This window comes from Oncorhynchus mykiss, chromosome 1 (assembly GCF_057628025.1).
Source record: "Oncorhynchus mykiss isolate SJ-2025 chromosome 1, ASM5762802v1, whole genome shotgun sequence".
Taxonomy (NCBI): Eukaryota; Metazoa; Chordata; class Actinopteri; order Salmoniformes; family Salmonidae; genus Oncorhynchus; species Oncorhynchus mykiss.
The window spans coordinates 49,945,316-50,016,159 of NC_143022.1; the positions used below are offsets into that span (position 1 = coordinate 49,945,316).

The 70,844-nt window shown below is 41.9% G+C and overlaps 1 protein-coding gene across 3 annotated transcripts; it reads right to left on the reverse strand.

The window, feature by feature from the left end:
• Window positions 1–767: 767 nt before the first annotated feature.
• Window positions 768–51,982, reverse strand: LOC110524212 (terminal nucleotidyltransferase 4B). 3 transcript variants are annotated; one of them, XM_021603662.3, is made up of 12 exons: window positions 51,092–51,982; window positions 32,401–32,524; window positions 19,053–19,099; window positions 18,824–18,953; window positions 18,599–18,706; window positions 18,333–18,461; window positions 16,757–16,970; window positions 16,149–16,275; window positions 8,830–8,933; window positions 8,514–8,683; window positions 8,084–8,230; window positions 768–3,308 (listed from the first exon to the last, which is right to left on the reverse strand). In XM_021603662.3, the coding sequence occupies exons 1-12, from the start codon at window positions 51,670–51,672 to the stop codon at window positions 3,129–3,131; spliced, it is 2,061 nt and encodes a 686-aa protein (XP_021459337.3). In that variant the 5' UTR covers window positions 51,673–51,982; the 3' UTR covers window positions 768–3,128. The 3 variants fall into 3 exon arrangements, 2 of the variants coding, with proteins under 2 accessions (XP_021459337.3, XP_090089361.1); XR_016495489.1 differs by having other exon boundaries at window positions 2,511–3,308; window positions 8,450–8,683; XM_090233235.1 differs by lacking the exons at window positions 32,401–32,524; window positions 51,092–51,982 and adding an exon at window positions 23,452–27,817.
• Window positions 51,983–70,844: the final 18,862 nt, after the last annotated feature.

Below are 70,844 nucleotides of genomic sequence, written 5' to 3' on the forward strand. Positions count from 1 at the left end.
GTTGAACGTACTGCCAAATTCTTTAAGACGACGTTGAAGGCAGCTTACGGTAGAGAAATAAACATTTTCTGGCAACAGCTCTGGTGCACATTCCTGCAGTCAGCATGCCAATTGCACGCTCCTTCAAGACTTGAGACATCTGTGGCATTGTGTTGTGTGACAAAACTGCACATTTAAGAGTGACCTTTTTATTGTCCCCAGCACAAGGTGCACCTGTGTAATAATAATGCTGTTTAATCAGTTTCTTGATATGCCACACCTGTCAGGTGAATGGATTAGCTTGGCAAAGGAGAAATGCTAACTAACAGGATGTACATTTAAGGTAAATAATTTTGTGCTTATGGAACATTTCTTGGATTTTTTTTAATTTCAGGTCATGAAACATGGGACCAACACTTTACATGTTGCGGTTATATTTTTGTTCAGTATAAATACAATCTAATTGTATGAGCAGACCCTCACGCAGTTGAATTTTACGGTATTATAATAGCCTGCACAGATTAACAATATAGCTCAATGCTATTTAAGATGCAGACGTTAGTCAGTTGTTGGTATCACGACATGTCAGTCAGACGTTCAATGGTAGGCATTCAATGGTATCTCATTCGGCTCTTCTCCCTCGCGATGCTGTTCTTTGGTGCACAATTTATACTTTATTGTAAAATATTTGATGTCATCAATGGGAGAGTTGTGGAAAAACTTCAACTGGGGAGAACGTTTTCAAAAGAGTGCTGAAATGGGACATGTACACGCAGACAGACCAGCAGTTCTTTCAAAAGTTTATTTTAATAATGAGAGACTTACATTTTCCCACTTGCCACTTTTACCCTCAGGGTTCTTGACATTTATATCTATTCATCTTCCACAAAAATATAATTAGCTAAATAATATCAATCATTTGAAAATACAACTTCAATGCAGGGATTGTACACTTGCTGTAGACAACGCTAAGAAAAGATAAGGAAAATTACCATTCAACAAAACAGCTTTACTGTTCACAGCAATAAAACCCTTTTCCCATCTTCAAATTCATTCATGGTTGGAACGCGGAGAGAAATGTTGACTGGTATTGAATTGACAATGGCATACTGAATGTAAACAATCATCTTGTTGACTTCTAGGATGTTTGATGGTGGCTCGTCTGCTTGAAAAACCAATTCAATGTTGAAATGATTGGGCAGTGAACACATGAACACATTTGCCGTGAAAGACAAAACAGGAAGAAAAAAAACATTCCTTAATCAATTAATTTTGTTATATTCTAATCACATATAATAAAGAACAGGCAATGGGAAATATGCATTTATTTTACAATATATTATCACTTGTAAAACAATGAGCTATCTTGAAGGTTGGAACAAATGTCTAGACTGCACACAAAATGTTTTGTGAGGACCAATTTTTGAAAAAAAAAGGAAGAAAATGCTAGGACTAACAGTGGCCCAACCCTTAGTGACATTTTGATGCTGGAATTCATTGGGATGACTCATGTACTGGAGGCCACTGCAGGCTAGTCACTAGCTGGCACAGCCACAGTCAACATCTGATTTGAACCCTAACCCCCAACCACACTGCTAACCTTATCAGAAATCGCTCTGCTTCCAAGACGAGATTCGTCCCAATAAACGTCAACCTGCCATTCTGATAACGTCAAAAGTAGTGCTCTTGTTGAAACTTTATCTAACTTTTAAAATGAATGCAGTGTGTAAGGTGTATAATGTTCTCAATTAACAGTAGCACAATTTATTTGCACTGTCAAAGTTGGGCCTATATTCTTTAGGCGGATCTGAAAGGATTAGATGGGTGAAAGTGACTTGGGAAGAAGCTGCACTCACCCTCGGTAAAGGCTTGGAGGAACTCACCCTCGTTAAAGGCTCGGAGGAACTATCACCATATTGTTGACATCCAGTCCAATCCTTTTGTATAAAAGCCAGACAAGGAAGAAGTAAGAGCTAGAGAAAAGGGCTAGAGACAGAAATTGAACAAAGCCAATGACTTTCAATCAGTGGCCTGAAAGCACCGGATACGTAAAAGCAAAGTGTTAGACACCATTTCCAAAACCATTCTGGGGTGTAAGACTTTTAGAACCGAGGCGTCTGAGATAGTCGGCACAAAATGTGCATCTGAACCCTCTCTTACACACGCATACAGGCTATTCCTAACCTTTCCATCCACAGGGCGTAACATTTATAGATTCATATAAATATACTAAAAAAATAAATACATAAACAAATACAAATCATTTTGTAAATAGGCAAAATAGTGGAGTACTGATGTTTTCATGTACAGGAAGTTTGCAAATTGCAGATATTGTGGCATTTTGTATTCTACCAGTAGGTACATTAGACTGTAAGATATTACGGTGATTAAACAGTATTGTGAAATAGCCATTGAACAGATCATTACAAAAATCATCCCCTTTATGCACGGAAACTGGTCCATTTGGGCTGATCCCTTGGCCTGATCCTTTCGTGATCTTGTGCTCTCATACATGGTACTGTAGTAATCTATTTTGCTGATGGTTGGAGTTGGCACTTAGAACCCACACTTGGACCAGTCCAGGAGAGATGGCAAATCGATATTCATTTTAATTCAGCTGGTGAAAAATATACAATCCCTATCCATTGTTTTTTTTTCTGTCTCACTCTAACCTCCATTTCGCCTTTTTAAATAACATTTTGCTCTACTTTTTCCATTGCAAATGTAGATGAGTTGCTGAAATACGTACATTTTCAACAACTCGTGTTGTCAGTGCAAGCATTTTGCCCAATATAGCAATAATAACCATAGTTTTATACCATACATTTTCCCTTGTCATTTATGCTGTAAAGTTTAACTGCCAGTATAGACCCAACCAATGCACCAGGGTGTATTGCCACTTCATAAAGTACAGGAACAACTGTTCAGGCTCGACGACCTTCCTCCAATGGGCAGTGTGTTCAAATTACAGAAAGACTATGCCCTCAAGACGAGGATAGCGTCAATCTGCCCATTCAACTAACAGAAAAAGGAGAAATCTCCTTCCAACTTGGCTTTAAAAATATCACGACCAAAAGCCCTGGTAAGAGTAACACAATGGCCTTTGTTTCGGCGGCAGAGTGGAGTTGAGTTCTGTGACATGGCGCATCCTATCTACAGAGGTCCTCCACCGCAGGCGCAGGTTTGCGTTGGTGCTGAGGCTTCTTCCTCCTGCCCGTACAGCTCCGCCTGCTGCCTTGGTGGTTCCTGCATGACGACTGTCCTGTTTCTGTGCTTGGCTGTGTGTTGGCATGGCTGTTCTGACGAGACGTCAAACTTTCTCTGTCCACCTGTTGCCAGGAAAACACATAAGACAAGATGAACTGTATTGTCCACTGATGGGAAATGTGTCTTGGAATAACATTTAGTGTGACATACATGGATGTGTGTTAAGTTAACACTAAAGCTTGTTTGATATAGACTCGTTCCACCAATTCCGTGTCTTTTGAGACATGTAAATACGGGATATCACCACATTAACATTGTCATAAAGAGCACATGTTAAACTTTTTAAAAACTCGTATTCCCATTTGCTGTGGTTAAATAAATAAAAATAATACTATAATAAGTGCCTATTAAATGTCAAATAACGTAACAGGTTGACGATTTCATCTTAAATCAGCCATAAATCCACTTGTGAAAAGACGAAATTGAAAGCAAGATTCATGTTAAATTGTAAAAACATTATAGCCCATCTACCTATGGGTAACGGGGTTGATGCTCAATTTTTCACCACAAAACACCAGAAAAGGGCCAAAAAGAGTAGAACCAGCTCACCTGCTTTTACACTATAATTTGACTATTAGATGTTTAATGTTGCTTTGAAAAAAATACCTAATGAAAGTTCAGTTCACATAACATGGTTGACCTTAAAATGAGGGACAGACTAAATTAATCACTAATTGCATGAAATAAATAACATTCAGAAATGACTTTGTCAAAGCAAAACAATGGCTTTTCAATGATGGTGAAAACAATGTTATGACTATAATTCCTGTTCCCTGAAGTAGGGAAATTACATACTATGGGGAGTTGCACTCTCACTACTTCTGTTGAAGTATCTACAATAACACCTGTCCAGGCCAGTGAAGTCCCCGCCTTCCAGAGGTGATAAGCGTGAGGCTCCGATTCATTCCTTCAATTTAATACCGCTCTTCACCGAGCCCAGGAACGGGCGGCGCGGGGCCAAACAGATGTACCCTCATTCCCTCCTTCAGGGAAAAGTAGTTATAGTCTTAACGTTACTTTACCTTTCAGTCATTCAATGTCGGTACAACATATTATGGGGAAATAATCACGCCCCATACGGACGCCAACAGATACTAAATGAAAACGCCCCATGGCAGACCACCCAGACCTGACCCTGCCAGATGCGGAAGTCTGGGTATTGCATTGCCTAGTGACTTTCCCCCAGACCCAGCCATAAGCATACTGTGGGCTACACTGGGAGCAGTGACATCCAAGCAATAAAACTCAAAAGTGTGTGGTGATGCCCAACTCCCCGCATCACAAACATCTCTTACAGTCAACACTTTAAACAATGCCCAAGACGCTGACAGACCCCTGGTGGAGTGGGCGCGTACACTGCTAGGTAAGCATTGCCTCTTGCTGCTAAACTCAGCAAAAAAAATAAACGTCCTCTCACTGTCAACTGCGTTTATGACTAACAGAAATTGAATAATGTGTCCCTGAACAAAGGGGGAGGGTCAAAAGTAACAGTCGGTGTGGCCACCAGCTGCATTAAGTACTGCAGCGCATCTCCTCCTCATGGACTGCACCAGATTTGCCAATTCTTGCTGTGAGATGTTACCCCACTCTTTCACCAAGGCACCTGCAAGTTCGGAGACATTTCTGGGGGGAATGGCCCTAGCCCTCACCCTCTGATCCAACAGGTCCCAGGTGTGCTCAATGGGATTGAGTTCCAGGCTCTTCGCTGGCCATGGCCATGGAAATCACGCACAGAACGAGCAGTTTGGCTGGTGGCATTGTCATGCTGGAGGGTCATGTCAGGATGAGCCTGCAGGAAGGGTACCACATGAGGGAGGAGGATGTCTTCCCTGTAACACATAGCATTGAGATTGCCTGCAATGACAACAAGCTCAGTCCGATGATGAGGTGACACACCGCCCCAGACCATGACGGACCCTCCACCTCCAAATCAAGTACAGGCCTCGGCGTAACGCTCATTCCTTTGACGATAAACGCGAAGAGTACTTTTTGTCAGTCCTGTCTGGTCCAGCGACGGTGGGCTTGTGCCCATAGGCGACGTTGTTGCCGGTGATGTCTGGTGAGGACCTGCCTAACAACAGGCTTACAAGCCCTCAGTCCAGCCTCTCTCAGCCTATTGCGGACAGTCTGAGCACTGATAGAGGGATTGTGCGTCCCTGGTGTAACTCGGGCAGCTGTTGTTGCCATTCTGTACCTGTCCCGCAGGTGTGATGTTCGGATGTACCAATCCTGTGCAGGTGTTGTTACATGTGGTCTGCCACTGCGAGGACGATCAGCTGTCTGTCCTGTCTCCCTGTAGCGCTGTCTTAGGCATCTCACAGTACGAACATTGCAATTTATTTCTCTGGCAACATCTGCAGTCCTCACGCCTCCTTGCAGCATGCCTAAGGCATATTCACGCAGATGAGCAGAGTTGCCTTCGTAGGATGCGTCTGATGTGATCACCTTGCGGAATACAGCTCCCTGACAATAGCAGAGGATTCCACCACTGGGCCATGGCCCATATGAATGACAGGGACACCTGAAGTGAGCAGCATTGGCTGCAAGATGCGTCAGGTGAGTGGCTAGCACAATCTATGTGCCCAGGTTTGCCTGAAGCCCAGCTCTTACGGGCATAGAGGGCTCTGGCAATGACTGACGTAGTATCCTGTTTGACCTAGCAAAATGTGGGAGCACTGTCGTCATAGCAATGTTTCTGTGGTGCAGCTGCTCAGGGGCTACTTCCTCATCGAAGGAGCATGCAAGCTCCGCTCGGTCTACCCCTCCCAACTCCAGGAATAGAAAATAAGGATGGGGTTGCCATAGCACTGGGGGAATGCTAGTAAGCTTAATTCACTGGAAGTTATGCATGATAGCCAAAGTTAGTCAGGAGGCTCTTTAGTCTAAGCTAAGCTAGCTAGCCTCTGACCGCAGCACAGTAAATTTAGAATAACTAATTGACATAGCGCTACTTATACTAAATGAGAGCTACCCAAGCAACTCCACCCAGGGGAGACAGGAAAAGCTAGTAGTAGCTAGCTCACCTTGGCAAGTTAGCTAACCAGGCTAGCACGCTATGCAGCATGTGTTAGCTAGCCTGGTCTCGTAAGTCTATGTAGGACCGGATCACAGAGGTGGGGCCTGAACCCAGACACAGGCAGCGGGGGGGGGGATACCCACAGAAGCCAGGAGACATTTGACCCGACATCAGACTCCGCAACACCGACTCATCCGAGATACGGGCATCCGGGAGAGAATGTCACTATCGGAAACACCAAGGCCCCTAAAGAATGCTACACGATTGTCAACAGAACCTGGACCGCGGACTAGTAGGGGAACAGTGCCAGACATCCCCTAGTCTCACACACAAACTGATTTGAACGAGGGCAGCCTGATCATGCACCGAGCCGAGACATACAAGACAACAAACGTGAGTATCTTTCTATTCATTGGGGCATGTTCGTGAAACCAAACCCAGCTTGTTTGCCTTCGTCGTTTCAGTGGCATTAGCCATCTTACTTACTGCTAAAAACAGGCCAAGCAATTAGAAGATTAACTAATTGTTTGTGATTATGAAACTTATTAGAACCATACAAACTTCAGCCCACAACATCCAGTGGGAGATTATGCTCTAACACTAAGGGCCAGTTCAGTTGGCGCAACGAAAAGACAGTCTCGAGTTCCATTGTTTGTTTATGTAGCGTGAATTGTTCCTGTTAACAGAGGTGAAGAGCGGCATAATTGAAGGAATGAATCCAAGCCTCACGCTTACCACCTGTGGAAGGTTGGCTTCCAGCGAGGCACAGATTTCATTGTAGATCCTTCAACCGAAGTCACGAGAGTGTATGTTGTACCAAAGTTGACTGGCAAAGAGAACTTGTAGAAATGTCAGGGTTAAGTGTTGTCTTCCTAGAAGTCACAGATGGTGTTGAATTTTGGCCCTTTAGCCAGTCTGATTTATTTAATTTTCCATGTGGCCTATATTAAATGGGCACTTCACTGAATATAACAGGCCTTAGTTTTTATTTTATTTTACTGGTGTGATGGCCTGCATCTGATGGTCAGTCTGAGGGGAGGGAGAGAGGAGAATAACGGCCTCTCACCCGACTCACCGTACCTCCGCTCTCACTGAGACAAAGTCTTCCAGCTGATGGCGAAACTCAAGTCGCACTGCATTATTTCGGAATCGTGCAGCAATTCAAGTTGCTACTCTTATGAACAGAGAAAGTAAAATATTTCTTGATACTAAAAAAAGACAAGCCTCTGCCTCGAATAATAACGCAAACTTATCGAAACACTTTGCTATACTCACTCATTGCAGCTGCAGTGCTGGTTGTAGCATGAGTGATAGTACGGAGAACACACATTTTATGGCTTATAAAAAAAGTGTTGAGCAAGATGACGGTGCTGAATAACAACTAATACACAAACTTAATTTTAAAAAACAGCAGCTCTTTGCTGTATTCATTGAATCTCTCTAGTCAAGTCTGGAAATCTCAGTCTCAATTTGCTGTGCACTAGAGGCTTATTTTTACAACAAATGGCTTGAGGAAACTGTGCAGACACAGTGATCTGAGCTATCGGATTGGCCACGGTAGGCCTGCAGGGTAAGCTCTACCGTCAGACACATGAAATGATTCGAAATGGGAACACTTTGGCTTCCTGGCACTAGGGCTGCTAAATCAAGTGCACCTACCGCCAGCAGAGCTAATTGGAAAATAAAATAGGAATGCAAGGTTTTTTTTTTTTTAATTTTTTTTTTACAGAAACGTTTGGTGATCGACTACGGATGCCTTGGAGATCGAGCAGTCGATCGCGACCGACCGGTTGGTGAGCAATGCTATAGTTAGTCACCTACCTTGCTCTTGTTCGAGTGGCTCACATGGCTTCCGGAAGAGGAACTTGTAGCCCTGTGATTGGTCAATCCTAGGGGAGCAGCTCTGTGTGCGGATAAGCCCCGCCTGCCACGCGGCAACACCGTTTTACAGGGGCTTCCGTCCGAATCCTGGAGGGTTCAGAGCATCCAGTCAAACAAGGGCAAAATACAGTTTAACGACAGGTATCTCAAACTTCTAACACATGAAAGGGTAGATTGCCTAAGGGACCTTTCTGATAGACTAATATTTTAGAGCTATCTTTAGAGATTTTACATCATAGTTGCTAAGGAAAGGTCAGCACTGGGGCTGTAGGTATTAAGCTCCTCAGAGTATCACTTGACACATACAGCCCCTGGTCTTTATGGTGCAAAGTGTGTGGAGAGAACACGTTCGGTTTCACAAGGCACCCACAGCATCGCTGGAGCTAGCTGATGAAGACTGCGGCGAGGAGGATGATGAAGAGGAGGATGGAGAGGAAGGAGGAGGAGAGGAGGAGCTTGGTGATTCTGCCCCTTCCTCAGAGAGATTGTTGTTGCATTCGTACTTCTGCTGAGGCTCCACCAGCAACGTGACATCATTTCCTGTGACATAGGGGAAACAGTAAGAAATGTGGGGCAAGACAAGTTTACACTGTTTTGATATAGTGTTGTACTTGGACTGGATAACTGTGAAAATCTATTAAAAAACAATTATATAAAATGGGCTGTAAAATGTCTCATCTCCTTACCGTTTAAGGTCAGGGAGTTCAGTGATAGATCAGCCCACTTCATGGTGATCCAGTCCCTGTATTCTGCCACTTCCTGAGTCACCCGGATTATTCTGCCCAGTATACTGCAGGACACACAACAAACAATGTTACCACAGGTTGGAAAAGGGGACACACATGTGCAATCTTTTTCCCCACTTAATATTGTAACAAAAAATATATACAGTACCAGTCAAAAGTTTGGACACACCAACTCATTCAAGGGTTTTTCATTATTTTCTGCATTGTAGAATAATAATGAAGACCTTAAAACTATGAAATAACACATACTATCATGTAGTAACCAAAAAAGTGTTAAACAAATCAAAATATATTTTAGATTCTTCAAAGTAGCCATCCTTTGCCTTGATGACAGCTTTGCACACTCTGGGAAATCGCTCAACCAGCTATTCCAACCGTTTTGAAGGAGTTCCCACATATGCTGAGCACTTGGCTGCTTTTCATTCACTCTGCAGATGGGATGGCATATTGCTGCAGAATGCTGTGGTAGCCATGCTGGTTAAGTGTGCCTTGAATTCTAAATAAATCACTGACAGTGTCACCAGCAAAGCACCGCCACACCATCACACCTCCTCCTCCATGCTTCACGGTGGGAAGCACACATGCGGAGATCATCCGCTTCATGAAGACATGACGGTTGGATCCAAAAATCTCAAATTTGGACTCATCAGACCAAAGAACAGATTTTCACCGGTCTAATGTCCATTGCTCGTGTTTCTTGGCCAAAGCAAGTCTCTTATTATTATTGGTGTCCTTTAGTAGTGGTTTCTTCGCAGACATTTGACCATGAAGGCCTGATTCACGCAGTCTCCTCTGAACAGTTGATGTTGAGATGTGTCTGTTACTAGAAGCATTTTTTGGGCTGCAATTTCTGAGGCTGGTAACTCTAATGAACGTATCCTCTAGAGCAGAGGTAACTCTGGGTCTTCCTTTCCTGTGGCAGTCCCCATGAGACCCAGTTGTATCATAGCGCTTGAACGTTGTTGCGACTGCGCTTTCAAAGTTCTTGAAGTGATTCGTATTGACTGACCTTAATGTCTTAAAGTAATGGACTGACGTTTCTCTTTGCTTATTTGAGCTGTTCTTGCCATAATATGGACTTCATCTTTTACCAAATAGGGCCATCTTCTGTATACCCCCCTTACCTTGTCACAGCATAACTGATTGGCTCAAATGCATTAAGGAAGAAATTCCACAAATGAACTTACGAAAGCACACCTGTTAATTGAAATGCATTCCAGGTGACTACCTCATGAAGCTTGTTGAGAGAATGCCAAGCGTGTGCAAATCTGTCATCAAGACAAAGGGTGGCTATTTGAAGAATCTCAAATGTATAATATATTTAGATTTGTTTAAAACTTTTTTAGCTACTACATGATTCCACGTGTTATTTCACAGTTTATGTCTTCACTATTATTCTACAATGTAGAAAATAGTCAAAGAAAAACCCTTGAATGTCCAAACTTTTGACTGCTACTGAATATAACATTCCATTGGTTGCAAGAATTTTTCTTTAATAATTTAAGTTTTGAATCTGCCGTTGTTTTGCATATCAGTTCATAAACCATGTGCCATGGAATGTGTCATGCCCTCAAACTAAGGCGCGCTGCCTGCGTTTATTTACAGGCTGTTTCAACTTGTCAATTTCAAATGCTTTTCTAACTTGTTTTATTTTCTAACCGTTCAAATGGAGATGTGTTCTGCCTCTTCATTAATTCGTATAAAAGTAGGACATTTCACTTTTTACATTTTTTTTAGGCATTTACTGAGCCGAATTTTCCAGCTGGCTTCATTGTTGTTTTCATTACTACATGATAATAACTTTGGACGTGTGTGTTTCTATCAAAATTAGTGCCTTATTATGTTATAATAGTTTCTGTATGTCGTTTCTACTGTAGCTCACTGTATATGTAAGGAGCATCATTTGTGTGTATTCCTTATAACTGCGGACACGTGAGGTAACGTCACTTATTTCATAACCTTTATGGTGTTATACACAATCGTCCTTAAGTAGCTAGCTACATTCTTCTATTAGCTCTGTAAAACAAATGATAATTGTGTCAGAGAAGTATTAGCTTGTGTTGGTTGTCCTTTTGAAGCTACCCTGGCCTTATGACTATGGTTGGTTTTCATTAGGCCCGTTTTAGCATAGCGCTGTCCTGCCCTGCACTATTTGTGGAGCACAACAGCTACCGTTTCTTACTGCTCTATAACTCATATTTAGGATTTGGTCAATACGATGTATTATATTTTTTTGAAAGCAGTGTTATGTTACTTCTTTGTAATATTGTTGTATTGCTATATCCTGACATTGTATTCTAATTACAAAATCATTCCTCTTTATCCTCTGTACTTTCAAAAACCACACACACACATATTGGACATCATTTGCCAATGTCATAAATGGAGCCGGACATCTTTTGAGGTGAAGATTGAGGACAGCTTTTGTATGCTAGCGTACCCTCAACAGTTTTAATGGATGAAAACCAAGCAAGAAAACACATAGGCCTATATGTAATAGTCGTCTATTTTATTGAAGTATTGGTGGCGGTTGAACAACTCGTTTTGCTAGAGGAGAAAAAAAAACTGCAAGAAAAGACTGACAACTTATGAATATGCATAACCCATATTTCATATTCATGCAGTGATTGAACAACAACTGCATTTCCACACCCCACCCCTAAAGGCATAGCATCATAGCAGGTCACCTGTCAAGTCACCTGTCAGGTCAGTCAGTCACTAATTGCTGCAGATGTGCTCAATAGTGCTTGAGCATATGATACTCCCCAAAGCATGGTTGAAACACAGAGGTGTGTCGCAAGCTGAACACATGTACTTTGTCAACCTCGGTTTCCTTCTCCTGGCACCAGACAGGCAGACTTTGTCATGCCTCCGTGTGCGACTACCTTGAGTAGCAGTTTGAGGGACTTTGTAGGGAAAATGCCGTGCAGCGAGGCGTAGGGGATTGTCTGCAGCAGCACAGCCCCTAGTGGATGGGCGCCGAGGGGTGTGGTGCTCCTTCCAGCAGCGCTCTCATTAGGTTCTCTCTGTACTTTTGGTAGGTAATTACTTTACCTATGGGGGAGAGGGAGTGTGGAGGATGAGGAAAGGGAGAGGATGAGGCAGTGGGTAGGTGGGTGAGATATTGTCACTATAATTGCATAATGGAACTGTATGTGAACTACGTCCAATTACAAAAAATGCCTTGTTCAGTAATCATCTCACCTGTCAGTTGGCGGTGAACTATGTGGCCATTGAGGGCAGCAGTGTCGATCAGATGGGAAAATATCTTCTTATACCACTTGGTAGTTTTCAGAGCGCATTCCACAAAGCTGTTTATCATGTCCGCCTTATCCACTGCCCCCATTTTGAGGTTATAGTCAAGCACACAGTCTGGTTTGATCTTTCTCACTCCAGTCAGGTGATCCACCTTCCCTGTGGCCGACACGGTTGCTGATTGGACAGTGGAGAGGACATGGCCCGTTTGTCATGCCACTTTACTGCAGGCTGTTGACCGTTCTCCTTGAACTCCACCTCCCCTCTCTGCATCTGAATGCCGGCGCATCCCCTTCCTGTTCGACCTTACTGTGCCACAGGCCCCTGTGCTGTTGGAGAGCAGATGCTAGAAGAGTGTGGGACTGCTGTACCAATTGTCCACACCACGGCCCCGAACACCACAAGCCCATCATAATGTTGAATGTCAGTGGTGGAACATGTGTAAACTATAATGTTCTAGACAAATTCTGTCTTCACCTCCCCCAACCTCCCTTCAGCAAATCTGACCATGACTCCATTTTGTTGAAACAAAAGAAACTAAAACAGGAAAAGCATGTGCTCAGGTCTATCCAACGCTGGTCTGACCAATCGGATTCCACGCTTCAAGATTGCTTAGATCACGTGGACTTGGATATGTTCCGGGTAGCCTCAGACAACAACATTGACATATACGCTGACTCGGTGAGAGTTTATTAGCAAGTGCATCTGTGATGTTGTACCCACTGTGACTATTAAAACCTCCCCTAACCAGAAACAGTTTATTGATGGCAGCGTTCGCGCAAAACAAAGCGCGAACCACCGCTTTTAATCATGGCAAGGCGACCGGAAACATGACCGAATACAAACAGTGCAGCTATTCCCTCCAGTGTATTTCCTCCACAAGGCAATCAAACAAGCAAAGCGCCAGTATAGAGACAAAGTAGACGCAATTCAAAAGCTCAAACACGAGACGTATGTGGCAGGGTCTACAGTCAATCACGGATTATAAAAAGAAAACCGGCCCCGTTGTGGACATCGACGTCTTGCTCCCAGACAAATTAAACAACTTCTTTGCTTACTTTGAGGACAATACAGTGCCACTGACACGGCCCGCTACCAAAGCCTGTGGGCTCTCCTTCACCGTGGCCAACGTGAGTAAAACATTTACTCACTTCCAATGAAAACAATGTGTATTCTTCACCATGTATGTACAATTCAACATTAGAAAACGGCCTTCTTAGTCCGTTTGCTGGGATATAAGAAAAAAGGGTGTATTCGTATTTATCAGGATGCCTACACCTCTGCTGTTACTACAGCTGACAATCTCTAAGTGTTTAAGAACCATATGCTTTTTTTCCTATCATGAAGCATGTGACCTTTCCAAGTTATTACTTGAATAGAATCAAAGTCAACCCTGTCTGTTCCGCCTATCATTGACAAACCAGATCAAACATTTTAGCTGACATGTCATATTAGGGCGGTGGGCCTTCCATGGAATGGGATAGTCATAGTATGAATACATAGTAATTATATACATTACATATATAGTGTGTGAGCATGTGGGCTGAGCAGACATTTAACCGAGAACACACAGGAAACATAAAGCAAAGTACTTCTTTGTACTTTGTGGCGCTATGCCGTTTTAGGGCTTTCAAGCTCCAACTCCTCTCCTAATGTAACAAAAAAATCCAGAAGACTGGGTTATGTCATTGTACATACATTGGAGGAACACGGACGCATAAGAACTGTGGTCAGTTTGTATTACCTTGTAAATTAAAAGTATAGTGGCTGGTGGGGGACTACTTGGGGAGAGTGGGGTCCACCGAGAGACCGAAGTGGGATGAGTAGAGCCCCACACATACGTCAGAGAAGTGTCAGATGCCATCCCAGTCACCCCCTCCCAATACCGTGGATAGAGCCCCTCTACACAATACCGTGGATAGAGCCCCTCTACACTCTCACCAATAACCCCCATTGAATCTTAGCTATAATGACAAACAAGGAACAATAATGACTCGACATTCTCTGCTAATTTCTCCAGAACTCATTCATTTTACAGCAGGTTTGCAAGTCACAAAAATAAATACAATTACATTGTAGTATAGTTAAATCCTTCCTTCTCTCTCTCCCAAGCCAACCCTTCCCTCTCCACCGCCATTTCCCAATTCTCCCCCCTTTACCCCACCCAAGCTTGTCCCAACCTCTCACCCTTACCCCACCACCTCCGAACCATGCCCTCCCTTACGCGTCCAGGGAAAGTTTATCCCAACCTCCCATCTTTTCCCCATCTCCTCTTCTCAGACACATTTACACCCATCGACTTATCCATTCTCCTTTATTCACATACAACATTTACCCTATGCATCCACCCACCCATTCTCTCCCACCCTCATATTCACCCTCCCATTCATATGCACAGACAATCACACACACGTCCATACAACAATTATTGACATACGTGTTAAATGTTGTCTTTTCTGTGTCCATGTAGTCCATTGGCATCGGTACTTCTATCATTACTTCCTAGAGAAGAACAGTTACTTGGGGACAGTAGAGTTTAGGTTGTATTGGGGGAAATGGGAAAGAATATGGTCTCAATTTACGATAAGTTGGTTTTAGACATCACTGTATATGCTTATTGCTTTTCCCCGCCTTGCCCTCTCCTCAGGGCAGTGGGCTCTCCTTCAACTGGATAGGTCTCTTGCAGACGGTTTAGGGCTTCGTCGGTGCTTGTGAATTCCAGCTTTTGTGTTCCCTTCCATACCCACAGCACTGCCGGGAAGCAAAGTTGAGACTTGATTCCTTTTCCTCCAGTGGCTGTCTGATGGGAATATATTGCTTAGCAGACAGGTCCTGGACGAATGGACTGGCCGTTGATTTTGATCTCCTTTCCTCCCGTGCCATCAGAATGTTGGCTTTGGTCTGATAGTTCCACAGCTTGAAAATTGTCATGCAAGGCTATTTAGCGTTCTTCTGTTTCACACTGATCCGATGGCATCGTTCCAGAACCTCTGGTGATACATCCACGCCAAGCTCCTCTGATATCAGTTTGACCACGTAGCTGGAAAGGTCTCCTTTGTTCACGTCTTCCGGGAAGGACAATATTCCCATGTTTCATCTCATTTTGTTTTCTTTCTGTTCCAGTTCATCTCCTAAAGTTTGCAACCTTGTTTCCAGAAGGCTAATTTCAATGTCTGGCGTTTATGCGCAAACCTTGTATAAACATGTCTGACATGATAGACTCCACTTTCCTTTCGAGCACAAATCTTTTTTTTAACAACAGATTGTGACAGTTTGTTTTGATGAGCATTGAGAGCATTTTAGCGATGTTTTCTGGATTTCCTTTAGCTGTTCATTACTCTAATTTGCATCTCCAGATTGTTCCTAGTCTTTTCCTCTGAAGAAAACAATGGCTCATTGGGCTCTTGTCGCCTCATCGCTTTACCAACTGATTGGTTCGCTGTTGTACACAACTGACCACTCACTCACGCCCAGTTGCTTAAGGATATATTGATCTAGCGATTTTAGACACTTAAGTTTAACTCGTCTGGCTTCTACATATAACCACAGTTTAATCGGTACAAAACAGAGCTACTCACTCCCTTATCGGTATGCGCATGCGTGAATACTATCTGAAGGCACATTATATACCTATTTTTATATATATATATATATATATTTTTTACTTTCTTTGCTTTCAGGCCCACATGGAAAGGGTGGTATGCGAGGGGAGGGTGTGGTGGATCAAAGTACTTTTGGAAGATAATTGCCTGTCTGTGATTTGAAACCCTCACCGAAAAAATGTATAAATACACGTTTTGATCAGTCAGGGAAATAAAAGTGCGGAAAAATGTTGGCTCACTATTTAAAAAGAAGACGGAGAACAAGCTATAGGATGGGAGTCAAATATCGATCCAATATTGTCCAAAAATAATACTGCGATATGTAACTATCGTCTATTTCTGCCATCACTACTGATTATGTGACAGTAACCTTCCCCCATGAGTCCCAGCCCTGCCCTGTACCTCTCGCTGTAGTTGTTGGGGTAGTACTTGGCGATGGGCGACACAGCGTGGCTCAGCACCATGTAGGCATAGTCAAACACCTGCTTCACCTGCATGGCCCCGTACGAGCTACGGCCCACATCATTACCTGGGCAACACAGGACAAACACCAAACGCTCACGGTCAGGTACAAACATAAACTTGGCAGCTGCTTATTGCATCTGGCCTACCATAAGAGTTCTCAAACATCTCTATAAAACAACTACATCTGATGTCTTAGTTATGGCAGAACTCTGAAGCACAAGACACTTCATTGAATGCGTACTTTTCAGAGACATCATAGCTAGCTAGCTTGCTACCATATTTTGACCACCGTATGCAGCAAGCCAGGGTTTCCAAAACTCTGTTCGCGGAACCCAAGGGGTGCACATTTTGGTTTTTGCCCTAGCACTACACAGCTGATTCAAATAATCAACTAATCATCAAGCCTTTATACATTTGAATCAGCTGTGTAATGTTAGGAAACAATTAAAACGTGCACCCCTTTGGGTCCCGAGGACCGAGTTTGGGAAACACTGCAGTAAGCAATCTTAGACAAACTAAAGGTGTGTGTGTGAGCCAGGGCTCACCTGGCTGCAGTGGATCCTCGATGTAGAGCAGGGATGGCCTGTATCCATCCAGCATGCTCTTCTGGACCTCGTCTTTGGAGAGGTAGCAACCCCCGTCTTTGATCCGGATCCCCGTCTTCAGGTAGTTAAAATGGCGGCCGTACAGCTCAAAGAACTCTATGAGCAGGACGCCAGTGTTGGCGTTGGGACTGCAGGCGTCCTCTCTGCTATGGAGCTGAAACACACACACGCACAATACAGCTTATAACTTGTTTCTACCTTAAGAACACTATACTGCAGGTGACAAATCCAATTTCCCCTCTGGGGATCAATAAAGTTTAGTCAACAGTACAGAAGTAATTACTCCTTGCTCTCAATGGTTGAGAAAAGGCAGAGAAAATCCTTCATATAATAATTTCACTAGAATACAAGATTGGGAGTGTAATAATTATGATGCAGTGCATTAGGAAAGTAGACCCCTTGACTTTTTCCCCCCAAAGATTTACGTTACAGCCTTATTCCAAATGGATTAAATACAATCAATACCCCACAAAGACAGGTTGACATTTTTGCAAATGTATAAAAAAAAATAAAAAAAACAGCTATATCACATTTACATAAGTATTCAGACCCTTTACTCAGTACTTTGTTGAAGCACCTTTGGCAGCGTCTTCTTGGGTATGATGGTACAAGCTTGGGGCGTATTTGGGGCGTTTCTCCCATTCTTCTCTGCAGATTCTCTCAAGCTCTGTCAGGTTGAATAGGGAGGGATGCTGCACAGCTATTTTCAGGTCTCTGCAGAGATGTTCAATCGGCTTCGGGCTCTGTCCGGGCTCTGGCTGGGCGACAGAAGGATCTTCAGAGACTTGTCCCGAACCACTCCTGCGGTGTCTTGGATGTGTGCTTAGGGCCATTGTTCTGTTGGAAGGTGAACCTTCGCCCCAGTCTGAGGTCCTGAGCGCTCTGGAGCAGGTTTTCATCAAGGATCTCTGTACTTTGCTCCGTTCATCTTTCCCTCGATTCTAACTAGTCTCCCAGTCCCTGCCGCTGAAAAACATGCCCATGCTGACAGAGATAACTGTCCTTCTGGATGGTTCTCCCATCTCCACAGAGGAACTCTGGAGCTCTGTCAGAGTGACCATCGGGTTCTTGGTCACCTCCCTGACCAAGGCCCTTCTCCCCCGATTGCTCAGTTTGGCCGAGCAGCGAGCTCTAGGAAGAGTCTTGGTGGTTGCAACCTTCTTCCATTTAAGAATGATGGAGGCCACGTTGTTCTTGGGGACCTTCAATGCTGCAGAAATGTTTTGGTACCCTTCCCCAGATCTGTGCCTCGACACAACCCTGTCTCAGAGCTCTACGGAGAATTCCTTCAACCTCGTGGCTTGGTTTTTGCTCTGACATGCACTGTCAACTGTATATAGACAGGTGTGTGACTTTCCAAATCATGTCCAACCAATTGAATTTACAAACGGTGGACTCCGTTCAAGTTGTAGAAACATCACTGATGATTGATGGAAACAGGATGCCCCTCAGCTCAATTTCGAGTCTCATTGCAAACGGTCTGAATACAGTATAGAGACGAAGGCCACCGACCCACCTGTAAGAAGCTGACAGCGATGAGGAAGAGGCAGTAGGAGCTGATTCCTCCTGTAAACACTTCATTCATGTCTCTTTGTAATAAGAACTGTTTCAGGACTAGCACCAGGTATGGAAGCACAGGATATTTCTGAGGAGAGAGCGAGGGAGAGAGAACATTAGAACAACAGTTCAAACCAGGAGAATTGTGCTTGAATGCAGATATGAGCTCAAATACGTACGTACACACGTATGCGTGTGCAAGCACACACACTGGGAGCATTGTACCTTTTTATAATCTTTAATGAGGGCAGCAGCTTTGACAGCATTCTTCATGTTGAAACTGATGTCAACTTTGACCTCCGTGAGAGAGTCTGTCAGTTTGATGATTGGCACCTGAAGACAAGGAGAGATCAGATTTGACAGGCATACAGACACGGAATTATAGTTCACAACATACAAACACACACACTTAACATGCTTTCCTCCACAGACAGGACACAAAACACCAACCGTGGCCTTGTCCAGCACTTTGACAGAATTCTCCTCCACCACTTTGTGTTTCCTCAGGGCCTCCTCTAACCTCCACAGTGGGAGGCTGTCTCCTTCCCTGAACTTCCCAAACACCACCAGGTCAATGTCACTGCAACACAAATAATCACATTATCACAAACTCATGCCAAGTTGGAATATAACAGTTATGAAACATTTTCAAATTACTTGAAATGGATGGACAGCTTACCTGGTAGGTAGATAGAGACCTGTGCTGAAACTGCCAAATACCTGAACCTGCAAAGCATTGTTCAAAGCATTAGTAAATTAGATTGTGACAATGCATATAAAACTCCATGACAGCAACTAGGGAGGTGCATCTCTCCTTCCAAGCACGAATCGATATGCATCTAGATACATGGGCTCCGATACAAGAACGAGTTTGAAACAATTCGATTTGGTCGGTGGAGCGAATTGATGCCATTCGGTTTGATACGATGCACTAACAATTGCTGCATTAACACGTTCATTTTACATTCTAAATTAATATCTGATGCTGATGGAGCTCAGCTGGATCTGTCTGAGCTCAGTGTGTGTGTGTGACAGAGAATGACGTAGTGTGTGAGCTGAGCGATAGGGGAGAATGTGAATCTGATTAGGTTGGGCAATTTGTTTTTGTCCTCAAACTTATCGGAAATCCTAATGCACCACTGATTAATTTGTCATATAGCATATTAAAACCATTTCCTGCCCAGCGGAATGTTCTATATTTTGATGGACCATGACCTCGGTGTGCATAAGTTATAATAATTTGCTGGGGTCAAACATTTATAGTAAAACATGTTACAAATTTTCAAAGCTGAAAAACATTTCTTTCAAATGGTATGATATACAATAGCACCACCTCAATCAAACTTGAAATTAGTCAAGAAAAAACACCTGTGACAATGTGCATCTTACACAAAAATCAATGATTTTCTCCAAAAGAACTGCAATTTACAATATTCTCTCATGACGATCGAGGAAAAACTTGGCGAAATTTGAGTCTTTCTTATTTTGTAAGGATTGATCCGAAATAAAAATCAAAATACATTTTATTGTGAATGGTTTACCGACGTTTTAGTGACCAATGGTATTTTTTCTCAAATTCTATAGAATGTTCTGCGATCAGACACTTTATGTGGATAGCATATTAAACACATACAGTTGAAGTCAGAAGTTTACATACACCTTAGACAAATACATTTAAACTCAAGTTTTTCACAATTCCTAACATTAAATCCTGGTAAAAAATTCCATGTCTTAGGTCAGTTTGGATCACCACTTTATTTTAAGAAAATGAACGGTCAGAATAATAGTAGAGAGAGTGATTCATTTCAGCTTTTATTTCTTTCATCACATTCCCAGTGGGTCAGAAGTTTACATACACTCAATTAGTATTTGGCAGCATTGCCTTTCAATTGTTTTACTTGGGTCAAACGTTTAGGGTAGCCTTCCACCAGCTTCCCACAATAAGTTGGGTGAATTAAGCCCATTCCTCCTGACAGAGCTGATGTAACTGAGTCAGGTTTGTAGGCCTCCTTGCTCACACACACTTTTTCAGTTCTACCCACAAATTTTCTATGGGATTGAGGTCAGGGCTTTATGATGGCCACTCCAATATCTTCACTTTGTTGTCCTTAAGCCATTTTGACAACTTTGGAAGTATGCTTGGGTTCTATGTCCACTTGGAAGACCCATTTGCGACCAAGCTTTAACTGATGTCTTGAGATGTTGCTTCAATATATCCACGTAATCTTCCTGCCTCATGATGCCATCTATTTTGTGAAGTGCACCAGTCCCTCCTGCAGCAAAGCACCCCCACAACATGTCGAGATAGGACTTGTTTAACTGTGGATATAGATACTTTTGTACCTGTTTCCTCAGCATCTTCACAAGGTCCTTTGCTGTTCTGGGATTGATTTGCACTTTTCGCACCAAAGTAAGTTAATCTCTAGGATACAGAACACGTCTCCTTCCTGAGCAGTATGACGGATGCATGATCCCATGGTGTTTATACTTGCGTACTATTGTTTGTACAGATGAACAGGGTACCTTCAGACATTTGGAAATTGCTCCCAAAGATTAGCCAGACTTGTGGAGGTCTACAATTTTTTTTCTCAGAGGTCTTGGCTGATTTCTTTTGATTTTCCCATGATGTCAAGCAAAGAGGCACTGAGTTTGAAGGTAGGACTTGAAATACATCCACAGGTACACCTCCAATTGACTCAATTAGCCTATCAGAACCTTCTAAAGCCATGACATAATTTTCTGGAATTTTCCAAGCTGTTTAAAGGCACAGTCAAATTAGTGTATGTAAACTTCGGACCTACTGGAATTGTGATACAGTGAATTATAAAGTTAAATAATCTGTCTGCAAACAATTGTTGGAATAATTACTTGTTTCATGCACAAAGAAGATGTCCTAACCGACTTGCCAAAGCTATAGTTTGTTAACAAGAAATTTGTGGAGTGGTTGGAAAAACGAGTTAATGACTCCAACCTGAGTACGTAAACTTCAACTGTATCTGCACCAAAAACTACAACTAGCATTTAGTCTTACATATGATAAGAAAAGACAAACAAGTGATATAATATTAAGAAAACAAGAACTTTATTGAAAGAATAATCTTAGCGGAATACATTATCTCATTCAAACCTGAAAATGAAGGCATTTAAAACCGCTATCATAACCATAACACAACATTCATTTCAGGGCTACTTTCATCAGAATTGAACTGGAATGACAAAATATGAACAAATAAGGCATTTAACAATAATTATTAGCTTTTACAACTTCCATTTCTACATTCAACTAGCATTTAATCTATTACACATAGTCAGTACAGGAACAATTCCAAAAACGCAACATTATTTTACACTCATTACAATTTACAAGTCCTTTACATCCCCAAGGCCATTAGAATCATGAATGAAACATAGAGGTTGGTATGCAGGATGTCTGAGAAAAGAAAGGGAAAATATCCAAGGAAGAAAGGACATGCAGGAAAAGGAATTACTAGTGAACATCTGGGCTACATCAGAGTCCCTTTACTAGTGAACATCTGGGCTACATCAGAGTCCCTTTACTAGTGAACATCTGGGCTACATCCGAGTCCCTTTACTAGTGAACATCTGGGCTACATCCGAGTCCCTTTACTAGTGAACATCTGGGCTACATCCGAGTCCCTTTACTAGTGAACATCTGGGCTACATCCGAGTCCCTTTACTAGTGAACATCTGGGCTACATCCGAGTCCCTTTACTAGTGAACATCTGGGCTACATCCGAGTCCCTTTACTAGTGAACATCTGGGCTACATCAGAGTCCCTTTATTAGTGAACATCTGGGCTACATCCGAGTCCCTTTACTAGTGAACATCTGGGCTACATCCGAGTCCCTTTACTAGTGCCTATTTCTGCTATGAGTCGAACTCAGATGAGTGCCACAACCTAAAACAATGTCGGTCCTCCACGATGCAAAATCATATGCCACACAAACAAACCGGGTCCTGTTCTCTTTTATCTTTCCTGTGACACAGGAAACACAGCAAGCAATTTATAGAGGGCGCCTGTAGACTGGGCACGTGCTGTGTGTGAAAAGATGAGCTTACAGTTTTCACAGACAAAGGTCTGTCAAAAGATACCGGTCATTAACACAATTACCTCCTAACTGGTGAGAAAGCGTCTCTGAATGTAATCTGGCAGTAACCAATTTGCTAATTTTCCTTGCCAGGTGCTGCGTGATTACGCTGCCATTCCTGGAACAAAAGTTAACTGTTGATAACTGCAAAAACAATGGAGGAGTTGATCAACGGATCAAATTTCAACTTATCAAACCTGTCAACCCCACCCATATGTCTGTTGTAATCGTGGATTACAGGCGGCTGGCGGACCACCTTCCTATACTTGAGTGGAATCATTTGCACTGGGAAAAATTGGGAAGGCAAGTAACAGTATGTGTGTCTCTCTACTGCATGGCAAATTCATTGCCCCCTATCCTACGCCAACACATATCCCCATATGTAAACCTTTAAAACCTGATGTGTAGCCTGTGTCAGATGAAGCAATGACGCTTCATTTAAATCCCCACCTAGTTGGCCACCCTTTCAAATACTGCTTGAATCCTGATCGCCCCTTTGAACATGCACTCATCTAGGTCTACACTTCGCTTTGGCTGATACAGCTTTTTACAGGTCTGTTTCAGGTGGTCCAGGAAGGACCGCAGTTTTCTAAGCCTATCTGCATTATCCTCAGTGGCAGGATCCACAACGTGTAAAGCAGCCAACAGAGCTTTGAAGCGATTACGCAACATTAAAGCTCTAGCCCAAGAGAGCCCCGAAGAGACTTTGCACCCCAGTACCGATGAAGGTCCGGCAGTTCGGTAAATCCCATGTAAACGAGCAGTCCAAGAAACCGGTAGAATACTGTAGGTGTAACCTCAAGCCATGCTTTGACGGAATCACCATACGACGGGCACTCCCAAAACAAGACCCCAACCTTGACTATTTGGGAACCCACAAACCACCACCACCAACGCCTGCATGAACGCCTGCATGAAGATAGATTTATCAGGCCCGATAATAGATAACAATAACACATCTATAGTTACCTTCCAGTTGAAGAGCTTGGCTGAGAGGCCTGGAGCTGGTGGCTCCACTTCCTCTGGCTCCTTGATCTCATTCTCTTCAGCCTCGTCTTCTCCAAGTAGCTCAGCATCATAGGATATATTCCTTTAAGAAGTCCATGGCTTCATTGTCGTCCTCATCCTACAGGACTTGCGCGGCAATGACCCGCAGCTCATTTGCCATCAGTGTCCTCCTCATAGACAGGGACTGCATTATTCGATGGTACTGGTCCCCTCTGTCCATTTCTAAAACTCCAAGACAAACAAGGAAAATGTACATTTCAAAATGTAAAATCAGTGACAACCCCACCGAAGAATAGCTTAAGATTGACAAAGTTATATTCAGAATACACTTCAGTACATAAAAATGGGAATCATGAATGAAAGTGATTAGTGTATCCACAAGTTATCAAATCACAAGGACAACTGGGAACTCAAATCATGACGTCAGTGATCTGCAGGTCGGAAAGTCGGGGCTCTAAAAAGAAGCTAGAGTTCTTGAGTTGAAATTCCGAGTTGGATGACGGTTCAAAAATACTTTTCCCCCAGTCGGTGCTCGTTTTTTCCCCAGTTATCGTTGAACGAACTGAAGTCGGAAGTCAGAGATTTCCAATTTCCCCAGTTGTTTTGAATGCATTAAAACGGCAATGGAAGGCAGGCTTCATCAGTACGTCACACACCACTTTGCAATAAGCAATGTTTGAAACTTGAATGTTTTAATACATGTGAGGCAAACATTCTGATCTGTTGCAGACTTGTTGCTTTTTAAAGTTGTTATTTTACTTAATGTACTGTAGCCTAGGCCTACAGGTTGTACAACTGTCCCAGAGTGTTTGGAAAAGGCCATTTATTTCTCAACAAGCTGACCAATCGAATAGGTAGCCTAAACTTCTCTACAATAGATTGACATAAGCTAGTGATTTTGCTATTCGTTCCTTGTCTTGTTGGCTGAGGAAAAGTAAATGTGGACAGTTATTCTAACATGTCCAAAGTGCACATCAGAATTTGTTATGTTAATATAAATAATTACCATATTCTAAATGTGATGTGATTTCTGTCAGTCTGAGCACTGTGGGTGGACGCCCTAATCAGGTTACGCACCCAACATTTATGAGTCCGGTAAATTTCTCAAACGTCATCAGGGGATGACTACATGGCTTTGGGGATATAACTAGCTACTCATTCCAAAATCATGTGTATTAATATAGAGTTGGTCCCCCCTTTGCTGCTATAACAGTCTCCACTTTTCTGGGAAGGCGTTCCATTAGATTTTGGAAGATTGCTGTGGGGACTTGCTTCTATTCAGCCACAAGAGCATTAGTGAGGTTGGGCACTGATGTTGTGCGATTAGGCCTGGCTCACAGTCCGTATTCCAAATGTGTTCGATGGGGTTGAGGTCAGGGCTCTGTGCAGGCTAGTCAAGTTCTTCCAAACTTATCTCGACACACCATTTCTGTATGGACCTCGCTTTGTGCACAGTGACATTGTCACGCTGAAACAGGAAAGGGTCTTCCCTCCAAGTTGAAAGCACAGAATCATCTAGAATGCCATTGTATGCTATAGCATTAAGGTTTCCCTTCACTGGAACGAAGGGGCCTAGCCTGAACCATGTAAAACAGCCCCAGATCATTATTCCTCCTCCAGAAAAATGTAGTTGGCACTATGCATTAGGGCAGGTAGCGTTCTCTCGTCGGACTGCCAGATGGTGAAGTGCGATTCATCACTTCAGAAAACACGTTTCCACTGTTCCAAAGTCCAATGATCTTAGGCTGAAGCTCCCGATGAACAGTTCTTGTGCTGACGTTGCTTCCACAGGCATTTTGGAACTCGGTAGTGAGTGTTGCAACCGAGGAGACGATTGTTACACGCTACGCGCTTCAAAATTCGGCGGTCCTGTTCTGTGACCTTGTGTGGCCTACCACTTCGCGGCTGAGCCGTTGTGGTTCCTAGACATTTCCACTTCACAACAGCACTTACAGTTGACTGGGGCAGCTCTAGCAGGGCAGACATTTTATGAACTGACTTGATGGAAAGGTGGCATCCTATGACGATGCCACATTGAAAGTCACTGAGCTCTTCAGTAAGGCCATTCTACTGCCAATGTTTGTCTATGGAGCCAGCCAGCCGGCCGGAACGTTTTAGGACCCCTTGACCTTTTCCACATTTTGTTACGTTACAGCCTCATTCTGAAATGCATTATATTTACTATTTTCCCCAGTCCATGCTGCTGAAAAACATCCACATAGCATGATGCTGCCATCACAATGCTTCACCATAAGGATGGTGCCATGTTTCCTCCAGACTAGAGCTGTGGCGGTCACAAAATTCTGTCAGCCGGTGATTGTCAAGCAAATAACTGCCGGCCTCACGGTAATTGACAATTAACAAACACATTTAGCATCTCCTGGCTTCCACACAGTCTACAAGCCACTGATGCAAACCTTTGGAACATCCACCATTTAAATAAATGAAAAATGTAAAAAATAATCCATGTAATATAGCCTACACCTTCACAATAAATTCATTATTTTTAGACCGGTCTAAAGAAGCATGATATGAAGAAAATGTAGTCTAGAATAGCATACTCTAAGTTGTCCTTATTTTAGGTCCTGATCTGGCTATGCCAAATGGCTGTGGGCTAAATTAGTTCATTATTTTATATTATGAAGAATACAATTGAACAAAGCTGATTAAATACAATTTCTCTCTCCAACGATTTGAGGGTGTGCGCACATGCAACCATTCTGTGTTGAGCGGTTAAAATAGGTATTAATGTAACTGCAGTTCTATAAACGTTGGGCTATATGTTTTGATTTTAATACAATGTAAGGCTGCATGATGCGACTAATGATTATCTGAAAAAAGTTGCTTGAAAGGCATGAGCTCTGCGCAGGCTCTACACACTTCATTCGTCTCTCATTTACAAATTTGACAAGCACTTGATAGTGGCCGTAATGCACACTAAAACAATCCATGCCCTTGGCCCGGAGTGCTGCATTGTGCCCTTCTCCTCGAGTGCTGCGCGCTCCTAATCACCTCTCACGCACATGATTCTGAAGAATTCGCCCCAAAAAAATGGCAGTTTCTTATGCTGGGCATCATTCACAAGTGATAATATATAATTCACAAGCGATTGGCTAATATTGTCACCCATCAGACTATTCTTGATTTAATCTTGTCGTTACATATACTACTTTATAGATATGTGCCAGCCAGGTAGGCTATACTCCTGTTGTAAAAATAAACAACGTGCTTAATATTAGGAAAGTTGAGAATGCCAGTACATACATACAGTGCCTTCGGAAAGCATTCAGACCCTTTGACTTTTTCCACTTTGTTACGTTTCAGCCTTATTCTAAAATGTATTAAATAAAAATCAATCCTCAGTAATCTACACATAATGACAAAGCAAACACAGGTTAAGAAAGTTTAGCAAATGTATATAAAAAAAATTAAAAAACAGGAATACCTTTTTAACATAAGTAATCAGACCCTTTGCTATAAGACTCAAAATTGAACTCAGGTGCATCCTGTTTTCATTGACCATCCTGGAGATGTTTCTACAACTTGGAGTAAACCTGTGGTAAATTCAATTGATTGGACATGATTTGGTAAGCCACACACCTGTCTATATAAAGGTCCCACAGTTGATAGTGCATGTCAGAGCAAAAACCAAGCCATGAGGTTGAAGGAATTGTCCGTAGAGCTCCGAGACAGGATTGTGTCGAGACACAGATCTGAGGATGGGCACCAAAAGATTTCTGCAGCATTGAAGGTCCCCAAGAACACAGTGAACTCCATTCTTAAATGGAATAAGTTTGGAACCACCAAGACTCTTCCTAGAGCTGGCCGCCCGGCCAACCTGAGCAGTCGTGGGAGAAGGGCCTTGGTCAGGGAGGTGACCAAGAACCCGATGGTCACTCTGACAGAGCTCCAGAGTTCCTCTGTGGAGATGGGAGAACCTTCCTGAAGGACAACCATCTTTGCAGCACTCCACCAATCAGGCCTTTATGGTAGAGTGGCCAGACAGAAGCCACTCCTCAGTAAAAAGGCACATGACAGCCTGCTTGGAGTTTGCCAAAAGGCACCTAAAGACTCTCAGGCCATGAGAAACAAGATTCTCTTGTCTGATGAATCCAAGACTGAACCCTTTAGCCTGAATTACATGTGTCACGTCTAGAGGAAACCTGGCACCATCTCTATGGTGAAGCATGGTAGTGGCAGCATCATGCTGTGGGGATGTTTGTCAGTGGCAGAGACTGGGGGACTAGTCAGGATCGAGGCAAAGATGAATGGAGCAAAGAACAGAGAGATCCTGGATGAAAACCTGCTCCAGAGCGCTCAGTACCTCAGACTGGGGTGAAGGTTAAACTTTCCAACAGGACAACTACCGTAAGCACACAGCCAAGATAACACAGGAGTCGCTTCGGGACAAGTCACATCACGTCCTTCAGTGGCCCAGCCAGAGTCCGGACTTGAACCCGATCATACATCTCTGGGAGAGACCTGAAAATAGCTGTGCAGCAATGCACCTCATTCAACCTGACAGAGCTTGAGAGGATCTGCAGAGAACAATAGGATAAACTCCACAAATACAGGTGTGCCAAGCTTTTAGCGTCATACCCAAGAAGACTTGATGCTGTGATCTCAGCCAAAGATGCTTCAAAGTACTAAATAAAGGGTCTGAATACTTGTGTAAAATGTGATTCTTTTTCTTTTTATAAATTAGCCAACATTTCTAAAAACTTGTTTTTGCGTCGTCATTATGGGGTATTGTGTGTAGATTGATGAGAAAAACAACAAGTTAATACATTTTAGAATAAGGCTGTAACGTAACAAAGTGTGGAAAAAGTCAAGGGGTCTGAATACTTTCCGAAAACACTGTACATTCATTCTCAGCACCCTTCTCTTGTTTGGCTGGCTAGCTATGGTCAAAATATAAAATCACTAGCCAGTTAACGTAAACTCGTACATCGCCTTGGTCCGTACAATTGCCCTTATTTTAGCACCCCAAAAACATAATACTTCCAAGATCAACTGTAATGTCAATACCATTGTAAAGCACAATTTCTCCCCTTTCCAACAGAATCAATTACATGACCTAAACGCTCCCCGTTTCTGCATAATTCATTCAAGCAGGCAATGAGCCCAGTCAGGTCTTTTTTTAAATGTCGAGTGGGGAAGCGAAACTAATGCGTGATAGTGAGAAGGAGAGATGTGTGGGAAAATTCATTTTTTTCACTCGATCTGTCCAACTTATCACCTTATCGCCTCTAAAATGTAAATAAAACACTATAAAGAGTTTATATAATATGTCATTACATACCTATTTGAATGTTTGTGTCGAATTTGAATCGGTTTGTTAGGGCGGTGCTAAAGTGATCTTCGAAGTAATGAGAAATGCATTTTTATTTTGTACAGTTATCAAAGAAAACATGAACATCAAGAAGGCAAGAGGAGAGAGAAATCAAGTACTGTTAGCATACCTTGCTCCATTCCATCTTGAGTGACTGACTAGACCAACACAGGCTAACTAGTCATCATAGTTATAGCTAGATTGCTAGTTTGCCACCTCGTTTGAGGATATGTTTTAAAAGCTTTGATTCACTTAAAGCTTTTCATGTACTTCAAAAATTGTCATCGTCATTGAGCGGATATTAACTTTTACCTCAGCTAGAAATAGTCAACTCACTTTCAAGCGGATTTTACTTTTCAAGTCTACTCAGCTTGGTAGATAGTTAGCTCACCAGGCGTCAAAAGCTCATTTTGCAGACGAACATCTTATCAATCGGAAAAAGTACTCTAAAATGCAAATATTATTATTACCAACATAAAACAAATTATATACAGTTTCTTACCTTGATATTGTTGTCCAAATCGGCATGGTGGCGCTGCCAAAGTTCATACCCTATCCGATTGAGTGGGGGAGAAACGTCTCCCTGCGCCAGCAGCGTCAAATGAGCCATTTTCGTGTTGAGTTTTACCTTGAGAGAAAGCCTAATCCCCGCCCCTGAACCACTAAACCAGTCATATATCGTTGATGCAGACATTGTAACCTATCAAAAGAGGGGTTTTATGTACACCTACTCATTCCAAGTTTTCATTATTTTTACTATTTTATACATTGCAGAATAATAGTGAAGACATCAAAACTATGAAATAACACATATGGAATCATGTAGTAACCATAAAATTGTTAAACAAATACAAATATATTTCAAATAGCCACCCTTTGCCTTGACAGTTTGGACACTCTTGGCATTCTCTCAACCAGCTTCATGAGGTAGTCACAAATTGCAGTTTAACTAACCTGCCTTGTTAAAAGTTAATTTGGGGAATTTCGTAGAGGTTAATGCATTTGAGCCATTCAGTTGTGTTGTTACAAGGTAGGAGATAGGTACAGAAGAAAGCCCTATTGGCTAAAAGACTTTATCCACATTATGGCAAGAACAGCGCAAATAAGCAAAGAGAAACGACAGTCTATCATTACTTTAAGACATGAAGGTCAGTCAATGCGGAACCTTTCAAGAACTTTGAAAGTTTATTCAAGTGCAGTCGCAAAAACCATCAATTGCTATGATGAAACTGGCTCTCATGAGGACCGCCACATGAAAGGAAGACCCATTGCTACCTCTGCTACAGAGGAGAAGTTAATTAATTAGAGTTACCAGCCTCAGAAATCGGCAATTAACTGCACCTCAGATTGCAGCCCAAATAAATGTTTCAGAGTTCAAGTAACAGACACATCTCAACATCAACTGTTCAGAGGAGACTGCGTGAATCAGGGTGGCGTGAATCAAAAACCACTACTAAAGGAAACACGAGCAATGGATATTAGACCGGTGGAAATCTGTCCTTTGGTCTGATGAGTCCAAATCTGAGATTTTTGGTTCCAACCGCCGTGTCTTTGTGAGATGCAGAGTAGGTGAGCGGATGATCTCCGCATGTATGGTTCACACCTTGAAGCATGGAGGAGGATGTGTGATGGTGCTTTGCTGGTGACACAAATTTATTTAGAATTCAAGGAACACTTAACCAGCATAACTACCACAGCGATATGCCATCCCATCTGGTTTGCGCTTAGTGGGACTATCATTTGTTTTTCAACAGGACAATGACCCAACAGACCGCCAGGCTGTGTAAGGGCTATTTTACCAAGAAGGAGGGTGATGGAGTGCTGCATCAGATGACCTGGCTTCCACAATCACCCGACCTCAATCAAATTAAGATTGATTGGGATGAGTTGGACCGCAGAGTCAAGGAAAATAAGCCAACAAGTGCTTAGCATATGTGGGAACTCCTTCAAGACTGTTGGAAAAGCATTCTAGTCACTACACCCCCATATGCCATGTCTCAAAATATGCCGGCAGATGAATTAAAAGTACGTTTACATTGTAATACTTCTGACAACCAACTTCCTACCTCTGCCCACAACTTCCGGACTTTATAGCACTCCCAGAAAGCATGACCTATTGAGTCATTCTTACTTTGATACTTAATACATGACTCTGCCGTTATGCTGTAGAATTTGTATAATACATTCTATACATTATGGTTATACTGGATTAACATACATTTTTGCTAACTGTTATTTTGTTAGCTATGCACCAACTTTCCCTCCATCTTGTGCCAACAGTTTTTAAAATTTGGGGTTCCAATATTATAATTTTTTTATATTGTCATGGAAATGAATGTATTTCCTGTTAGTACGTTTTGTACTACTTCTATGCCTTTAGTTTTCCATGTGGACCAATTTATTGGTGAATTCTGAAAAGCTATCCAAGGATTGTTCCATAAGGTTGTGTTTTTAGGGAGTGACATTGACAACCATTGGAAACATGTTTCCGATTTTTTAATGGACGGGCTGGAAAGGGTCAAATGTTTTGAGCTAGTAATATGTCAATATTTATCTTTAGAAATTAGCTATGAAAACATAGGCTATTAATATAACACAGCTTTGGATTTCACCAGTTTCAGAGCGAATGGTTTTGACCGTTTGGAACTTTGAGGAGAGCTGCTTGCTTCTCCCGTTCCGACCAGTCCTGCTTGCAAAAATGATTGCTGTCCTTGTTATGAAATTCCACCTTTACACGGTTCATGTAAACGTTACCAAATGCAATGACTCTTTAAAGCAGAACTACCAAAAATATTTTGTACGGTAAACCTGACAATCGAAAAGCCCCAATCAGCAGTTAGATGTGCAATCAGCAAGATGTGAGTTGTGTTCATTCCGGTAGTCTACACAGCTCTGCGGTAAAACACAATTTTCCACAGCGCATTTGGTAACATTGGCCCAACAACTTACATGGGGTTGCCCTTCAATTAATAAAGCCTATTTTTAATATTACAAAAGCCATTTTTACAAACATCTGAATGCTGAAGGTGCCACACAGATGTCGCCTATAAATTTAAAACAGGGATAGGGTAGGCCTTCCTCTCCTTGGTGCGAGCAGCTGCGTTTCTCGCACTGTGCGCACAGTTCTCATCTGACTTGTAGATTAATGTCATACGGTGTTAACATGCATAAAAATGTGATAGGCTGAAGGAGAGGACGCATGAATTCAAATCACAACAGATTAAAAGGTATTTCGTAATAAGGCAGAGAGAAAAAAATAAAAAACATTTGCGAACCTGCGATTCCTAATGTTTTAATTGGTTTTCTTACCAATGCATGCTTCATTTGGATCATTTTAGGCTCCCGCGGACCGATGCACTCGCATTTTAAACATTTGAACCGGGGACCAATGCGTTCTGGTGACTCGTTGCATCCCTAACAGCAACCAGAAGCTACAACATTATCATACTGGAATCCATTGGTGTCCAAATGTAAATCAGAATTACTACATCATTTCAAATCCGATAAATAACTGGACAAGGAAGTCAACGGTCAAGGGGGTTTTACATGTTTTACGACAGTGAAAGGGATTGACTTACGTCAGCAGTGGGCCAAAGGTCCTTAATAACCCGCTCTATCCTCTCCACCACCTCCCTCCTCATCCTCTCCTCCTCCGGCCGTGGAGACATGTAGGCATAGAAATCCTGGATCTCCTCATGGAGCCTACAAAGTCAGACACACACACCGTGGTTAGAACACTTGTGAAATCCCTAAATAGTAATGCAGTCAGGGGTTCCCTGGCAAAGCCATGAAACTGAAAAAACAAACAACCTACAAACTTTTCATACGATTCATTCATTTAAATCTGTTTATATAAAGTCTAGAGAGTATTGAGAGACAGGTAGGCCAGACAGACACCCATTACATTTGATAGGTTTCTGTTATAGCCAACTAATCCCATAGCACTACAGTATGTAGCCTAGAAGTGGCCTTCAGTCTGTCAGTGTGCTATGAAGCCTGTGATTACAGAGCAGGGAGTTACTATAAATACACTCTAGTGGACACATATGCAACTATACTAAAAGAGCAGCAGTGCGTATTCCCAGGAGGACATGTAATGTGCGCCAGCCCAGCCAGCTGCTTTTCAATATGTCATCCAGAGTAATAAAGCACTTTAGAACAACCCTCTTCTGCATGGTGTACAAGAAACGGTTATCTGCTGCATTACGCTAGGCCGAGGGTCTCCAACCTTTTCTAGCATGAGAGCTACTTTACATTTCTTACAAATAGGCAGATTCTTATCCTTTCCCTTGCAACTCTTCCCCAGGTCCTTTGTGTACACTGTTGTTTTCTGTCAATATATCCGGTAAAATAATGGTTAATAAACTAAAAATCGGAGATTTCCCCCACAAAATCTGTCATTTTCTGTTTTCGCACTTTCAAAATTACAATTGTTAATAAAGAAACAATGGAATTGGAATGTTGAGTCCATGTCAATGCTTAAATCACGTCAACACACAATTTGTTTTACATCTGGTATTTTGTTTTCTTTGATTTGGCACTTTAATTGCATATCTAGCGAGTGAGTAATGTGTCAGTCTAGCGATGGTTCTGAGCTGCTGCTGCTCATTTCATGACGAAGTTATCAAACAACAAATAATAGATACAAACGCTACACAGTGCCTTCGGAAAGTATTCAGACCCCTCGACTTTTTTCACATTTTGTTACGTTACAGCCTTATTCTAAAATGTATTAAATTGTTTTTTCTCCTCATCAATCTGCACAAAATACCCCATAATGACAAAGCAAAAACACGTTGAGAAATGTTTGCTAATTTATCCCCCCCCCCCCAAAAAAAAAATATATATATATGAAATATACATTTACATAAGTACACGGACCCTTTACTCAGTACTTTGTTGAAGCACCTTTGGCAGCGATTACAGCATCAAGTCTTCTTAGGTATGATGCTACAAGCTTGGTACACCTGTATTTGGGGAGTTTCTCTTCTACGCAGATCCTCTCAAGCTCTGTCAGGTTGGATGGGGAGCATTGCTGCACAGCTATTTTCAGATCTCTCCAGAGATGTTCGATCGGGTTCAAGTCCGGACTTTGGCTGGGCCACTCAAAGACTCCTGCGTTGTCTTGGCTGTGTGCTTACGGTCATTGTCCTGTTGGAAGATGAACCTTTGCTCCAGTCTGAGGGCTCTAGAGCAGGTTTTTAATCAAGGATCTCGCTATACTTTGCTCCATTCATCTTTCCCTTGACCCTGACTAGTATCCCACCCCCTGCCCGCTGAAAAACATCCCCACAGCATGATGTTGCCACCACCATGCTTCACCGTAGGGATGGTGCAAGGTTTCCTCCAGACGTGACGCTTGGAATTCAGGCCAAAGAGTTCAATCTTGGATTCATCAGACCAAAAAATCCTGTTTCTCATGGTCCGAGAGTCTTTAGATGCTGTCATGTGCCTTTTACCGAGGAGTGGCTTCCGTCTGGCCACTCTTCCATAAAGGCCTGATTGGTGGAGTGCTGCAGAGATGGTTGTCCTTCTGGAAGGTTCTCCCATCTCCTCAGAGGAATTCTGGATCCCTGTCAGAGTGACTGTTATGGATACAGGTATCCTGTGTGTGTGTGTATCCTGTGTGTGTGTGTGTGTGCATGTGTATTTATTTTCTTTCCTTCTCCCCTCCTCACAGGTGGCAATCATCATTCCCCAATCAGTCACCAATCAGTCGCTAATCAGAACACACCTCCTCCTGTTTTCATTACCCTATCACATTCCCTTTCCCTTGGTTTAAAAACCCATTCAGTTGTTTCCTCTGGAGCTCAATCTCTCTGTCAATGCCATCTGTCTGCAGAGCTCTTGTTTGGTTTTTGCATCTACATGTCACTTTGTCCCCACCTGTGAGTATTGGTTTTGTTATGGTGTTTGTATGACGGTGGGAAAAGGGGGTACCAAGATAAGTCGCCCATGGGCATACATTACCCGTAGGAATACTTTGTATAAAAACACTAGTTAGAACTGGGATTACCACCAACTGTATTTTTGGTTAGTTAGTTAGCGGTTGGTGAAATAGGCTAGTCTAGCTTGGGGGTGTTTTTGGATACTTATTATTCCTTTCCTTGGGTCCAGCTCAGCCCCTTTTCCTGCTCCCCCCATTACCGTGTGTTTTCAAATAAACCATGTGTTTGACGGTCATTTAATTGTCTATGGTTATTTCGTTCTCACTCTTTTTCACTATTATAATTTGCATGAGTCATGTTATGGGTCTCGTTACCATCCCCCCCTAGATTGTCAGGCCAAAAGGGATTCGTAACAGTGACCATCGCATCCTTGGTCACCTCCCTGACCAACGCCCTTCTCCCCCGATTACGCAGTTTGGCTGGGCGGCCATTTCTAGGAAGAGTCTTGGTGGTGCCAAACTTTTTCAATTTAAAAATGGAGGCCACTGTGTTCTTGAGGACATTCAATGCCGCAGATATGTTTTTGGTACCCTTCCCCAGATCTGTGCCGAGAGACAAACTTGTCTGAGCTCTACGCACAATTCCATCGACCTCATCGCTTGGTTTTTGCTCTAACATGCACTGTCAACTGTGGGACCTTACATAGACAGGTGTGTGCCTTTCCCTATCATGTCCAATCAATTGAATTTACCACAGGTGGAATCCAATCAAGTTGTAGAAACGTCAAGGATGATCAATGGAAACAGGATGCACCTGAGCTCAATTGAGTCTCATAGCAAAGGGTCCGAATACTTATGTAAATAAGGTAGCTGTATTTGATGTTTAATAGATTTGTAAAAAAGTCTAACGCCGTTTTTGCCTTGCCATTATGGGGTATTGTGTGTAGATTGCAGTATTTTTTTAATATCCATTTTAGAATAAGGCTGTAACGTGACAAAATTTGGAAAAAGTCAAGGGGTCTGAATACTTTCTGAAGGCATTATACTTACTCATGATATGCACTACATGACCAAAAGTATGTGAACACCTGCTCGTCAAACATCTCATTCCAAAATCATGGGCATTAATACCCAATCAACCCGGTGGGTTCGGGCCTATTACGTTTGAGACTCTGCATCGACTTGGAATACTTCATACAGGCTGAGTTCTTCCCGAGTACGGCAGAATCATATTACTCTTGGTTCCGACTAATGGTACTCGGGCCAAGTCCACATCAGCATATCTGGCACAGTTAACATTTTCAATAGTAGGGCCATGAGGTTTTTATTCGGCAGGTGATGGAAGAACAAAAACAAATTAATGTAATAATCTCACGTTGAATTTGCTAGCAAATGTTCAGCCTATAGGCTATCAGATGGAGAAGGCCCCTAGAGAATCTATGATAAAAAAAATGAGATTTTACTACAGATGTTTTTTGGAACCCCACTCACACTAATTATATTAATTTCAGTCATTCAGCCAACGCTGGCCTAATATGAAATGGCATTGACAATTGTTATGCATATGGTGGAGGCCACGTTAATTACAGGACGACTTGGGATACATGATACACAACAGACATCACATCAGTGCCTATTTTTCTATGGTAGGCCCATCTGTAAATGCTGATACATCCTGACAAAATACACCATATGAGTGGACTAGTTTCACTTTCTGGACCTTGTAAACGGTCGAGAATAAACCCATAACTGATCCAAATGGTTTTATAAATCAGGGCTTTATTTCGGCATGAAACACAAAAGGACATTTGAGTGGTTATTCAAAATTAGCCTACATCACTGCAGTTTACAGCCTAGACAAATGGTATACTAACAATAATACATTCCTCATTACACTGGGTTGTTGTAGCCTAGGACATAGAATAATTGTATTTTCAAAAAAATAAATAAAAGTAGGCCAAAATCTTCCATTTGATAATCTGTCACCTTGGCTGAAAGAGTGATGGACCCTACAACCATGCATGCTGAATTACCGCAAATTACTGTAGTCTATAGCCTATTAAAATAGCCAAATAAATAACGACCATAACAGTCAATGGGGGGAAAAAATCATGGCTTTCGAAACGTCATGATTGTGGGTTCACTTCCCGGGGCCATGAACGCATGCATACTGTCGCTTTGGATAAAAGCGTCTGCTTAATGTCACATGTATTATTTTTGCACACCTCGTGTGAGATATCAAACAGTTTCCTGCATGGATCTTTTGACAGTAGTTATGGGTTGCCTGCGCTTTCTGAGAAGACAGAACAAAATATAAACTATCACCAACTGTGTAACTTTGACAGTGTTTCTTTGTCATAACCCAAGTTTGCATGCCACATTTTTGCTGAACGTGAACATAGACAAAGTTTAATTCAAGATTGAGACCTCACATCACCAAGTCAACAATAGGCTACTATTTCCTGTCTGTTTTACAAATCTGTGATTGTAATTTTCAACATAGCAAATAGCAGCATACATGTATCGCAAATTACCCTCATCAATGCTTTCTGAAGTATCCTTAATAGGGAACTAGCATTACCTCTAAAGGAAACAAAAAAACACGATGCAGCAGTGGTGGCCTCTGCTGCTTGAGCCGTCAGCCTTGCAGCTCAAGCCTGCCAAGCCAGCCGGAAAAGATACCAAAAAGTTCAAAATAGGTCATTGCAGCTATTGTATTTGTAGCAGTGTATTTTGTCGCTGTTGCTAATTAGTTTGACATTGTAGCTAGCTTAATTTCTGGACTGGCCATGGTTTTCAAAGTTTCTTTGTTAATGTTAGCCAACTACCTATCTTAGCTAACTGTTAGAGCCTAGCGAGCTAGCTAAGGCAATATGTTTAGGGTCTAGCCGATGTGATATTAGGTAGCTAATTAAGCTAGCTAGTGTTATTATTTGTAAAACATTGGTAGTCTAGCTAAGACTAGGAAAGCACATGATCTACATAGCTTGCTAACAGTGACAGCTAGCTATCATTTGCTTGCTAGCTAGCTAGCTAGCTAGCTAACTAGGTCCAGTGAGTTAAAGGACTTGCGCGACCCCAACTGGCAAAGAACGCGCCAAGATTCAATGATAAGTTTATTTAGTTTCATGTGTACTATGGCAGCTAAACGCTGAATTACAGTACCACATAAAATATATGTATACATATTTATATGGTCCCGATGGTTCTGTGTAACATTTGCTACCTGAATTACTTGGAATTAGCTACTGTTGTTGACTAACCCCACTCTATACAAATTTGCGCAACCACGGCATTCAAACGAGACTGCAATAAAAAACTAATGGGACTGTAGCGACTGTGTTGGCATCAAAGTCTGGGGTGTGAACTACGTTTCTATTCAAGCATTGATTGAAATGTAATGGCCCGATAGTATTGGAGAAAAGTTGGAGAAAATAAACCCACCCCTCCGACGCTGTACATTAAATTGTGTAGTGTCATGACGTAATGTACGCATAATGCAACTCATTCTGTGTTGTACAGCCTCTCTCCACCAGGTGTTGCACTTCTCTCGCAGTTTAAAAATAAGAAAGGGACAGGTGGGATACCTAGTCAATTGTACAACTGAATGCATACATTTCTTGCGTCATCACTGCAAGCCATCATGACTCTCAAAAGCTGCTGTTAACTTCTGAAGACAACTTTAGCACCGCCCTAAAAACCTGATTCAAATTCGACACAAACCTTCAAACACAGTTGAAGTCGGAAGTTTACATACACGTAGGTTGCAGTCATAAACTCATTTTTCAACCACTCCACAAGTTTCTTGTTAACAAACTATAGTTTTGGCATGTTGGCTAAGACATCTACTTTGTGCATGAAACAAGTCATTTTTCCAACAATTGTTTACAGACAGATTTCACTTAATCACAATTCCAGTGGGCCAGAAGTTTACATACACTAAGTTGACTGTGCCTTTAACCTCTAGGGTAGGGGGCACTATTTTCACCTCCGGATGAAAAGCGTGCCCAAAGTAAACTGCCTGCTACTCAGGCCCAGAAGCTAGGATATGCATATAGTAGATTTGGATAGAAAACACTCAAGTTTCTAAAACTGTTAAAATCATGTCCGAGTATAACAGAACTGAAATGGCAGGCGAAAACCTGATAAAAATCCATCCAGGAAGTGGGATTTCTTTTATGTTTGTGGATTTCCATTGACTGCCTATACAGATTCCATTGACCTAGGACTCAAATTGCACTTCCTATGGCTTCCACTAGATGTCAGTCTTTAGAAATTGTTTAAGGCTTGTATTCTGAAAAATGAGTGGACACCGCCGTGTCCCAGGGGTTTTTCCATGCGTGCGACCAAGAGCGCGCTTTTCTTGTTTTTCTGTTATATTAACGAAGCTTTTGTCCGGTTGAAATATTAGTGATTGTTATGACTAAAAACAACCTGAGGATTGATTATAAACATCGTTTGACATGTTTCTACGAACTTTACTGATACATTTCAGATTTTTCGTTTGCTTGTTGTGACTGCCTTTGAGCCTGTGGATTACTGAACAAAACGCACGAACAAAACAGAGGTTTCTGGATATAAAGAGGGACTTCATCGACCAAAACAAACATTTATTGAGCAAATGGGAGTCTTGTGAGTGCAACCATATGAAGATCAAAGGTAAGTGATTAATTTTATCGCTATTTCTTGTGTAACTCCTCTACTTGGCTGGTAACTGTTTGTAATGATTTGTCTGCTGGGCGCTTTTCTGATAATCACATGGTAGGCTTTCGCCATTAAAGTATTTTTGAAATCTGACACCATGGTTGGATTAACAAGAAGTTAATCTTTAAACCGATGTATAACACTTGCATGTTTTATACATTTTTATAATGAGGATTTCTGTTTTTGAACTTGGCGCTCTGCAATTTCACTGGATGTTGGCCAGGTGGGACGCTACCATCCCACACCCCCTAGAGAGGTTAAACAGCTTGGAAAATTCCAGAAAATGTTGCCATGGCTTTAGAAGCTTCTGATAGGCTAATTGACATCATTTGAGTCAACTGGAGGTGTACCTGTGGATGTACTTCAAGGCCTACCTACTCAGGCCCTCTGTGCTTGACATCATGGGAAAAAATGTTTTCATTTTTTTTTTAAATCAGCTAAGACCTCAGAAAAAAAGTCTGGTTCATCCTGAAGGTACCACGTTCATCAAGTACGCTCAGGAAGGAGACGCATTCTGTCGCCTAGATATGACGTACTTTGGTGCAAAAAGTGGAAATCAACTCCAGAACAGCAGCAAAGGACCTTGTGAAGATGCTGAAGGAAACAGGTACAAAAGTATCTATATCCACAGTAAAACGAGTCCTACACAGACATAACCTGAAAGGCTGCTCAGCAAGGAAAAAGCCACTGCTCCAAAAAACCCATAAAATGCCAGACTACAGTTTGCAACGGCACATGGTGGTTCCTTTTAAGATCGTACTTTTTGGAGAAATGTCCTCTGGTCTGATGAAACAAAAATAGAACTGCTTGGACATAATGACCATCGTTATGTTTGGAGGAAAAGGGGGAGGCTTGCAAGCCGAAGAAAACCATCCCAACTGTGAAGCACGGGGGTGGCAGCATCATGTTGTGGGAGTGCTTTGCTGCAGGAGGGACTGGTGCACTTCACAAAATAGATGGCCTCATGAGCAAGTAAAATGAAAATTGGTCTTCCAAATGGAAAATGACCCCAAGCATACTTCCAAAGTTGTGGCAAAATGGCTTAAGGACAACAAAGTCAAGGTATTGGAGTGGCCATCACAAAGCCCTGACCTCAATCCTATAGAAAATGTGTGGGCAGAACTAAAAAAGCGTGCGTGAGCAAGGAGGCCTACAAACCTGACTCCGTTACACCAGCTCTGTCAGGAGGAATGGCCCAAAATTCACCCAACTTATTGTGGGAAGCTTGTGGAAGGCTACCCAAAACATTTGATCCAAGTTAAACAATTTAAAGGCAATGCTACCAAATACTAATTGAGTGTATGTAAACTTCTGACCCACTGGGAATGTGATGAAAGAAATAAAAGCTGAAATAAATCACTCAATTATTATTCTGACATTTCACATTCTTCAAATAAAGCTGTGATCCTAACTTACCTAAAACAAGGAATTTTTACCAGGATTAAATGTCAGGAATTGTGAAAAGCTGAATTTAAATGTAGTTGGGTAAGGTGTATGTAAACTTCCGACTTCAACTGTAGGTATTTAATGACACATTATATAAACTTTAGTGTTTTATTTACATTTTAGAGGTGATAAGTTGGACAGATCGAGTGAAGAACGCAGTTTCCCCCCTTTCCCTATCACGCAGTAGGTTTCGCTTCCCCACCTTCCATTGTTAAAAAGACCTGACGGAGCTCATCGCCTTCTTCAATCATGGAGAGACGGGCAGCATGATGGTCTCGTCAATGATTGTGCTTTACAATGGTATTCATATTACAGTTGACCTGGAAGGACACTGCTCAAAAAATAAAGAGAACACTAAAATAACACATCCTAGATCTAAATGAATGAAATATTCTTATTAAATACTTTTTTCTTTACATAGTTGAATGTGCTGAAAACAAAATCACGCAAAAATTATCAATGGAAATCAAATTTATCAACCCATGGAGGTCTGGATTTGGAGTCACACTCAAAATTAAAGTGGAAAACAACACTACAGGCTGATCCAGCTTTGATGTAATGTCCTTAAAACAAGTCAAAATGAAGCTCAGTAGTGTGTGTGGCCTCCACGTGCCTGTATGACCTCCCTACAACGCCTGGGCATGCTCCTGATGAGGTGGTGGATGGTCTCCTGAGGGATCTCCTCCCAGACCTGGACTAAAGCATCCGCCAACTCCTGGACAGTCTGTGGTGCAGCGAGACATGATGTCCCAGATGTGCTCGCATTGATGTGCCATCCTGGATGAGCTGCACTACCTGAGCCACTTGTGTGGGTTGTAGACTCCGTCTCATGCTACCACTAGAGTGAAAGCACCGCCAGCATTCAAAAGTGACCAAAACATCAGCCAGGAAGCATAGGAACTGAGAAGTGGTCTGTGGATCCCCACCTGCAGAACCACTCCTTTATTGGGGGTGTCTTGCTAATTGCCTATAATTTCCACCTGTTGTCTTCCATTTGCACAACAGCATGTGAAATTTATTGTCAGTGTTGCTTCCTAAGTGGACAGTTTGATTTCACAGAAGTGTGATTGACTTGGAGTTACATTGGGTTGTTTAAGTGTTCCCTTTATTTTTTTGAGCAGTGTGTTACGTTTTTGGGACACTAAAATAAGGTCAATTGTACTTTACAGCACGATGTACAGAAGTGCGTTAGTTTCCAGTAGTGGTCGACCACAAAACAATAAATAGTTTTGTGAAACTAGTCATGGTTGACCCTATACAGTCAATGGGTCAATCAGCTGCTGTCTTCTTTCATTGAAATGCAAATCTATATAAAATAAGAAATACTAAGTATACTGTAAAACAACATTCTATTAGGTTGAATGAGTAGTGTTTCCAGCTGATCCCATTCCTCACTTGAACCCCATATAAAAGTTGTGCCCCACAATACATTTCTTCTTGTTTGTCTTCCTGCCAGCAGACTGTCTCTCCACCCTCAGCCTCTCTGACAGACCGTCTCCACCTTCCACCACCATGCACCAAATACTCACTGTTCACAGGCAGAAACTTGTGACACAACAGTTATCACTCATAATAACATTATTTGTTGAACAATAATTAGTTCATACATTCTGGTTTACGATACATTTTAACTTGCCACTAATAATAACTAATTATAATGTAAAACAACATTCTATAGGTTGAATGACGAGTGTTTCCAGCTGACCCCCCTTCATCACTTGAAAGACCAGGTAAAGTGATGTGCTCTACAATACATGTCTTCTTGTTTGTCTTCCTGCCAGTAGACCGTCTCTCCACCCTCAGCCTCTCTGATGGACTCTCTCTACCTTCCACCACCGTGCGCCAAAAATACTCAATGTGAATCCGAAGGCTGGCACCCTGAGCTTGAGCTGGTGTGGCTGGAGAGTAAAGGAGTCAATCTCAAACGTGAAAACTGTTCAAGGGTGTGTAGACTTTCACTAGGCGTTGTATACACATTGATTCTTGAAGAAGATAAGTTTTGTTGAGCTTAGTTGAACTGTTCTTCCCCATCAGAACCAAACATAAGCCTGTTTACAGTGGGGCAAAAAAGTATTTAGTCAGCCACCAATTGTGCAAGTTCTCCCACTTAAAAAGATGAGAGGCCTGTAATTTTCATCATAGGTACACTTCAACTATGACGGACAAAATGAGAAAAATAAAATAAAGTAAATCACATTGTAGGATTTTTAATGATCACAAGAACGGCCGACCTCTAATACATACATTTACAACGCTTTCGGAAAGTATTCAGACCCCTTCCTTACATTTTGTTATGTTACAGCCTTATTCTAAAATGAATTAAATTAAAAAATGTTCCTTATCAATACAAGGGGTGGCAGGAGCACTGGGCCAGTAAGAGCACTGGGCCAGTAACTGAAAGGTTGCTCGATTGAATCCCCGAGCTGACAAGGTAAAAATCTGTTGTTGTGCCCATGAACAAAACAGTTAACCCACTGTTCTTAGGCCGTCATTGTAAATAAGAATTTGTTCTTAACTGACTTTCCTAGTTAAATAAAGGTTACATTTAAATACTTTTTTTTAATTCATCTACACACTAGACCCTATAATGACAAAGCGAAAACAGGTTACGAATTTATTGCTAATTTATTAAAAAGAAACAGTAATACCTTAACACACAGTTTAAGTCAGAAGTTTACATACACCTTAGCCAATTACATTTAACCTCAGTTTCACATTCCTGACATTTAATCCTAGTACAAATTCCCTGTCTTAGGTCAGTTAGGATCACCACTTCATTTTAAGAACTTGAAATGTCAGAATAATAATTGAGTGATTTATTTCAGCTTTTATTTATTTCATCACATTCCCAGTGGGTCAGAAGTTTACATACACTCAATTAGTATTTGGTAGCATTGCCTTTAAATTGTTTAACTTGGATCAAATGTTTTGGGTAGCCTTCCACAAGCTTCCCACAATAAGTTGGGTGCATTTTGGGCCATTCCTCCTGACAGAGCTGGTGTAACGGAGTCAGGTTTGTAGGCCTCCTTGCTCACACACGCTTTTTTAGTTCTGCCCACACATTTTCTATAGGATTGAGGTCAGGGCTTTGTGATGGCCACTCCAATACCTTGACTTTGTTGTCCTTAAGCCATTTTGCCACAACTTTGGAAGTATGCTTGGGGTCATTGTCCATTTGCAACCAAGCTTTAACTTCCTGACTGAGGTCTTGAGATGTTGCTTCAATATAGCACCACATCATTTTCCATCCTCGTGATCTATTGATCTATTTTGTGTAGTGTACCAGTCCCTCCTGCAGCAAAGCAACCCCACAACATGATGCTAACACACCGTGCGTCATGGTTGGGATGGTGTTCTTCGGCTTGCAAGCCTCCCCCTTTTTCCTCCCAACATAACGATGCTCATTATGGCCAAAATGTTATATTTTTTGTTTCATCAGAACAGAGGGCATTTCTCCAAAAAGTACGATCTTTGTCCCATGTGCAGTTGCAAACCGTAGTCTTGCTTTTTTTAAATGGCAGTTTTGGAGCAGTGGCTTCTTCCTTGCTGAGCGGCCTTTCAGGTTATGTCGACATAGGTGTCGTTTTACTGTGGATATAGATTTCACTTTCGCACCAAAGTACGTTAATCTCTTGAAGACAGAATGCGTCTCCTTCCTGAGCGGTATGACGGTCAAATGGTGTTTATACTTGCGTACTATTGTTTCTACAGATGAACGTGGTACCTTCAGGCATTTGAAAATTGCTCCCAAGGATGAACCAGACTTGTGGAGGTCTATCTTTTTTTTCTGAGGTCTTGGCTGATTTCTTTTGATTGATGTCAAGAAAAGATGCCAAGATGTCAAGCAAAGAGGCACTGTTTGAAGGTAGGCCTTGAAATACATCCACAGGTACACCGCCAATTGACTCAAATTATGTCAATTAGCCTATCAGAAGCTTCTAAAGCCATGACATAATTTTCTGGAATGTTCCAAGCTGTTTAAAGGCACAGTCAACTTAGTGTACATAAACTTCTGACCCACTGGAATTGTGATTTATAAGTGAAATAATCTGTCTGTAAACAATTGTTGGAAAATTACTTGTCATGCACAATGTAGATGTCCTAACCGACTTGCCAAAACTATAGTTTGTTAACAAGAAAGTTCTGGAGTGGTTGAAAAACTAGTTAATGACTGCAACCTAAGTGCATGTAAACTTCTGACTTCAACTGTAGGTATTGAGAGCCTTTCCATTGACCCTTTACTTAATACTTTGTTGAAGCACCTTTTGGCAGTGACTACAGCCTCGAGTCTCCTTGGGTATGACGCTACAAGCTTAGCACACCTGTTGGAGAGTTTATTTTCTCTGCAGATCTTCTCAAGCTCTGTCAGGTTGAATGGGGAGCATTGCTGCACTGCTATTTTCAGGTCTCTTCAGAGATGTTCGATCAAGTTCAAATCCAGGCTCTGGCTGGGCCACTCAAGGACATTCAGAGACTTGTCCTGAAGCCACTCCCGTGTTGTCTTGGCTGTGTGCTTAGGGTTGTTGTCCTGTTGGAAGGTGAACCTTCGCCCCAATCTGAGGTCCTGAGCACTCTGGAGCAGGTTTTCATCAAGGATCTCTGTACTTTGCTCTGTTCATCTTTCCCTCGATCCTGACTAGTTTCCCAGTCCTTGCCACTGAAAAACATTCCCCCACAGCATGATGCTGCCATCACCTTGCTTCACCGTAGGGATGGTGCCAGGTTTCCTCCAGATGTTTTGCTTGACATTCAGGCCAAAGACTTCAGTCGTGGTTTCATCAGACCAGAGAATCGTATTTCTCATGGTCTGAGAGTCTAAGTGACTTTTACTGAGGAATGGCTTCCATCTGGCCAATCTACCATGAAGGCCTGATTGGTGGTGCTGCAGAGATAGTTGTCATTCTGGAAGTTCTCCCATATCTACAGAGGAACTCTGGAGCTCTGTCAGAGTGACCATAAGTTTCTTGGTCACCTTTCTGACCAAGGACCTTCTCCCGATTGCTCAGTTTGGCCTGGCGGCCAGCTCTAGGAAGTGTCTTGGTAGTTACAAACTTCTTTCATTTAAGAATGATGGAGGCCACTATGTGTTTGAGCACCTTCAATGCTGCACACATTTTTTGGTACCTTTCCCCAGATCTGTGCCTCGACACAATCTTGTTTCTGAGCTCTACAGACAATTCCTTGGTTTTTGCTCTGATATGCACTGTCAACTGTGGGACCTTTATATAGACAGGTGTGTGCCTTCCAAATCATGTCCAATCAATTGAATTTACCACAGGTGGACTCCAATCATGTTCTAGAAACATCAAGGATGATCAATGGAAACAGGATGCACTGGAGCTCAATTTCAAGTCTCATAGTAAAGGGTCTATAATGAATACTTATGTAAATTTAGTATTTTTTATTTTTAATACATTTGCAAACATTTTGAAAACATGTTTTTGCTTAGTCATTATGGGGTAGTGTGTGTAGATTGTGAGGTAAAAAAAAACAGCTTAATCCATTTTAGAATAAGGCTGTAATGTAACAAAATGTGGAAAAAGGGCAAGGGTCTGACTACTTTCTGAATGCATTGTACGAGACTAACTAGATAGAGCCAACACAGATGCCAAACAGCTAAAATCACATTAACTAAGGCTTTCTCTGTGCTGTGGGTGTTACGAAAACCAGATTGGAATTTTTCTAAAATAAAGTTGGGACTTAAAAATAACACGTTTCTCCAGATTTTTGCTTAACAATGGAAGGTTGGAAATTGGCTGAAAATTTGCTAAAATCAGAAAATCTAGATGACTTTTTTCAGAAGGGGTTTCACCATAGCAGTTTAGTGCAGTGGGGAAAGTGCCTGTGAACAGTTAGAGATTAACAATAGCTTGCACTTCTTCAGATATGAAGAAGGTGGTGGGGATAGCCTCGAGAAGGCAGGTAAAAGGCTTAAGTTGTGATATCAATTTCCAGTGCATGTCTGTGCCAACCAGGGAAAATAAATCCATAGTCCCTTTGCGTGGTAGCCTAGGACACATATCAAAATTCTCACCGGGTCTTGCTTGACTGATAACTAACATTAGATCTGTAATATGGCGCAAACTCATTACATTTAGATGTGGAGGAAAGTTCAAAGATTTGCGGGGGTAGGATTTATCAAGCCATCAATGGTCGAGAAGAGCACTATCTGATTATTCTGATAAATAGTGAGCAAGTTATAAAAATGAGCCCGTCTGGCATTTCTAAATTGCCTTGTTATATATGCCAAGTTGCCCTTATTTTGCAATTAAAGTGATCAACTAAATCATCAGAAGATGAAGGCAGAATAGGTGGAGTATTGTTCATACACTCCCATAAATTCTGTAGCAACTTCACAGGTAAGATAGTGTTTCTTAATAATGCGTTCAGTATTACCCTGTGCAATAGGCAACAAGGTAGTAAAAGAATACACAGTGGTGATCAGATAAAGCAACAGCAACAATAGAGGATACGTCAATAGAAAGCCCTTTGGTAATAACCAGGTCCAGAGTATGGCCGCATTTATGGGTGGGCCCAGGAACATGCTGGATAAAGTCCATAGAGCTCAAAAGATTCAGAAATTAAATGGCTAGGGAGTCAGTATCTTGGTCAACATGAATATTAAATGCACCCAACAGTTATTTTATCATAGTTCTCAAAGACAATAGTTCAGTTAAATCAGTAAAGAAAGTGGGGCAGTGTTTTGGCAGTGGTAGAAAAAGTACCCAATTGTCATACTTCAGTAAAAGTAAAGATATCTTAATAGTAAATGACTCAAGTAAGTCACCCAGTAAAATACTACTTAAGTAAAAGTTTAAAATGTATTTGGTTTAATATACTTAAGTATCAAAAGTAAATGTAATCGCTAAAATTGACATAAGTATCAAAAGTAGAAATAAAAATAATTTCAAATTCCTTATGTTATGCAAACCAGACGGCACTATACGCAATTTTTTTAATTTGTGGATAGCAAGGGCACACTACAACATTCAGACATGATTTACAAACAAAGCATGTGTGTTTATTTAACGAGTCCACCAGATCAGAGGCAGTAGGGATGACCAGGGATGTTCTGCTGATAAGTGTGTGAATTGGACCATTTTCCTGTGCTGCTAAGCATTCAAGTCAAGAAAAATGTATGGAGTAAAAAGTACAATATTTTCTTAAGGAATGTAGTGAAGTAAAAGTTGTCAAAAATATAAATAGTAAAGTACCCAAAACAACTACTTACGGTAGTACTTTAAAGTATTTCTACTTAAGTAGTTTTACACCACTGTGTTTTGGTGGCCTATACGGGGTTATGGCAAGCACGGGTGCCTGAAATTTAAACAGTACAGCATGATGCTCAAAAGACCCAAAGTCGCCAAACAAATGGTCTTACAGCTGAGAGCATTAGTAAAAAAAAAAAATAGAGGATGCCCCCCCCCCCCCCCCCTTATTCCCTTTTATGATAGAGTATGAAAAGCTGTTGTCTGGGTAGGGGGGATTGGTTGGAATAACTTATTAATGTTACAACCATGTTTTCTGACAGTCTTATCTATCAGAGTGGTAGGAGATGACAGTTTGTATAAACTCACTAGAAGGCAAAGTTAAAAGGAACATAAAATTAGGTTACTCACAATAACCATAGTGCCATTTCAACAGGAGTTGATAGGCTTTCCAAATTCTCTGTTGCTTATTTCTGACAGGGCGAACTGGAGCACTAATAGACCCTGTCCGCCAGTCTCAAAACAGTTTGCGATGTTGCTGGAAATAATCATGAACCGCTGGGGTTAGGGTGAATCTTGTCTCTTTTAAAAAGTGCTTGTTGCTCCCACAGCAAATCAAAGTTGTCACAAAAATAAACATTCCTGTCATTACAAAGATTCTTTGTGTACTCGTTCAGGGCAAAGAGTCAGCTGAAAAGTTACGAACCCCTTCGGCAACACGGGAGGGGGCCATAGATAATTATTATCTTCCCTGTGCTAGCGAGGGTGTTTGGAAAATGTTTCTCAGATCGCCTAAAAAAAAAAAGTTAGTTAAAACCTGTGTGAGTGACAATGGTGTCAATATTGGAGTAGTTGGCCAGAACCGTGGGCAGGGGGAGTTGATGTCATGGACACAGGCTCCTGGGTGACAGTGGACCTTGGTCAGTCCACAGATCGTAAGCAGGCCAAAATCTCACCGTCGAGCTGCCCACAATAATGGTGTTGATGGAATCTGATGGGGAAGCGATTTGCTGAACTGTGGTGGCTGTTAGGGAGGGTGCCACCGGGCACCTGCCGGCTGTTAGTATACACCCAGGATCCGTGCAGACTCCTGGGGCTGGTAGGTCCGTCTCAAGAGGGGCAAAGCTGTCAGATAGATGGATTGGATCTTTCGTATAGATGAAAGTGTGCCCAGACTGCCTCCCCAATCCTCTACGCCTTGCGAGTGTCCAGTCTCCCGTGGGCCGCGGAGTTGAGCTTTTACATCTGTCCGTTGGATTGGGACAGATCAACACCTCCCAACTCAGCAACAGCTTTGCTATAGGAGGCATTTAAAACTGAGATTCGATTTGCCTGGGTTACAGAGGTTTACTCAGAAGCATGTTATCCTTTTTTGCAGCTGAGCTAACAGACAGAGGATCTCTTCCCTAAGCTGCTTGATGGTGGTGCATTTAGGGCAGCACTCAAAATTGGCTCGGATTCTCCTCTATTCAATACTGGCCATGTAATTCTGACAAAGTAAAAATATATATTATTAGAATAGCCTAACTGACCATCTCAGTGGCCTTGTGGTTAGAGTGTCTGCCCTGAGATTGGAAGGTCGTGAGTCCGACTGCAAAAATGGGACATGATGCATCTCAGTTTAGCTCTCAGCATTAAGGAGAACGATTGGGGGTAACATCACATTGTAAAAATATATATTCTTTTTTAAATCTGGCAATCAACTGGACCTTGATAAGCTGACTGGTGTGTTTGAGCAGGGTTAGATAATAGCTCTCCAAATGGAGGGTTGACAGACCACATGGTTTTGAATCAGTTGCCCATCAGTGTAGTATTTTAATTTGTGGGGGGTTAAGTGCCTTGCTCAAGGCCACAACAGCAGAAGATATGATACATGGGATAAGAGGCCAGCAGCCTCCCATTGTCAATACCAGTGACAATAATTAAGGTTATTTTGTACAGTGGTTCCTTGCATCGTACAAAAACACAAAAAAAGTGTCACCTTTTTTTTGGGGGGGGGACAAGTGACTTGAGCTTTCAGACAAGTAAAGAATCAGTCCTACTTGCCCAAAGGCTAAAAAAAAAAGTGAATGTCAAGCCCTGGATAATGTCAGTGTTGCCTTGATTAGTAAGTAGCTGGGAACTTGCAGGGTCTGATACTTGTGAGATTTGTTTATGACAGTTTGCAGTGGAACATAATTGTTTGGTAAGCTACTCATAGGTGTGCTGCGAGCTACTGGTACTGTTGGAGACCCCTGTGCTAGGCTATTAATACAGCAGAGGAGATAAGACTAAAATGAAAAGGGTGGTTTCATTTCTACATGTTCAGGTCTCAGATCAGTGGTGGGGTTAACTGAAAAGCTCATAGAATGGGCCCCTAGCCATTTTAATAGTTTCGGGTGTAGGACCTACTTCTGATTCTGAAACTATATAGGATAGCGATGAAATATCCATAATTCAAGGAGCCCATACTATTATAAAATCATAAATGGAAAATTGAGGAATGCACGCTTCTCACTGAAAAACACTTGTACCACGAACTTCTCAGTATGTCAAGTAGGAAGGAGTTTGTGGAGTCTGAACCAGATGAGTCATTGGAATGTAACAGAGCTGAGCTAGCCTTGTGTGGTGCCAGTTCAGATCTACCTGGTCATGTTCCGAGGAAGGAAACAAAACTGAGGATAATAATAGCAGTCTACTCTAAAGTGGGCACCCAACTCTTTCAACTCACATGATCCCAAATGTGTGTTTGCACGAGTCTTATGATAAGACTTCACATATTGTAAACAACTGCTGCTGAATAGTACATATGATGTTCAACGAAAGTCATCTTTATCACTGACGAGCTAGAAAAGACAGGCAATATGTGATCATTCTGTGTGAGAAATCTCCTCATGTAGATCAACTTATCAGGTGGCTCATAACTTATTGGCAAAACACACACCAATGTCCCTCCCTGTGTTCTGTAATACATTGACATCCTGCCAGTTCAAACATGACACGTGTGTGTAGAGGAGTTCTGCTGCCCCAGGCATCCTTCCTTACCCCAAAATCCCTGCAGAGTAGTTCCTGGTTTTCCAAGGCGTGCCTGTGTAACCAACTCCATGGCACCCAGCGTCGTCCACTGCAGAGTTACTGCCAATACTCAATAAACTGCGGTTAAATCCGAAAGTGCTCGCTCGGTTGTCTCTTCTCCGTCTGTTCCCAAGTCCACATTCTCTTTCTCGTTCTCTGAGGCTACCGAACGCAGTGCCACCCACTACCCAAGGTCCACTACTACCCCTCCCCGCAGGATGCTGGTTGATATTTGCTTCCAATAGGTCGAATTTATGTTCTATTTCATTATCGCCTTTTGGATTGATCGTCCCTTGCATCCTCGTCTCACTGCTGCTCGTGACAGCGTCGGGGACTCCGTTCTGAATCACGTTGCCCGTGCCCCAGTTCACGGATACCGTTGTACTAGGGCTCGTCTTGGTGGTGGGCGTGTTCCACACAGCAGATCCGTGGTTGTTATGATTACTCAAACTCAAATTGCCCAGACCTTGTGTCGTTTCCCAAATATTCATCCACGCGCTATTGGCAGGGCCGAGCTGTTCTGGCTGGAACCAGGCGATTCTTGGATCCATGGAGTGGAGCACACGGGCGACGCAGCCGTGCACGACACGCTCGCTGCTGGCTAGGTGTGCGTAAGCTAGCTAACGATGCAGGAGGCTTGACAACTTCTGCCGTACAGTTTATGCAAATCCAATCATGTAGATGTAAACAACCGTATGTATTAACGACACTAAATTCAGTTGTGAGAATACATGATCTAGACGTCGAATACTTACTAAGAACAAACGCGACAGGCTATGTGCAATTTTCTCCAGCGACTCCGTCAATGGCGGAGCTGATAACATTGCGCAAACTCCACTCTCGGGACAGTAGACTGGAGGTGGGCGGAGAGGGGTGTTTCCGAAGTCACGGAGCTTGACAAATTAAATCACTCTGGCTGCTGGGAAACAATCCATCTGCTTAAAATATGAACAAAATAGACAGACATTGATGTTTTATCTTATATTCGACGTTATTGAATATTTCCACAAGTATTTATTGCTATCTGTTTTGCCTGTGCCAATAATGATATTAACCACTTAATTTCTCCACTACTTTGAGTTTTATTGGGGTAACGTAATTATGTGCACAAGCACAAAACAGCACATCTGTCATTTTAGTGCCGTTCAAATCTGCCATGTCAGTAATTTTTACATGGCAGGAGAGTAACAATTCCAGCCAGAATAACCTACTGTTTTTTTGGCAAACTCCAAAGTCCTCTGACAATACTTGCCCGGTGCGAATCGACATCCCTGAGAAATGTCTGAGTTTGACAGATGTTGCTCGCGGTTTGAGTAAGAAAACAGTAACTGATTCGATAAATTAAACGAAGTGCTGAATATAGTAGATATATGAAGGGCCTATAGTACATGTATCAACTTTCACAGTGAATGCTTTTGTAAATACTTTTTGTGCGAATGAATTGAACATAGCCAAATGCATCATAAACAAATATTGCGTCTATTTAATGCAACCCTTGCTGTTAATAGATCGCAAAGCAGCATACAACTGAGCTAAACGTTTGGAAATGACAAGTTCGCTTTCTCATCCATAGCCTAAACATGCATATCAAGTGCAAGTGCGCTGTTTGGCTCACATCTGAAGGCTGATGGAACCTCCAGGCTTCAGACAGAACTGTCAATTTATTGAAAAAAGAGAAAGAATTAGAGGTGGCAGTTTGGAAAAAAATAGTCCCGTCCGAATCGTGCTCTGGAATAACGGACATTCTGGGGTTATAATTACATAACCAAAATTATTTAGTAATACTCGTCATGTGCGAATAGGTCTTTAGACACAGATCAGATTACCTCCAATCAGATTACCTCCAAAAATCCTAACCTTCACCGTGAGGTAGTAACATGCAAAATTATTTTAGATCAGTATCTATAGTGGTAACTTCCTCTCCAATGTGAGAGCTGCAAAGATAAATCTTCGATCGATTGGTAGTCTGAGTTTATAGATATAGAGTGGGATGAGTATTGGGTCCCTCACACTATGGTATCAAAGCAAATGTGAAGGTAGGCATAGTGATTGAGGTCAAAAGGTTGATCTGTAGAAAAGAGGAAAAAGTTTAAGTTTATCAGTGCTACTGAGGTTTGAGAAGGTTTTTCCTGTAACCGAAAGGTTGCTGGATCGAATCCCTGAGTTGACAAGTTACAAATCTGTCATTCTGCCCCTGAACAAGGCAGTTAACCCCAGTAGGCCGTCATTGTAAAGAATTTGTTCTTAACTGACTTGCCTAGTTAAATAACAACCCTCATCGAATATTAAAATCAAGATACAATAATGAGAAGTATCCACCAATCCAAAGAAAGGATAGGCGGGAGCTAGACAGCACACTCGCGTCTCACAGAGTAGGCATTCCCTAACGGAAATATATGCTAGAACGCGCCAATAGGATCTCGCTAGCTCGTGCTTGGCTCTGCCTACCTCCTTGCTTGTTCTGCCAACTATGACTAATTTCTTCAAATTTGAAACGACTGGCTGTGGCCTATCTTGGTTTAGTTATAAAGATCTTAGGGAAAGTAGTGGGCGTGTTGAATGTAAAGTGGGTGCGTTCTGCTCTAGTTAGACGGTTTTGATTGTGGTTTTCATTTCTTCCGTTTCTTACCACGGAAGAAATTGAGCTATGATACTGGGAGAGTTTGGACTTATGTTTTTAAGCCAGAGGATGAGTCTGAGTCCTATCTCACTTAGTTTTATACAAATAAGTGTACATTTTCAGTTATAAAACTGGCAATTCTTTATTTTTTATTAAAAGTATTGTTGATAGATGTACTGTTGCTTCATGTGTTTTATGCGTGTGCTTACCGTGACTGTCACCCTGATATTGGCTTAAAGCTAGCTACTTCCCATACCGTTACCAGACAGTAGGGCTTGTCAAGCTCGAGGGAAAAGGTGTTAAACAAATCAAAATATATTTTATATTCTTCCCTTTGCCTTGATGACAACTTTGCACACTCTTGGCATTCTCTCAACCAGCTTCATGAGGAAATCACCAGGAATGCATTTCAATTAACAGGTGTGCATTGTTAAAAATGAATTTGTGTAATTTATTTCCTTCTTAATGCATTTTAGCCAATCAGTTGTGTTGTGACAAGATAGGGGTGGTATACAGAAGATAGCCCTACGTTAACCTTTTCATATGTGAGTTCTAAATATATCTAACGGTCACCCCAGCGTGAGTTGTTTTATGCACGTGATGTCAGAATGCACTCACTGTTCCAAAATGTGATTATTACGCAACAGGACAGTTAACACGCGCTGCCTGCTAATTATCTATAAACTGTGTTTCAACTTGTCAATTTCAAAATATTTTCTAACAAGTTGTATTTTCTAACAGTTTAATTAAGGTTTGTTCCTCCTCCTCATTAATTCACATAGAAGTAGCCCATTTCAATGTTGCGGACAATTTATGTTTGAGGCTTTACTGAGCAGGACAAACTTCTCTCTTAGAGGAGAGCCAACGCACTTCACCAATGTTTGCGCAGATCATGTTTGCAGACATTTGCACAGTCTTGCACAAATTGGAAATGTTCTGGCTGGCGCTCGCATTGCCCTCCTTGTTGTTTTCCTTACAAATAATAACTTTGGACATGTGTGCGTTCCTATCACAGTAAGTTCCTTATTTTCTGTATATTGTGTTGTCGTTTCTACTGTAGGCGTATACAGTATGTATGTATGTATGTATGTAGCATAATGTATTTACAGTTTTATTCACATGTTTTCAAGTACTGGTGACGAATAATGCATCGTGATTATTGCATAGATTGTAATGGACACCTATGATGTGTGTAAAATACTTTTTTAGGTTGTACTGAGATAATGCTATGCTAATTGCCAGCTGTCAGACCAAAGATCTGTCAGACCAAAGATGTTATAATGAGTTGAAGGAATGGTTCTCACTCATCTTTCGGGTAAACTTCCGGAAGTGAATGAAGGGAAGTGAATGATCTTAGAAGACACACCCCATTCAACATGCATACTATACATGCATACTATAAACATACAAAACTCATCTTGTCTCCTCTTATCTTTGGTTTTTGCAAAAAAACAAACATGGCGGCACGCACAAACTACCCATCGTCGGATTACTTTCGATTTCTAGAAAGTGTTTTACTCAATTATTTACATCAATGTTGAGCTCACCCATGATATGATTCATTATAAATAGTAATTGCTATTAGCTAATTCATATTGTAGTTTCTGTCAGACGAAAGGTATGACCACTTGTTATGTCAATTTTTTTCTCCGTTAGCACTAGGACAAATGTAGCCTACATTTTCCAGGTTGGATGATTGTGTTATGCTGTAGCTACTTCTGTGAATGTCTGAACATTGCATCCAAAAATAAACTGGTCACATTCTGGGCATAACTTTGTAAGGACCGTGTTTGTGCAAAATGTTTCTGTGAGAGAAGTGTGGGCAGCTCAATTGCTGATTGTTGCATCAAACGGAACTTGAAGTTCTAACCACATTCTACAGTGGTGTACGCTGCAGAGACCACTGTAGAATAATTATACCAATTTGTTGGTATGTGTGAAAAGGTCAAGGCATGAAGGTCAGTAAATGCGGAAAATGTCAAGAATCTGGCAAGTTCCTTCAAGTGCAGTCGCAAAAACCATCAAGCGCTATAATGAAACTGGCTCTCATGAGGACAGCCACAGGAAAGGAACACCCTGAGTTACCTCTGTTGCAGAGGATACAGTCATTAGAGTTAACTGCACCTCAGATTGCAGCCCAAATAAATGCTTCACAGAGTGCAAGTACAGACACATCTTGAAAGGACAACAGGTGCAGACACTTAACTGAAAAATGTAAAGATCTCTTCAATATCAGGTTTGTCCTAAATCTAAATGTATATTGTTTAATATGTTACCATCTATCTTTTCATATTTGTGCCATTCATTCAGAAAATGGACACAATTCAACAGATGTCAACGGGTAAGAATATGTAGGCTATAAGAATATGTTGAAGGCTAGCTGTATTTGCATGCAGATATCTGAACTAGGGATGTACGATATATCGGTGAACATATCTGAATCGGCCGATATTAGCTAAAAAGTCTAACATCGGTATCGGCCGATGTCTAGTTTAACGTCAATGTGCAAAACCCAGCATTCCTGAACCAGCCCACAATGTCTGCTGTGTGGATCGAGCAGTCAACAAGTCAAGCAGTCTTTTGAAAAAGTAACACATTTTCAGCGAGACAACTCATAGGCAAAATCCATCAAAGCCAAGATAATGGAATTCATTGCCCTTGACAATCAACCGTTTTCTGTCGCGGGTGATGTTGGCTGTCACCGACTGATCGAGCAACGGTACACACTACCAAGTGCGCTATTTTTCAGATGTTGCCCTACCGGAGTTACACAGTAATAGCTTCACGACATACATACTATGGAACGCCTTCCTCCTCTCCAGCACTGCCAGAGTCTCCCGTCTGTCCAGCGCCGCCAGAGCCTTCCTCCTGCTCAGCGCCGCCAGAGCCTTTCTCCTGCTCAGCGCCGCCAGAGCCTTTCTCCTGCTCAGCGCCGCCAGAGCCTTTCTCCTGCTCAGCGCCGCCAGAGCCTTTCTCCTGCTCAGCGCCGCCAGAGCCTTTCTCCTGCTCAGCGCCGCCAGAGCCTTTCTCCTGCTCAGCGCCGCCAGAGTCTCCCGTCTGTCCTGAGCCGCCAGTCTCCCGTCTGTCCTGAGCCGCCAGTCTCCCGTCTGTCCTGAGCCGCCAGAGTCTCCCGTCTGTCCTGAGCCGCCAGAGTCTCCCGTCTGTCCTGAGCCGCCAGAGTCTCCCGTCTGCCCTGAGCCGCCAGAGTCTCCCGTCTGCCCTGAGCCGCCAGAGTCTCCCGTCTGCCCTGAGCCGCCAGAGTCTCCCGTCTGCCCTGAGCCGCCAGAGTCTCCCGTCTGCCCTGAGCCGCCAGAGTCTCCCGTCTGCCCTGAGCCGCCAGAGTCTCCCGTCTGCCCTGAGCCGCCAGAGTCTCCCGTCTGCCCTGAGCCGCCAGAGTCTCCCGTCTGCCCTGAGCCGCCAGAGTCTCCCGTCTGCCCTGAGCCGCCAGAGTCTCCCGTCTGCCCTGAGCCGCCAGAGTCTCCCGTCTGCCCTGAGCCGCCAGAGTCTCCCGTCTGCCCTGAGCCGCCAGAGTCTCCCGTCTGCCCTGAGCCGCCAGAGTCTGCCGTCTGCCCTGAGCCGCCAGAGTCTGCCGTCTGCCCTGAGCCGCCAGAGTCTGCCGTCTGCCCTGAGCCGCCAGAGTCTGCCGTCTGCCCTGAGCCGCCAGAGTCTGCCGTCTGCCCTGAGCCGCCAGAGTCTGCCGTCTGCCCTGAGCCGCCAGAGTCTGCCGTCTGCCCTGAGCCGCCAGAGTCTCCCGTCTGCCCTGAGCCGCCCTGAGCCGCCAAAAATGCTCACTTTTGTGTCTGTCTGCAGGTATACAGACAAGGAGGCATATACCTACACCTCTGATGAATATAACAGGAAACCTGCTCGATCACCATTCGCTGCAAAATCATTCTGGCTATGGATACGGAGAGCATCAACACGCCAGAGGATATACCCATTGGACTTTGCTACTAAAATCATAACAAACACTGAGAACTAGAGGATTGTGTTGTTGTTATTATTATGCATATTATAATGAATAATAATAATGATAACTGGGCTGGTGGGGTATTTTTTTTAAATTACTCAAATTTTCTTCAAAAGGTTCTTTGAGGATCCATTAAAAAGGGTTCTTCAAAGAACTTATAGGGGTACCATCACCGTTTCAATTTGAAGAACGCCTAAAGGATACTCCAGGAACCTTTTCTTGAAGGCAAACTGAAATCTTATGAGAAATATTTGTTTGATTGTTTTCACAGTTTTTTATTTCTTTAAAACCAGTCAACTGGTTGTTTGGAACTTTTTTTCTGCACCCAACTGTGAAAACATTGTTCCGCTGTCTCTGTGAATGGGCATGAGTTAACCCTGCAATTTTTGTAAATGTGTAATTGGTGCTACTGTTGTTTTTTTAATTGAATTTTGACATAGGCCTATGCGCCTGTCGAAGGGATTGAATTAGTCTAATTTATTAATGTTAGACAGGGTTCTTGTTTTGTCTTTCATTTCTTTTTTGTAAAAAATGTACAGTGTTAATTATTATAACACTTAACTTACCTGTTTACTTCGCCTCTTCCTCTCTGGTTTTAGGCTATTTAAATTACACAAGCTATCGTCAAAGAATATGCCTATCAGAGAGAGTGCGATGCCTAAAACCAGGGGAGCTGTCAAGGCTGCGCACAGCAGAAATGGCACTGAAATATTCTAGTTTATACACATGTATTCAAATAAAACATGCCTTTTTATAAGTTGATAAGCAAATGGGCAGCATCATGCACATGCAAGTTCTCTCTAGAATGCACATGTATTATTCCTAGTATGAAAATGCAATAATGAGGTGGTGTGTACGTGTGTGCGCATTCGTTTCAGCATGTTTTTGGGAACACAGGAGTCGGGGACGAATACAAAAATCCTGCAGTCGTGTACCACCAGTTGCAGCAGTCTATGGAACGCTGTTTGGGTCATAAAGCACGTGGTCAAAACAATATTTTTTAACGCTACTTATGTAAAGTAAGCTGAACACGTACACGCGTTAAATTAGCGTCTTCACTCGCTAAATTAAGCTTGTGCAAATGTGCTTGCAGGTGGTCCAGCATGTGCTAAATAAACGTCTGCAAGCGGTCCTGCACATGTCAAATTAACCCTACAGCTGCGAAATATACACGGACACATGCTAATTTAGCCGTTCTTTAATGTTTTTACCATCCAATTTCCCTAGGTCCTCCTTTCAACCAGATTTCACAGTTTGAAGGAACTTCCTTTTCCACTGCTAGCAGAGTATGAACCTTCACAAGATAACGATTTTGTCTTTGAAAATTGTTGTTACTGAATCATAATGTTTATCAGCTAGTTTGCAGTGGAAAGATCTGTTTCTCATTACTGGCTATAAAATTCAGCTAACAATCAAGCACCAGGATCAGCCGTGCTTAGCATAAACTAAGTCAGATAATGGCTAGCTAATTTAGCTAACGTAGGTAGCCTCGAACCCCGGCCATATTATATTATAGTTAGCCTCAACCTCTGCCCGACTATACTGCTAACCGCAGTGAACGGCGCCATCTTGTGTTTTATTAAAAGCTCTGATGAAAAAACTACAACAGCCATGGGAACACATTGGACTATGTTAACATTATCAAGGTAAATTACATGCTAGCAAGATTGTTGCTTGAATGCAGGGCCAGGCATATATAGATTAGACAACAGAGATACTCCAAAAACACCCTACTCATAATCCTGGTAGTTGTTGATTTTTGTACTATGTTGTCTCTATTTTGATTTATCATAGACTAAAGGACGACAAGCTACCTAAATGTGACTTATCGGCCAGCATTGAAGGACATGTTTTTGAGTTACGTTTTTAGCCCAAAACCTTGTATTTAAGCAAAACAACAGCTGAAGGTAGGCAACTTCTTCAGCCTGACTGGCTGTCATTTCAATGCTAGCGTTAGCTGCGCTAGCTCACGATTAGCATGAAGACACTGAAAAGCTCACATAAAACAAATTTATCCAGTGACAACCTTGTAAAACCTTTGCTAACATCTACAACATATCAGTTTTCGAACGGAATAGACTTTAATGTGGACGTTCACTTCATTTTTTGAATATTTACATTCCATCAATGCCTATTAGGGTAAAATAACAACTTCAGGCATATACCCAGTACTACAGTGCCTTGCGAAAGTATTCGGCCCCCTTGAACTTTGCGACTTTTTGCCACATTTCAGGCTTCAAACATAAAGATATAAAACTGTATTTTTTTGTGAAGAATCAACAACAAGTGGGACACAATCATGAAGTGGAACGACATTTATTGGATATTTCAAACTTTCTTAACAAATCAAAAACTGAAAAATTGGGCGTGCAAAATTATTCAGCCCCTTTACTTTCAGTGCAGCAAACTCTCTCCAGAAGTTCAGTGAGGATCTCTGAATGATCCAATGTTGACCTAAATGACTAATGATGATAAATACAATCCACCTGTGTGTAATCAAGTCTCCGTATAAATGCACCTGCACTGCGATAGTCTCAGAGGTCCGTTAAAAGCGCAGAGAGCATCCTGAAGAACAAGGAACACACCAGGCAGGTCCGAGATACTGTTGTGAAGAAGTTTAAAGCCGGATTTGGATACAAAAATATTTCCCAAGCTTTAAACATCCCAAGGAGCACTGTGCAAGCGATAATATTGAAATGGAAGGAGTATCAGACCACTGCAAATCTACCAAGACCTGGCCGTCCCTCTAAACTTTCAGCTCATACAAGGAGAAGACTGATCAGAGATGCAGCCAAGAGGCCCATGATCACTCTGGATGAACTGCAGAGATCTACAGATGAGGTGGGAGACTCTGTCCATAGGACAACAATCAGTTGTATATTGCACAAATCTGGCCTTTATGGAAGAGTGGCAAGAAGAAAGCCATTTCTTATAGATATCCATAAAAAGTGTCATTTAAAGTTAGCCACAAGCCACCTGGGAGACACACCAAACATGTGGAAGAAGGTGCTCTGGTCAGATGAAACCAAAATTGAACTTTTTGGCAACAATGCAAAACGTTATGTTTGGCGTAAAAGCAACACAGCTGAACACACCATCCCCACTGTCAAACATGGTGGTGGCAGCATCATGGTTTGGGCCTGCTTTTCTTCAGCAGGGACAGGGAAGATGATTAAAATTGATGGGAAGATGGATGGAGCCAAATACAGGACCATTCTGGAAGAAAACCTGATGGAGTCTGCAAAAGACCTGAGACTGGGACGGAGATTTGTCTTCCAACAAGACAATGATCCAAAACATAAAGCAAAATGTACAATGGAATGATTCAAAAAGAAACATATCCAGGTGTTAGAATGGCCAAATCAAAGTCCAGACCTGAATCGAATCGAGAATCTGTGGAAAGAACTGAAAACTGCTGTTCACAAATGCTCTCCATCCAACCTCACTGAGCTCGAGCTGTTTTGCAAGGAGGAATGGGAAAAAATGTCAGTCTCTCGATGTGCAAAACTGATAGAGACATATCCCAAGCGACTTACAGCTGTAATCGCAGCAAAAGGTGGCGCTACAAAGTATTAACTTAAGGGGGCTGAATAATTTTGCACGCCCAATTTTTCAGTTTTTGATTTGTTAAAAAAGTTTGAAATATCCAATAAATATCGTGCCACTTCATGATTGTGTCCCACTTGTTGTTGATTCTTCACAAAAAAATACAGTTTTATATCTTTATGTTTGAAGCCTGAAATGTGGCAAAAGGTCGCAAAGTTCAAGGGGGCCGAATACTTTCGCAAGGCACTGTATATAGTACTGCTACAAAGGAATAGGGTTTCTGCTTTATTTTCACTCAATTGTGTCTTGCAGAAGGGAGCCATGAAGAGGAGCTTGGAGTAGGCAAGGGAGAGGCTGATAAAGCAGTAGAGAAGACCTGATTCATCAAGTATCACAGTTAATTCTGGTGATTCTGACCTGGTTGGAATGCGCAACACGGCAAGGTATGCAACATTAAGCCCAATCAAATATCCAATGCTATTAAAACATGTATCCCAATCTATTGTCAAGCAACGTTTAATGTCAGTTGTGTGTTAATGTAATGAACTACAAACAATCTACGGTTCTTGGAGTCAATAAATTAATTGAAAGTGACTACAATTAGGAATTATTTAAAAACCACTGTGCCAGTAAAGATTTAAAAACAGGGATCTGGTCTTATGGTTCTGTTTACATTTTTTTCCAGGCACTTCAATCCGACACTCTTGTTAATGTTTGACGTCAGGCAAAACGTCTTCAGCCACCGTAGGATGGAGAGCCGCTGGTTGGCATTTTTGACAGCGGTGTCTGTGTGGGTGTACCAGGAAAGGACGTTAGAAGTTAGGTCCCCATGATATCAAAGCTTCTTACCATCTTCACTGCACCCCGTCGATATCGATTTTAAAAACTGGAACACAAAATGTGTTGCACATGGCAGCAAAAATTAACTTGCCCAACTCCAGTTTGCCTATTGTCCCAACACATTTGTCAAATATGCATTTTTACCTACGTCAGAGCGTGGTTTCTTTTATAGCTCTGCTTTCAACACCATCCTGACCCACAAACTGGTCAGCAGACTCAGGCCTCTGGGTGTAAACCCTGTAAAACTAATTACATTTTTTACATTATCACAAGAATGTGTATCCCCAGAATGGACGCAACACCTAAACATGCTGACGACAATACCATGGTACACCTGATCACGAGTACATGAAGGTGCTGTGGGATCTGACATAATGGTGATAGGACAACAGCCTCAGCCTAAGCAAAACAAAGTAGATGGTGAGACTTGACCATTCTCCCATCTACTGTACATTGACATGGAGATGATCAGCAGCTTCACGTTCCTGGGCACCCTGAGATCCATTTCTGCCCTCAGTCACCTCACTCAAAGTCCCACCAGTGCACCTCCACTTTCCTCATCAACTTGCTGCACCACAACCTATGTTCCAACTACAGTGTCTTTTATTGCCGTAACACATGTAAATGAAATGTTGTCCATATTTACTGTAAGATTTATTTATGGTAACATTGAACATATTGTAACATTATAGTCAGTTGACATACATGACCTAACTACTTAGCATAATGCTCAGTTTACTCACTCTACTAAGAAATCATACATTTATTAAAGCTGCATTATGTATTACTGTGTCCAACCGATTCTGGTTGGTTGTAATGTTTTTGAAAACCTTCGCTAAACGACTTTCTTTTGCTGATGGCCGATCCTGTCTGAAACTTTCATAATATATCAATCCTCTTGGGACACATCACCAATTAACATTGGCTGCAGTATTCCGAACTTTACTAGGGTGTATTGGCAGCCTTAAAACAAGGCTGCATGTATTTGAAGAAGATCCTGGCAGCCTCATTCTCTTGTTTGTGTAAGAACTGTAGCTTTGGCTCCACTGGGAATTCCAGCCTAGGAATGGCCGAAGCCCCCGAAGTGAAAAATGAGAACCTCCTCCAGCATTAATAAATGGTATGCGTTCCCCTCTGAAAAAATAAGGGGCATTAAAGTCCATAATTAACACTTATTAGAGAACACAATACTCTAAGTGAAAGTAGTTAGGGATTTAATTGATCTATTACGTTCTTAGGGGGGCCATGAAAGAACAAGGCTATAAAATGCTGTCCCACAGCAGTGAGAGTGATTAGGTGATACATTTTGACGTGGGCCGTGTAACTTTAATGATCATGGTTTTGCATCTAACTTTCCACCTCCAGCAGCCAGTCCCTTCAGAAACATACGATTCTGCTCTCTATTGCTTTTTGATTGGTACCAGGTGGGGAGAGCTCTGCTTTGCAGAGAGAAGCTTTGTCTTTGGCCAAAAGAGGCTCAGTGTAGATGAAAACCTCTCTGAAGAGGCCTGAGTGTCTATTCATGTAAGGCAGGAGACCTAGACACTCCAGACCCTCTATGAATCTATAAAGTAAAAAAAAAGCCACATAATGAATTTGCCCTGAAGAATTAACTCAGCTTATGATATTCCTTAGATATATGGAAACTCACGGCTCAAGAACATCCCGGAGCCTGCTTTCTAAGTAGAACTTGTGGCTGACTCCACCAGGGCATCCCTCTCCTCCAATGTCCAAATGTATCGCATTGAACCCAACATGACCAGTTGTTCGGAGGCCTCCATGACCGCTTCCTGTGGCTCGTCAACAGTTTGTGCTAACTGGATCTTAGATAGCTCAATAACAGTGTTTTTGACAAATTAGCAAAACACTAAACTGATTAGGTTAAAAAGATTGACTGCCAACAAAAGGAAACCAAATCAACGTGGAAAAGTATTCATAAACAACTACAAGCCTAATATTTTTTTACTGCAAATTAACAGTAACATCACATCCATCACAGTATAAAGTGACTTACCTTCTCCAACTTCTCTCTGAAGTCATATTCCACAATTTCTTTCAGTTCTGGCACAGGAGGTTGTAGGCCACACACGTGCCTGTATAGCCTCTCTGAAAGAAATTGTGGCTCTACGCCCCCATGTACCAGACAGACAGCAATCATGCAGCCCACCTGCTTGTATACGCCATCATAGAGTGCTGTCACACAGAAGATAAACAGTAAATAAAGGACACATTACATAACATACAAAAATCACTTCTTACTGAAGTCCTACATATTGCCATAAACAAACGTGCCTTTGTTGGTGTAAAAGTGTAACTCACCTTGAGAGTTGCAAGAAATGCATTGTTGCCAATCAGGTCCCTCAAATATTGCAGAGGAATGGATGGCACTCATTAGCAGCCAGAGAAATTCTCTTGAGGGACCACCCTCATCAGATTGTGCTCTTGGGACCACTATTCTCTGAGCGGTAGTGACATCTAAAAGGCAAATGTTAATTAAAAAAAATATGGTTTTGAATAAGGGCATACTGCTTACGAATGTAACAACAACAACAACGGTGGCAAATGAATCTATAGCACTAAAATATTCTTACCGCCTGCAGCAGTGAAGCGCTGGACTCCTGCCCTAAGAAGACTAACCCTAAACATAGCGGTTACATTTCTTCTTTGTGTTGTCCTGGAACGAGCAGGTCTACTCTGCGACTGCTCATTTCTGAGAATGTCAAACTTATCAACAAAGTTAATATTATATTATGTGTTACATCAAGGACAAGTTCTTTTCCAGCTTTTCAGAGTGAAAATAAACGTTTGTGGAAAATGCAACTCTTCGGAATAGGCCTTTTGAATTTGGCAAACTATCAAATACGATTGGTTTGTTTATGATCATAAGGACTGCTCACACTGTCCATCACAACAGCGAATGACCATTAAGATCACACACGTCTTACCTGTGTACCATTTATGTAACGCTTATCAATATTTATTTTCTATAGGCTTGAGTGAGAAATACTATTGTACTGAGAGCGAGGTTACTTCTGTTCTATGTCTACAAATATAACTATGAGGGCACAAGGCGAGACACAGATACAGACACAGGAGGCAGATGTTTAGTCCAAGATGTTTATTATCAATCCAAAAGGGGTAGGCAAGAGAATGGTCGTGGACAGGCAAAGAATGGCGGGCAGGCAGAATGGTCAGGCAGTCGGGAATGGAGTCCAGAAAAACGGGCAAAGGTCAAAACCGGGAGGACTAGTAAAAGAGAATAGAAAAACACTCTCTCTGTGTCGGTTCGACTTGAACAAACAAGACGAACCGACACAGAGAGACAGGAAAGACAGGGATAAATACACCGGGGAAAATAAGCGACACCTGGAGGGGGTCGAGACAAGGACATGAGAGACAGATCAGGGCGTGGCAATAACTGAAGATAATTGACAATAGCACATATGTTAGTATTTGTTAACCTCTGTAATTGTTATTAAGAACAGTACTAATGACACCTACTGCAGGCCAATATCCAACCATACAAAGACTTCGACTTAATGCCACTGACAAGAGTATGATGGACCAAATACCATATGCTCATTTGGCTAACCCTATGAGTAAAAATATTTATATTAGACAATTACACAATTCTCTGATTGATGCAAAGTTCAGCTAAAAAGAAAAACATTACTTGGATAGCTGTAGTCTACGCAGGTTTAACGGGAATGGCTTCACAGTCGTAGACATTTTTTGTGGATTTTTCTGCAGAACGTTTTTGTGACGTCGGTACTATTTTGATTGATTAATTAAGCATTAAATCACCCGGAGAAATTTGATTTTGTAGCTCTAGTCCAGGTATTCCCAAACTGGGGTACACCAAATAAAAATGTGATTCACATAAAACATGTTTTTATATAAAAAAACATTTTTTTAAATTAAATATAGATCTTCACATTTTCAAACAGTACATTTATATGTTCCAACAGAGCTACACATTTAGGTGAGTTCTTTCTAGTTTTTTCCTCATTTTTTAAAATTGAGAGACAAGCTTAAAGTTTTCTTTAATAACCATGATTTTCACTTGTCTGACCGCTTGCATTATGATGAGTTTCTCACACGACTGGTCTATCTGGATGATGTTTTTTCTCACCTGAATGATCTGAATCTAGGATTACAGGGACTCTCCGCAACTATATTCAATGTGCGGGACAAAATTGAGACTATGATTAAGAAGTTGGAGCTCTTTTCTGTCTGCATGAACAAGGACAACACACAGGTCTTTCCATCATTGTATGATTTTTTGTGTGCAAATGAACTCAAGCTTATGGACAATATCAAATGTGATATAGCGAAGCACCTGAGTGAGCTGGGTGCACAATTACACAGGTACTTTCCCGAAACGGACGACACAAACAACTGGATTCATTATCCCTTTCATGCCCTGCCTCCAGTCCACTTACCAATATCTGAACAAGAGAGCCTCATCGAAATTGCAACAAGCGGTTCTGTGAAAACTGAATTTAATCAGAAGCCACTGCCAGATTTCTGGATAGGGCTGCGCTCAGAGTTTCTTGCCTTGGCAAATTGAGCTGTTAAGACACTGATGCCCTTTGCAACCATGTGCCTATTGTGAGAGTGGATTTTCGGCCCTCACTAGCATGAAAACTAAATACAGGCACAGACTGTGTGTAGAAAATGATTTAAGACTGAGACTGTCTCCAATACAACCCATCATTGCATAGTTATTTTCATCCTTTCAAACACACACTTCTCATTAACCTGTGGTGAGTTATTCACCATATTGATGAACAAATAAGGTTTTATATGTAATAAAGAGCAACATGATTGATTATATTATTATTTTTGAGCTGGTCCTATAAGAGCTCTTTGTCACTTCCCACGAGCCGGGTTGTGACAAAAACTCACACTCATTCTTTTGTTTAATAAATGTATCCTATAGTGTGTGTGTGTGGCAGGCTTACAATGATGGCAAAAAACAACATTTGAGAATGCGCTGACCCTGATGCTAGAGGGGGTATACAGCTGGAGGTTGAATGTTTGAAGGGGTACGGGACTATAAAAAGTTTGGGAACCACTGATTTAGGCTGTATATATTGCCTTCTGAAAGTTTTCAGACCACTTGATATTTTCCATATTTTCTTATGTTACAGCCTTAGTCTAGAATTGATTTTTTTAAATGATAATAATCCTCAATCCTAACATGATACACCATAATGAAAAAGCAAATGGATTTAAAAAATATATATTAAAATCCCAAAATGTAAATACCTTCAGACCCTTTACTCAATACTTTGTTGAAGCACCTTTGGCAGCAATTACAGCATCAAGTCTTTTTGAGTATGACGCTACAAGCTTGGCACACTTGTATTTGGAGAGTTTCTCCCATTCTTCTCTGCAAAATCCCTCAAGCTCTGTCAGGTTGGGAGAGTTTCTGCACAGCTATTTTCAAGTCTCCAGGGATGTTCGATCAGGTTCAAAGTCCGGGCTCTGGCTGGGCCACGCAAGGACATTCAGAGATTTGTTCCGAAGCCACTAGGGCATTTTTGGGGGATGTGTGCTTAGGGTCGTTGTCCTGTTGGAAGGTGAACCTTCGACCCAGACTGAGGTCCTGAGCGCTCTGGAGCAGGTTTTCATCAAGGATCTCTCTGTACTTTGCTCCGTTCATCTTTCCCTTGATCCTGACTAGTCTCCCAGTCCCTGCCACTGAAAAGCATCCCCACAGCATGATGCTTCCACTACCATGCTTCACCGTAGGGATGGTGCCGGGTTTCCTCCATACGTGACACTTGCCATTTAGGCCAAAGAGTTCAATCTTGGTTTCATCAGACCAGAGAATCTTTTTATTTTTTTTATTTAACCTTTACTTTAACTAGGCACGTTAGTTATGAACAAATTCTTATTTACAATGACGGCCTACCCCAACCAAACCCAGACAACGCTGGGCCAATTGCGCGCCGCCCGAAAGGCACACCCAATCTCTCAAATTTGGCCTAAAATGACATACCCAACTAGCTGCCTGTAGCACAGGACCTGAAGCAAGGATATGCATATTATTGATACTATTTGAAAGGAAACACTTTGAAGTTTGTGGAAATGTGAAATGAATGTAGGAGAATATAACACATTACCTTGAGTTAGGATCCTAGGTGTAATTTATATTTTGTCCACAAGATGGCAGCCGTGTGTGTAACGTTTCAGACTGATTAAGTGAATAATTACATCACAACACAATATTTTGTATCAAGTCTGCCAGGAGTTTGCCCAAATGTGCAGAATTGGTCAGTTTATACATATTCAAGTACATAATTATAGAGAACATATAAAATGCTAAGGTAATAAAACATTTAAGTTTAAACACTCCCAGGAATGTCATACATGATGAATCATTAGCTTTCCTACAGAAAATACACTAACTTTCACACATCTAGATGGCATAGGCAGGGTGGGTGTGGAGCCAGAGACAGCAGTCGTGTCAAACTGTAGACCCCAGTTCCTACATTTGAATATAAAAATGGATTTTATCAAACAAATCTATGCTACATTTTATCTTTGGGACCTTCAGGATGACAAATCAGAGCAAGATTACTCAATGTGAGTACATTATTTACCTTCAGAGGTGAATGTATCAAACCAGTTGCCGTGATAAAAGTGTTTTGTTGTGCACTATCCTCAAACAATAGCATGGTATTTTTTTTCTGTAATGGCTGCTGTAAATTGGACACTGCAGTCAGATTAACAAGAATGTATGCTTTCTGCCCGAATAAGATATGTCTATGTCCCGGAAGGTTGGCTGTTGTATACAAGTTGTCTAGTCACATTATCGCATATTGAGCAACCGGTTTAGGGACACCGATCTCGTAGAGGTTAAGCAAGTCAGCCATATCAGCTATGTTTTTTTTTTAAGGCAGTAAAATGAGGCTGAATGAACTGTTTTAGCTGTCAGACAAGGCTCCACTGATAGCCAGGTGTAGCAGTGGTAAGATGTTGGGACTGCATTTGGGACAGATTCATGTAGGCCCTAACAGTTTGTGGGCACCGTTTGTCACCATTATAGTGCAATGAATGTGTTGTGTAGAGGCTTTGCCACCATGCATCCCACTTTATTAAAAAATGTTGCTCCACCAAGATTTATATACTAAAATCGCTACTGTCCCACACACAGACTCAGAACCCTTTTAAAACAGACCCCTGGGAATGATCAGTCCAGTGGGGACGAGACTATAGCCTACTAGAATATTATATATCTACCATCATGACTGGGGGAATCATTGTTGTGTTGTCAAAATATTTGTAACCCCACACCCCTAGATCCACCTGCTCAGTACTCTTGAGGGCATTAGATTGATGAACGGCAGCAAAGGTTTACATAATGTTTAGACTACATTTAAAACTTTTTTTTTGTTGCTTTATTCCATAGAAACATCCAAACATTAGTGGGGCGATACATCCAAGTAAGTCAACAATGTGTTTTGAGTTTTAGTCATATAGATTACTGTAAGTGACATCCACATGCATGAGACCTTGTTTTGTTTTATTTTTCTTGCAGTCTGCCTGGCTGGCTGGGCTGTATCTGGCGCTTCTGTTGAAGGTGAGCTGTTCTCATGCCTGTCATGCATGTGTTCATTATGGCGTCAAAATAAAATGTATACTGTACTTTGTTTCATATACTCTAAGTCACTTCCCTGACATAACGGTTTTTCAAACCTTGTCACAGTTTCACAGATTTACACAAAGTATTGGAATCTTGGTTCTCCAGAACAAGAAAATCCAGAGTGCTGAAACAGGGATCAGTCAGTGAACGTTTCAACGTGAAATCTGAAAGTGGTGACAAGTTGATCTCACCATTTAATTTGGGCATTTTAATTCCATAATTCCATAAAATAATTCCTATATTAAAGGGCAGTGAGCATGTATAGTAGTGTTTTGACCCAGACTGATCTTAAACTAAGTGTCGTAACTTTGATATACAAAATTGTCTGGGGGCTCTGTTTAACTAGCTCTCTTCTTCCTGTTGTATTCTCTATTGCAGCTCAGAAGACCTCCCCTGTCTGTTACCTCTGTAACGATAATAAATGCCAAACCGTTGAGTCTGATTTTGACCATTCAACGGATCATTTGACTCTGTGGTCACGAGGTGAAATGGCTGACCTCCCCCTGCACCCCCCCCCCCCCCCCCCCCCCCCCCTGCCATCTGGAAAATGCTTGTTGTGTGTTGAGAACCAGAAGGTCTACGCTGTGTGTGACTCAGAGATCATCAAGCCAGCCTTTGAGGGCCAAGGCAGCTCCATGCCTGTCATCGAAGCCAGTGAGTTTCTGTAAGGGCCCATGACAGTACAACCTGGGGAAGAGGATAGATAGTCAACAGAGGGAACAAACTAAGCAGATTTCTGGAAAATCGTAATAGGTGTGAATTATTAATGCTAAGGGGCTGTTGGAAGTTGTAGTTTATTATAGAGCATGACGTGATGCTTTAGAGCAGTGTCTCAAACCAGTCACTGCTATGAGCATTTCCCAGCACATCTCTCTGTTGTTGTAGGGAATCATTCCTGTAGTGTCATTACAGATTGTCCCAGCATTGTTTCAACTAATCATTCCTGTACTGTCATTACAGATTGTCCCAGCATTGTTTCAACTAATCATTCCTGTAGTGTCATTACAGATTGTCCCAGCATTGTTTCAACTTATCATTCCTGTACTGTCATGACAGATTGTCCTAGAATTGTTTCAACTGATCGGACGGATGA

Bases quoted from the DNA above. Each gene is read 5' to 3' on its own strand.
- LOC110524212 (XM_021603662.3), bottom strand. From the start codon at position 51,672: ATGGATCCAAGAATCGCCTGGTTCCAGCCAGAACAGCTCGGCCCTGCC. The intron at 18,954-19,052 runs GTAAGCTGTCCA...TTTGTGTTGCAG, and splicing joins GGTCTCTATCTACCTACCAG to TGACATTGACCTGGTGGTGT. The intron at 8,934-16,148 runs GTACAGGGCAGG...TGTGTCCTGCAG, and splicing joins CCCAACAACTACAGCGAGAG to TATACTGGGCAGAATAATCC.